This window comes from Thunnus maccoyii, chromosome 16, assembly GCF_910596095.1.
Source record: "Thunnus maccoyii chromosome 16, fThuMac1.1, whole genome shotgun sequence".
NCBI classification, from domain to species: domain Eukaryota; kingdom Metazoa; phylum Chordata; class Actinopteri; order Scombriformes; family Scombridae; genus Thunnus; species Thunnus maccoyii.
The window spans coordinates 27,687,128-27,759,216 of record NC_056548.1 but is presented as its reverse complement, the minus strand read 5'-3'; the positions used below and the strand labels follow the sequence as shown (position 1 = coordinate 27,759,216).

At 39.4% G+C, this 72,089-nt stretch overlaps 1 protein-coding gene and 2 long non-coding RNA genes across 3 annotated transcripts in view; 1 reads left to right on the top strand and 2 right to left on the bottom strand.

The window, feature by feature from the left end:
• Positions 1 to 9,425, bottom strand: part of LOC121880676 — a 10,464-nt gene extending 1,039 nt beyond the window's left edge. Inside the window, exons 1-4 of the long non-coding RNA XR_006091621.1 lie at positions 8,557 to 9,425; positions 3,917 to 6,554; positions 3,176 to 3,343; positions 609 to 820 (exon numbers count right to left, since the gene is read on the bottom strand). This is a non-coding gene — a long non-coding RNA (uncharacterized LOC121880676). The remainder of the gene's footprint in view (positions 1 to 608; positions 821 to 3,175; positions 3,344 to 3,916; positions 6,555 to 8,556) is intronic.
• On the top strand, positions 1,641 to 11,062 carry LOC121880675 (probable serine/threonine-protein kinase kinX). Its single transcript, XM_042388109.1, has 4 exons — positions 1,641 to 3,301; positions 3,960 to 4,301; positions 5,860 to 5,900; positions 9,862 to 11,062. The coding sequence occupies exons 1-4, from the start codon at positions 3,154 to 3,156 to the stop codon at positions 9,871 to 9,873; spliced, it is 543 nt and encodes a 180-aa protein (XP_042244043.1). The 5' UTR covers positions 1,641 to 3,153; the 3' UTR covers positions 9,874 to 11,062.
• Positions 11,063 to 24,619: 13,557 nt separating this feature from the next.
• On the bottom strand, positions 24,620 to 32,491 carry LOC121880677. The gene is made up of 2 exons (XR_006091622.1): positions 31,450 to 32,491; positions 24,620 to 24,970 (listed from the first exon to the last, which is right to left on the bottom strand). It is a non-coding gene; the product is annotated as an uncharacterized LOC121880677 (long non-coding RNA).
• Positions 32,492 to 72,089: the final 39,598 nt, after the last annotated feature.

The following is a 72,089-nucleotide window of genomic DNA, read 5'->3' as shown; positions in this document are numbered from 1 at the left end:
TGTTTATTTGACAATTACTGGCTTATGCTGCAAACAAGATAATTTTGTGAGAAATTAGACATGACCAGCACCATTGTGGTAGTTGAGGAATTGTTTGAGACAAGGATTACATAACATTGTTAACTATTTATACTTACTGTTTCACAAAAAAGAGATTATAACTGCGAAGTTACATCGATCCATGCGTAATCCTTTTTAATGTTCATAGAAATGTTCTGCAATGTGTCCAGGGTGGTATAAAGTATAGAAAGATGCTTATTATTTTGTGTGCCAGACTAAGATTTTTTTTTAACTGCAGGGCACACCGAAGGTCATGCGATAGTGGAAACTTTCATATTCTGTCGTACTTCTGGCCAACCACAAGAGGGCGTCCTCAATCAATGACAAGTCTCATAATGAACCTGGGCTTCAGGGCAAATTTTTCAATTTACTGTGACTATTCGACCTTGAGAAATGCCGCTGAAGCAATGTCTTTCTATTGATGCTTTGAATTTTCAGGGTCATCCAATATAATGAATATTCATTTAGAAACCATGATATTTGTAGTGGTTATCAGCATATGAATGTGAAAGACATAAAATTGAGGGGGTAAAAAAGCAAATGCTTACCAGGTCCACGTTCTGGATGTTCCAGCATACACCTTCCCATGAAAACATTTTCTCCTCCTTTGTCGCTGCGGACATATTGAGGCAAGCCATGACTGTGCAATGCTCCAAGGAAGCATTCAAGGACTGTTGATGCCCTGTTGTTGTTGCTGGCCCTCAGGTACATTATGTTCCGACTGAAGCCATCAATTCCCCCGTGTACGACTATTCTCCAGCTGTGAAAAGACAAACACAAAATGTTATGAAACACAATTTAAAATGAGAAAATTTTATTAGGGATATTGGATTTTTTGCCGATATCCGATATGCCAATATTTCCAACTCACTGTGGCCGATTGCCGATGCCAATACCGATATATGCACATATTTTTTTCCAGATGGCTGAGGAGACTATTATGCATGCAAGCATAGATTGTTCTAAGTATGATCAAGAAAGACAATATATGGAGGAAGAATTTAGGAAGCCTTAAAACTTGCCTTAATGAACCTGCCAAGTGGGTGGAGCAGTAGAGTTTTCATTGAGTTCATCAGACAGACAGGATTAACGTGTAGGATGTAATCTCCGGTCCGCATTCCGGAGCAGGAGGTGGAGGTAATGCACCTAATACGCTGGTTGCCAACTGCCGTTATAAACCAAAAAGATTTTTTTCCAAACAGAGTGGTACATCCTGTCAGCCGAGGTGTTTCCTATCTGTGCAGCCGAACTTTGCAGCTCCTCTGCGGACTGTTTCTCCCTGACGGTCCGGGTGCTTCCTCTGCAGGCTCCACTTCATTCAAGCTGCCCGTCAGACCCGCTGCTTCTTCCCACTTTAACCTGAATAACAAACCAGGGCTCAGTGCTCTAGTTGGATCCACATGGAGAGCCAGGGCTAACGTTAGCTGAGAGGCTAGCGGAGCGTTAGCCGCAGCATGGCCGGAGGCAAGCACCGCCAGCTAGCCTCCCAGCTAACGTTAGCCCTGGTTCTGCATGTGGATCCAACCAGAGCACTGAGCCCCGGTTTGTTATTCAAGTTAAAGTGGGAAGAAGCCAATTTTATTAACACATGTCAATTAAAATATATACATACAAAGAAAGACTGACACACACACAAACAAATACCTGTTATAAATACATGCAATTAAATAAGTAGCCACTGGCAATGTTTACTGTTTTTGTAAATACAAGCAAATAGGTCAATTTCACTTGAATATTGTATTTCCCTTATTTCTAAATGTTGAAAGTCAGTGGGTGCTGGTTTGTTACTAGTATTTTCCCAAATAACAAAATTACAACAAGGTTTAAACAAGGCTGAGTTTCAATTTTCATTATCCCTTTTCTAAACCAGATTACTTTCTTCTGTGCATTTTAGAGTTGATGTCTTAATTAATCCTTAATCCAGAAAAAATTCCATTACGACTTCATGACATGTCACAATTTCCCTGGCAACGTTTTCATGTCTGAATTTCAAAATGTTGCACTATTTCTGTTGTTGTGTAAATAACTTGCAGTGAAAATGAAGAAGCAGATTTTGAAGAGGCTATTTCAGCTTGTTCCAGCTAGCTAGAACTCTTAGATAACATACATTTGACATGCAAAATAAATGTAGATATGCAGTTTAATATGCTTTGGAGTGGAGTCGATGATAAAGTTGTCATACTGAAAAGGTCTCAACTGTTTGAGAACTGCCTCCAACCTTCCTTGCACATAAAATTGTATTGCTGACTGGACAAGTTCATCTCTGCCCTCTAGGCTTGTGATGCTGGTCAGGGCACCAAGCATGTTCAGGCTGTTGCTCGCCTCCAAAATTGCTGTGAAGGCCTCTATCACTGACTCTGCCTTTAGAATCTAAAAGTTTATGTTGACAAAAGAAAAGAGTTTCTGTTGAAGTTTACTCTCAATTTTGCTCTATTATATCCTAAACAACAAAATGTCAGAGATTGGTACCAATCTCTGTCTAAGAGACCCCAAACTGCTAAACCTTTTCCAATTGATGAAGTCATAAGTCAGTTTACATGGTTCAAAAAAGGGATTTTCTTTTTTGAGTTGGACATCAGTTTGGCTTGGGCTACATATAATAATGTCCTTAAATTGGTCCATATTTGTTGAGATATAGACAGTGAGGTAGTTCCCGCCACTATATTGAACTCATACAACTCCCAACTTAATTCAAACTTGGTCATTTATGTTTAAGACTTTGTTATGTCCCTATTTGATGTCTACAGTAAGGATATAAAGGCGAGTTGTAATCTGTTAATTGGTTATTCATTTGGTCTTTCACTGCAACATGCCAACAAAGTACTACTATTACTCTTACCAACACTACAAAATGTAATGTTAGTTATTCTGATGCTGCTGTTATTCTGTAAAAAAAATAAATCTGGCAACCAGAAAGGTGACAATGTATCTTCTTAGCTATCATATGCAAATAAAACATTCATTTGACTATCCTGAACTTTCAACTTCACAGCATTCAGCATGATTTGGGAAGATTAGACTAATTTTAATGTATACAATACACTTTATGCCAAATGTGTGTCACAGTTAATTTACGTCAAAGAAATAGATCATATGGTCCAGATTTATAACTTACCTTGTCTAGTTGTTCTCGCAGCTCTATGTCATCTACTTCGGTTATGTCCACTGGGGAGGTGGGGAGCCCTGACAGCTGTCCGAAAAGTCGTTTGGACAGCAACCCCTCCATGGACAAGGCAAACAGGTAGCATCATACTCAGCAGTCTATAGGTTCTCCTGGTTAGCCCTGTATAAGTTGCCATTACAGAGAGAGATTTATCATTAGCTTTACTGTTAATTCTTTTCATTATGGGTTAAGTATAGCTGGCTCCTGACTGTTTTACACAACAGATGCATACCCATGGCATCCAGAGCAATCCTGGGGTCCCACAAAATATTGCAAATCAAGGATGGATTGCATCAGGAGCCTTAAGAACTCACAGGTGGGGCCTCCCCAGTGGACATAACCAAAGTATATATATGTGTGTGTATATATATATATATATATATATATATATATATAACTGAGAGGAACCTGACTAAATATTTACTCAATTTGCATGTGACCATAGGTCATCAGGGGAGAGTCCAATGGCAAATTTTAATCACAATCTCCAATTGTACAGCCACAAAGACACTTTTACTAATCCAGAACTTTGTTTTTACTGTAACTGATATTAGCAATGATATTGACATATTGTTTCTGTATTGAGCAGCCCTTTTAAATATTCATCACTACATAAGCAGACAAGCATGAATACCGATCCAGATTTTTCCAAAAACAAAATAAGCCATACATGATTCTGTTACTAACAAGTACCGAGTTTCACTGCCCATTGTGATGGTTATGTGTGCAAGCACAGTGTTGTCAGAGGTGGGGGCAGGGAGACCCACGTCAGAGGTGGAGGCAGAGAGACCCATGTCAGAGGTGGAGGCAGGGACAACTGTAGAAGAGGTGGAGGCTAGGACAACCGTGGAAGAGGTGGAGGCTGGGACAACCGTGGAAGAGCTGGAGGCTGGGACAACTGTAGAGGAGGTGGAGGCAGGGACAACTGTGGAAGAAGTGGAGGCTGGGACAACTGTGGAAGAACTGGAGGCTGGCACAACTGTGGAAGAGGTGGAGGCTGGAACAACTGTGGAAGAGGTGGAGGCTGGGACAACTGTACAAGAGGTGGAAGCAGGTGCTGCAGCAGGGATTACCACAGGTGTCACATTGTCATCAGACTCCTGTACAAAATGAAAGGAAAGCAAATACACCTTACTCCTTACTTTAGCGAGATATCACTTGTCCTGGAAGAGTACGTTTGTTTTCACAGCCACTACACAAAACACTAAAGCATTTTACATCACTGACAGTCATGTACATAGATCATCCAAGCTTTGATATGGTGCAATCAATCATGACCCCACAAGTGTGTTTGTGGATAGACAGTGACAACAGGTGACTGGGGAAAAGGAAAGAGGAACACTATTCAACAAGAACTAAACCCTGCTATATAAATAGTGCATTTAAATATGTTGCAGGTTCACATGGTGTAATTATTCTTAAAACACAATACACATTGGAAGTGGAAGCTCATTATGCACTTATGTCAGAGAATGTTTTTTTAATATATAGCATAACTGCAATTACCGCCTCTCGGTCCAAACGAAGTGATCTGAAGTACTCAGCATCTTGTTCTGCAATTAAGCGACACCTTTCCTCTATGGTCTCCTGTTAAACAAGTTTAGAATGTGTACAGACCCACCAAAAAGTCAGAAAGAGAATATAATGTCATGAATCCTCTTTTAGTAACCGTAGGAGACTGTTCCCTCGAGACTGTGATTTATAAATCACACATATCCATGTCTAATGTATTATTTCTCCATTTGTCACAGCTGGTGCAAGCAGGGTAACAGGAATACAGGGGAAGGACCCAAATCCAAAATGGAGTAGGCAAGAATCCAAAGTCCAATATTCAGGCAGAAGGTCAAAAACAGGCAGGATATAGGTTTTCAGGTTACAAACAACAGATAAACAGACTGGAGGCTAGAAAGCAAAGACGTGAAGCATAGCAAGTTAACATTCTGGCAGCTTAACAGAGGAAACACAGCTTTAAATACACAGGGACTGAAACAAATTGAAAGGTGAGTGAAACGAGATACAGGTGAAACACGAGGCAATCAACAAAGGTGGGAAAACACAGGAAGTGAAAGTAACAGAACACAAGGAGAAAACATTTCAAGTCCTGGCGGGATATGACACCTATTGCTAATGGAGAATGCTCTAATCCTGCACATCACACTGTATTTAAAACTCAAGGCTCGCCTTGTTATTGTTTACAGTCCCCTGCTATTTGCTTATGTTTTCATATTGCAATTGTTTCACTTTGTATTCTGTTATACTCTGTGCAGATAATAGCATATGAGATGCCAGAACTATACCCACACCCACACACTGTAGTAATAGACACTGAGGTGCCGAGTTGGTGCTGTTGTAAACAGGCCCTTTTATGCTGTCACCAATGGAGGAAGCAAAGCATTGGTTATGCTCCTGTATTGGATTACATGTTTGTATGGGTTTGCTTATGGTTGGTCAGATTGTCAAATCATTTATCAGTATAGACTATCAATATATTTACCTATTCTTTATTGTTTACATGTAAATAAATAGCCTAGAATTAATTATATGTCATTTGTATTATATATACACATGTAATTTCAGAGCCATACGTGAGCTTTAAGCAAGTTGAGTGTTATCATTGTGTGGTTAATTTCTTACAGGACACCCTGCAGTGGGCCAGTTTCCCATAACCAGTTCCATGGTAATGTTTTTACATCAGTCATGATTGTAAACAGGATTCAGTTTTTTTAACTCACCATTTCAGCATTGTCTTGCTCTGCATCACTGCTGTCAGTTATTACCTTTTACACATTGAAATTGTCAGGCAGACAAATGGGGAGAGAAAAATCACAAGGTTTCATGTAATGCATCCTCTTGTAATTTTACACACATATGTCTCATGATTGTGTGGGCAGGGTTCAGATTTATAAGTCACCATTTCAGCATCAGCTGACTCTGCATCACTGCTGTCAGTTCTTACCTTTTACACATTGACATTGTCAGATGTCAGATTTATAATTCGAAAGGGAAAGGGTACTAGAGGGAAGAGGAACTGGTGGACAGAATGTGGGTTGGACAGGGGGGTGCTGTAAGTAGGAGTGGTGTAGAGAGGGTTGACATAGTGTCAATAGGAGGACAACTGGGAGAAGTGTGGAAGGGGATGAGGGCAGGAGGAGAGGGAGAGGGGTGGATGCAAATAGTTGTAATAGGGTGTGGGGCGGTGGGGGCAGGAGGATTGAGAGAGGGGTTGACGGGGGTGGGGTTAGGGGGAGTAGGATTTGGGTCTCGTGGTCTTTGGTCCTTCAATAGAGTAACAACGCTCTCCAATATGTTTGCCTCACAATCTAGCCCTTCACTGTGAATAAAACACACACACACACAAAAAAAAGAAAGAACACACTTAGTTTGATGGATGTCTTGGTTTTATCAGAGCAGAGCATCTTGGTTCTCACAGTCTGAGTCCTTTAGATGCTTTCATGTGTCTTTCACTGAGGAGAAGCTTCTGTCTAGACATTCTGCCATATAGCCCAGATCAGTGGAGTATTGCAGTGATGGTTGTCCTTCTGGAAGTTTCTCTCATCTCCAGACAGGATCTCTGGAGCTCAGCCAGAGTGATCATCAGGTTCTTGGTCACCTCTCTTACCAAGGCTCTTCTCCCCCAGTTGCTCAGTTTGGCCAGGCTGCCAGCTCTAGGAAGAGTCCTGGTTGTTCCAAATTTCCTTCAACTAAGATTTATGGAGACCACTGTGCTCTTGTGAATCTTCAATGCAGCAGAATGTTTTTGTAGCCTTCTAAAGATCTGTTGATCATTGTCAGCTGTGAGACTAACAGACAGGTGTGTTTCTTTAAAAATCATGTCCAATCTATTGAATTTACTACAGGTGGACACCACTCAAGGTGTAGAGACATCTAAATTTCACATGTCCTAGCAAAGGGTCTGAATACTTATATCAAAGTAATATTTCATTTTCTCCTTTTTAATTAATTTTCAAAAATTTAAAAAAATTTGTTTTCACTTTGTCATTATGGGGTATTGAGTGTAGATTGATGAGGGGAATGAATTTAAAGGATTTTAGCATAACGCTGCAATATAACAAAATGTGAAAAAAGTGAAGGGGTTTGAATACTTTCTCAATGCACTGTATATGTGTGTTTGTGTTTGCTATATTTAGCTACTGCAACATCCGTTTTGAATATTATTAAGACAAGGCTTAGATGTAACAGTTATTGTCATATTTGGATACCTACAATAACATGAGATTGACGATGGTAACCTAGACAACCGCAGTTATTGGAAAGCTCATAACAGTCAGGTGTTTCTCTATGTGGTCTCTGTTAAAAAAAACTACACTAAAGAGATTCTACTCTCATGACAGTAACTTCATTATTCTATGGTAACCAGTCGATGTAACACTCATTACAGCTGTAACTAAGAATATTTTCTATTACAGTATTTACAAAGGGCATTTCAATACAGCTTGTTTTTAGAGCAACTGGTCTTCACATACCACAAGGTGGCAAGAGGCCTGAAATATATATGAATAAAACAGAAGTTCTAATACATCAGCATAAAAATTATCTAAAGTGGGAGTGCAAGTAGCCTACTCAGTATAGTGGTACAACCATTGACTGCATATAAATATATTTATATACAGTCAATGGGTACAACACAGTAATGCTTCTGTACTGCACTGTGCAGAGGAGGATTCAGAGAGGAGTGGAAGGTGGTCAGGGCCCGTATATTAACGCAGCAGAGACCTTGTTGAGCGCCATATTGAGGGCACTGATATTGAGACACTAATCACAACAAGGTTATAATTTGAAGAGACTAAATCAGCCTAAACCTTTCGTGGAGAGACTGTTGTGAAGGAGATGACAATTTCAATGGAGTCATTGGATAAAAATGAAAATGTGGATTTACTTGGTGCGGCCCATAGAGAGCAGTATCAACACGTTCCGTTCTGTTTGCTCTTCAAACGCACAAATACGTGCTTAATTTTAAATCTCTGATGCACGCCAAAATGACACTTCTGATGTATTGAAAATGTCAGCACAAAAAATACAAAGTCTGGCAGTTAAACATATTTATCATGCATATATCTGTCAAGGTCAGCTGACAGCCAGCACTTAATATACTGCTGACCCTACATTGTGCTTCATTTAATAATTTAGCATCTTAAACTGTCAATCAATAACTACAAAGAAATTGCCTCTTGTTTCTAGCTTTCTATGACATGAAAAGCGATTAATTAAATTAATTTGCTAAGAGATTGTGGCTGTATGTCTACACAAGATTTCATAATATTTTACGCCATTGCAGTAGACAAAAAACCCATGCTAAGAAGTACATTACTTACCTCTCACTTGGAGCTGACATTGTGATGAAGGCCGAGCAGTTGTCCCCGAGTCTGTTTCTTCACTGCTATAGTGCGCGCCCAAGTAAGGAGGCGTGGCTACGGGATCGTTGGGCAATTCACCCGTCACTAAGTCCTGCTCTTTAAACGCAGGCTGACCAATCATAGTGTAGCATCGTCCATCTCCGACAAGGGTCCGATAACCAAACAGCTGAGCTCCACAGACGCTCATGCAAACAATTCAGATTTTCTTAATTTTCAGACTGTTTTTGTGGATTTCGAGCTAGTCATGGTTAAACGTTGTGCCTGGGGGAGGTGTAATAGTGATACTCCTTACCCGGAGAGGTTGGAAGGAGACATACGTTTCTTCCCCTTTCCAAAACCAAAGTCAAACCCTGAAAAGTGTAGGCTAGGATAAAGCTATGTGGACGTCCACATTCCCAGTTGAACCCCTCAAAGATCAACAAGCACAGCTATGTCTGCTCCAAGGAAAGTAATTACTTTTGCTAACCCCAAAATAAACATTGCAGCCATGTTATGTTGTTATTAGCAGATGTTAGCTGGTTAATTTAAATCATTAGTTAGCCATCCATGGCACTAGCAAGCCTAGCCAGCTAAGCTAATATGGCTAAGGTCCGGAGATAACAGCTCTGGGTCAACAGTTTGCAACGTTGGTAAAGTTAGACTAACATTAGCTTTGTTATTCGTGAACTAGCCAGCTCTCTAACGTTAAGATGTTACAGTCAAGTTCTAACAACCCAAGTGGGTACCATGATGTCTAAATTTAAGACTAAAAGCTCATTATTTGTCATTATGTTACTATATCAGCACTTTGTCAATGGGCAGCCCAGTCTCGAGTACCCAAATCTTGCTTCTGCTGTTCCTGGTGATAGAGTAAATACGGTCAGATGCCAACTATGTCCAACTAAAAGGTTAATAAGACAAATTACAACTATAGAATGACTTAATTAGCTACTACATAAATGGGCTTAATACAGAAATACCGTTAGTCTACTGCATGTATTGATGTTTTTACTAATGAAGAAATGGACAATATGAAATGGTAATACATGAATGGATCAATTTATGTGATTGAGTTATTGTTATATGTAACAAGCTTAAGCTTAAACAACTTAAATAAGACAAACATGTCAAATGTCAATTCACAAAACTAATTTTTGCAGTCAACAAAGGCGTGTCCTAGAATAGATAATGAACTACGTTAGATGAGATGAGATCTCTAGCACAACATACACAACACCCATATAAATCATTGAATTTATAACACACCACATGTCACTTTTACAGAGTCAGGTGTGATCTACAAGGCATTTCCACAGACATCACAGGCGAGACAGCAACAGGATCACTGGAGGATACCATGATGGAGGAGGGCACTATGGGCACTGAAATGGATATATGTCTTGATTATTGTGACAGTGATCTCTCTAACTGCACAGGGCTGATAGGAAGTACTCAAAAAAGAACCTGTCTAGTTTAGTTTTCATGTTTTTCCACATTTCTCCAACAAAGTGAATGCACTCACAAGTGATAGTCATTGTTACACTTAACAAAAGAGTCACACCATGGCATCCCTGTTATCCCCATCTGTCCCATAATTTGGTAGTAGTACTCATGATTACTTTTGAGATTGTAGGTACATTACTGTGTTTACGGAGGTATCGACAACCTGTGAAGCTGTATTGCTCAGGGCACTTTATTTCTAGAAGTCCATAGCTTTTGTCATCCCCACTCTGAAGGACTTTCCTGTCAGGTGATGTGCCTAAATGGGGGGAGTTGGGGTTGACGACAGAGCCACACATGTATACTTTGTTTCTAGAGACTTTTGTGCATTGGGATGCAGCAAGCGGCTCAAGCTCCAGACCTCTCTTCATTGCTTTTTTTTGCACTGTCTTCTTCTTCCTCTGCATGCTGGTGGGAAGCTGGTCAAAGTCTGCTATCCTTGAGCATATTGTCTTAAAAGAGGATAAAGTAAGACGAGGAGAACTGACACCATGCCAGATGTTGTTGCTCTGCTGTCTGGTTTCTTTCTCTAGTGCATCTGCTTCAAACTTGGAGTTCATCATGTCACTATAGCATTCCATCTGGTCTTCTGTCAGGACTTTAGAGAAGGTGCTTGGCTGCGGTGGCAAAGGGAATGCTGGGAACTTATCAGTAGGGTTAGAGAGGGATGATGTGAGCCGAGTGTTGTCCAGTAGTGGGAGCTACACACACGCACACACACAAAGAAAAAAAATGTTATTGCTATGTGTGTACATTTTTTTTACACTGAGGTCCATGAAAGCCACTCCCAATTTAGATCACCCATAAGGATGTGGACGTGACCAAGTGTTGCCAATAAGTTACTGCAAAAATACAATAAAATGTCTAACAGTATAGTATTAACGTGATCTCTACCAGTATATGTCATCTGGATGATGACAAGTAACATGGGGCCTTTGCATTTCATCCTGCTATTAAAAGCACCCGGTGGAGTTTCTGACCTTTAGTAGTGCTATTTTGCTTTGTTGTTTGTTAGTTTTGTCACTAGCACAAGGATGCACATGCAGATGGGTGACCTGATACACAGTTCTCCCTATAGATTCACATTATTCCACTGATCTACGGGTGGCTGTAATGCGCCAAGAAATGCAGCAATTCATCAGCATTGCAGGCAGGAATGAAGAAGGCTGCAAGCTACTAAACATAGAAACAATGCAGGACACAAGCTTCTATATATCAGAAGACATGGTGAGTCTCAGGTCAAGGGAAACATTGTAGTATGACCTGCAAGGCAAGGATCACATAACAGATGGAGACAGCCAAAGGCATCCACAGGCTACTTTTTTTTTTGTTAAATACTTATACTGTAAAAAAGGATAGCAGAGCTAGTGGAGCAGCAGGCAGGCGCTAGAGCTACCTCAGCTACCAGGGTCAGTCACATGACTCTCATCAAATGCCACACAAGATTGCATTCAGTGCATTAACTAATTTGCAGTTAGTACACACACTGACAGAGACCATAGTGTCTCATAGAAGGCATCTATCACAGGAGGCATAGTGTATTACTTCTCATGGAGTGATATTACTTAATGCTGTTTGAGCTACCAGTCACACTCAGTTACTTCACTGAAAAAGGGACACTTTGGGCACTTTTTTCCTGAAACAGGGCACATATGTGAGCAAAATCTCCACCCACAAACACACATCAGCATGACCAGCACATTTTTTTCTAATTTTGGTGACCACAAGTGTTGGTACAAACTAGGCATAGCCAGGCACAGCTCGGCACAACGTGGAAGAGAGGCTGAATAGATTATTAGTGGGAAAAAACAGAATCAGCAGGTAGAGTCGGGAGCGCTTCTGTAATGACCAATCACATGAGTTCTTCTCATCCCCTTTAAAAGCAGCAGGTGAAACACCTTTAAATCTCAGTGTGGTGTTGAAAGATTCATATTTTTAATGATCCAGGTATCCATGCTGTGCCAGCTGTGTGTAAAGAAAGAAGCATTTTGGAGAGGTATGTGTCATATTGCCACAAAGTCCAAGTCAGACCACAGCATTGCCACATCATAAAACATCATTAATTTTTTTTTCTTTTTTTTAACAGTGATATGTAACAGTTTTGGAAAGCACAGACAAATGATGTTGTCTTGCTGATTACTGCTGATAGGGGCAACAGGTTAGAAAACGCTCCTACATGTTGTTCTGGAGTCACATGGGCCCATTCAGGTGTTTAATTTTGAGGGACTTGTTGAGCAAATCAGACTGTGGTTCAATTGGGCAGCTCCAGGTGTGTACATACCTGTATATGTATATATATATATATATGATCAGGGCACTCCTGCAAGAGGCCTCCTCAGTGCAATTTCCCTGAATAAATAAAGGTTAAAAAAAAAAGAAAAAAGGAGAGCCTCACTGAGGCGCGTGGCTACATCAATACTTGAGTGCATGAAAGTGTATGAAGAGGCCTCTTTTAGTAAAAAGAAAAGGCTACTGCGATTCAGTCTCACATAAGGTGGCCAAGAATTCATCATGTGCCTCTGGTAAATAGAAGTCAATGGAATAAATTAATCTACAGCTGCCACCTCAATAGCTTGAGGACCTACTGATGTGAGACAATTGCCTCAGAGGTTTCTGCTGTTTCTCCTACTGGAAAAGCTGCTGGTTGCTATTAAATGCAGCCATAACTATGAAGGTCAGATCTCCCTGTTTTGATGGCAGTATCACCACCACTGTTTTCACTAGCAGGCCTTTCCCTAGTCTGTCAGATCCTGCTACTGACATTGTCTTTGTTGACATGTTCAGCCTAACTGCTCACTGCTTGCAGTCTTATCAGCAAAGATAGCTTGATACTGAGATACGAGAGTTCTGGTTACCTCCGCGCAAGCAGCTCTATTGAGGTTAAGGCTGTGTACTCTCATTGCTTCTGCAAGAGTCCTAACCATTATTCTCCTGTCTTCACAGTGAGCAAGTCATCTCTTGCCATGGCCTGTGAGAGTAAAACTGGCATCTTCTCCCATAGAACCTGAAAACTGCTGATCCAAGAGGTGTTGCTTGAATATGGTTGTGTGGAAGGAAGTTGACTTGATACTTGTGCAGAATGGAGTGAACTTTTTGAATGTTCCTCTAGCGACACAGGTAATTAGTTTCAAGTTCCATGGGGTGGTTTGAAGAATGTGACTCCACTCGGTCATCTGAATCCAGAAAAAACAAAAACATAACAATTATCCATGAACTACAGATGGTATATTCATGCAGTGAGGTATGCAAGATCAGAAATCATACCCCATACAATATAGAAATTTTGGTGCTGTCTTTATATTTTGGTCAAAATCACCTCTGAGAGTAAGTATCAAAGTGTTATATATCACTGAAAAATAGACAGCCTAGTCTGTTGATATATGGAAGACTGAAGACATTTGCTTTTTGCACAATCAAGCTTCTGTTCTCATATCACGTGATTGCACTCACTGTAAATCAGCCCCAATGGTCGTAAAGGCACTGTTCAAAGTGCCTCAGAAAGCTGAGAATCTCACGGTTCAGACAAAAAAAAAAAAGCTTGTCAATATCATGGACAGTTCCAAAGTTATTTAATGTTTTGTAGAAAAGGGTCTACACTTAGTTCCAGAGTGTTAATGTCATCAGGTTTGACATACTGGAGATGTTCTCACTTTGTAACGCCAATGATATCTCTCAGGTGTTAGGTAAGTGTCCTTGCTGTCTCTTCTTGCAGTTCAGGTAATGCCTAGGGTGTCATGTCATGTGGGGTGTCATTATCCATATCTGCAATGATTTAAGAAGAGGACAGTGAATGATGCAGTGAGACAACGTTCAGGCCTGAAGCTTGATATGCTGGCAAAGAGTAGTAATCACACAAATGTTCAGCATCAACATGTGCAAATCTTTTTTTAGAATGTTGTCAGCGGTGAAGTCCAAGATCGATGAAAAGCAGTGACTGAATCATGTCCAGGGCAAAGTGCACTTGTTTGTGACTGATGAGAATCACTGAGACACAACCATGTTCATTATGGCCCTTGACAACAACAAGCCCTTTGCTTTACTCTGTCACTTTTTAAACTACTACTGACACTGTTTCTTTTGTAAAGCCAGCTAGTCTGACAGACTCTTGGGTAAGATCATCATATTCACTAGCTGCACCAAGAATTTGAGCTGTAGGGGAAAATAACGAACTACTGCTGAGGTACACCCCAAGGAACTGGTGCCTCTATGCCAGTGTGTTACATTGGTTCAGTTTTCAGGTATAATCCTTAAAATATGAATACTTATTCTCAAAGAGTCTACAAATGAAGTAATGTCCCAAAGTGCAAAATGAAGTCACTATCGTGAAGTAAATAGTGATGCTTTGCCTTGTGTGAGTGGTTAAGGAAGATGCTGTATCTTAAATGTACACATCCTTCAGTGATTTTATTCAGGAATGTAATCTGATCATGGTGGATTTTGGGAGCAAGATACACACAGGAGATGATGGATAACAACATTAGCTCAACCATCTCCTTGAGCTATAGTCATAGTTGCCACACCTGACTATCCATCGGATGTTTTTTTCTATAACAAACCAACAAGCACCAGTTTTGTGCTGCAGAACCACCACAATTTTCCGTCTCCCTTAACCTCACACAGTTTACTGAGATCAGCATTCCCTGTGTATTTAAACTTTTCCTGTGGCACTAAGTAATTAATATAGAACATCAAGTCATTAGAGTCTATACTTTTGAATAAATTGTGACCCAAACATTAGGGGCAGGAATCTCATGATTCAATTTGATTTAGATTCTTGGTATTCAATTCAATTTAGAATTGATTCTCGATTCTAAACCGATTTTCAATCGAATGAACAGAATAGAGCACTTTGTTTAGTCTCTTACTCCAGTGTACTGTGTGCCAAACCATTCACCAATGTCCTTAGTCCACTGAAACGCAATATGAAACATAATTGGCAGTTAAGATAAATGCTCTGCAACCTTTTGATTTTAAAAAGTTAACTGCAAACATCTCACAGTCTTCTGCCTCTATGAGAATTATCATAATGGAAGTGTAATTTACTGATCAACCTCACTTGTTAAATGTCTTTTATAAAAACATAAGTTGGTGTGTTTGCTCTGGAATAAGGGGAGGGGGAGGTTGTTGGCATTAACCATTATGTCTTCAGCAATGGAGAGCAGCCTCTCTGCTGCACTGTTAGCCTTGTTGTCCAAGATGCTGAATGGGCGCAGAGTTTTTGAGGTGAAAGAGACTTTGCACCGAGTTAGTTTCTTCGCCTCAAAGTTGGTTCAAATTGTTTAAGTGCTGCAGTGTGTGTTGGTTAGATGGTCTTGTTTGTTTCTGCTGGAGATCTACCCCTATCAAACATGGAGGAAGCCCAGTGCAGATATGAAAATGTTTCAGTGAATTGAACAGTGAATCAGCTTTAGCTGTGTCTTTTCACACTAAAGCTTGACTTTTCAAGTCACCTCTTTCAATCAAGCAGTATCTACAAAAATGTGTACAGCAGCTGGAATATTCCCTGAAGCCACCTACACCGTGTGATCCAAGATTATCTGTACAGATGGAAATTAAGGCAGCTCTAAGGGCATTTCCATCACTTGTCTCAATCCCTAGTATCCTCTAAATCCTTAAGGTCTGTGATAATGCTTCAGAACACATTCTTCTGCCCAAAATTCTTGGAAGTCATTCTCCCTGCATAGCGACACCAATTGCATGGGATCAAAGGAAGAGCAATTGTGTGGCTGGACCTCACCAAGACTCATGTAAACTCACAAGATCTTATGTTTCTTTTTCCCTGAGCCAAGTGTATTCACAAGTTCAAACACATCATGGTAAAGGATGATGGACAATGAAGAGGGAATGTCTCTTAATAGAGCATTTTCTTTCTCCGAAATCATGTTAGCAGCGGTGTGACTTTTGGATTTGTTATACTTTTCTCTAACACTGCACTGTCTAAGGAGGAATTTCAGTGTCTTTTTGATGGAAATGTACTGACATAAGCGTTTCTTTCCAGCAGCATCAGCTGGGCTTAATGCAATCAAAATACTGCTTGCAAAATGTTTTTACATGTTTTATCAGATTGCAATATTCCTTCATAAATAGATAAAATAGTTTTAACTAGTTAGTGTTACTTAGATATGGGCTCAAGTATCTGGACCAAAAACACCCTCATCTTCATTTATGAGCAGTTTTTTTTTTGTACCAATGAATAAGAATACAAGACTTCTCATAAATAAGATTTACATTTTCTATAGCAATTTGCTTTCAATTTCAAATTTACATACTGTGGCTCCAAAGTGATCTCAGGCTATGTTACATTTGACAGCTCTTGGTGCACAGAGATTTGCATCTTTTATGTATTTTTTTGCACTCAAAAACACAGCTGCAACATATCTGAAAAGAAGAATACTGTGTCGTTAATCCTTGTTTTGTGTTGACCTTTTTTTTTTTCTCAAGCAAGATGTACAGTATGACACACGTTTGTACAGAAGTAGCATCTAATCTATGTGGTCTGATGCAGCGTGACCAACATGCAGTCTTAAGCGGCAATCCAGATGGAGGAGCTTTGCAGACGACGGAGGAATCGGTTTCACACCTCAACTGAAAAAACACAGAGGCATTGCTGAAAGCAGCACACTGGTGAAATGGTTTTGTGACAGCCCAAAGCATGGTATTATCCTTCTGAAAATAGATACTGCGCAGATAAGGCAGCATGGATCTGCTGGAAATGTTATGACGTAATGACGGCTGTGCGACTCGGGGAAGCAGTCATTTTCAGCCACTAGGCAGGCTTTATTTCTCTGCTCTCTACGTTTTACAGTTAAAAAGCATTAAGTTTAAAGCTCAGGAAGTTCTTTAGGTGGAAAAAGCCTTTACTGGATGATATTTGATCAACTAGTATGGCTAGTAAAGTGGAGTAATTCAAGTATTCACACACTTACAAAAGCCCTCAGTCCTATAACCTACTTTGTTTTGACTGAGTAGGATGGAATACAGATATTCAATAATTGTATCCTATTTGTTCTACACCAACTGTGATCTTTAAAAATGCCATTGTGTTAATTATATGCAACACAAAACAGAACACAGACTGCAGAGATGTATAAAATATTCACAGCAGAACCCTCTATCTCCAGCTCTCCTCTCACTGCCTCAGATGAACAACAAATAACTGTTTGACTGGTCAGAATCTACTAACTTTGGCCCAGCTTACATTCCCACTCACTGATACAATACATCAATGTCATGATTTTACTTGGGAAGATGTGTGACCTCAGCATGGAAGCAAAACAACATTGTGTCCCGGTGAGCACCTCCAAATAAACTGCCTGGAAATGCTCAATGTGTTTATTTTTCTTTCTCCATAAGAATATTTTCATAATATGATCACTTCATTTGAACCTGATGACTTAAAGACTTAAAGACTTTCACATTTATTATTTTACTAGCGCAGTGCCCATCCGATGCCTGTTCAAAATGGGACAATTGCTTATTTTTTTTTCAAGAATCACATATATATGTATCAACTGACAATAAGGAATTAATAGATTAAATGGTTTAAATGCAGACAGAAACTTCATCATTGAGACTAAACTGAGGTTGTACTGCGGGAGCACTTTATGAGAAGTCTATGATTATTACCTCAGTAAACACTTTCCTAATGAGTTCATGGTCTCAATCACTAGTTTCAAGTCTTCTTCAATACAGCATGATCTTTATTTAGTAAATTATAGTCCCTTTTAATTTAAATTTGACAATAAAGCATGGCATGGCTATGTTGTGAATGACAAGTTGCTACCACAGCGACATCGTTGGTTAGCTAACGTGAACATGGCATACCCCCAGAATCAGAGTATAGGCGTAGCCATAGACGTAGCTGTTGCTATTTGAGTGCGTTCAGTTCATAGAAGTTAATTGTAACATTTTGGTCACCTAAAAAGTCTTGTTCAGCATTTGATTGTACTACCGGTAAGTACATTTAGTTTTAATGGTCTTAAGCCTGTTTTTTGCTAGCGAAAATTACCATTAGCATTATCACAGTTAACCATAAATTTTAAATGCAACGTGCTAACCAAGCTACCAGCTAATGTTAGGGTCAGCTCCACCCTCTCATCCAAATATGGTCACTTCTCTTTGTAGGCAAGACTGGAAAGTGGGCAATTGAAACCTCAGGGCCTAAAAAACCCTCTGGTTCATTATTTTTTGCCTTATGTGACTTGCATTAGTTACTCATTTGTTTGTGAATATGCACTATTCAATTATAATATCATCTGTTTTTTCGTAATACTTAACAACCTTTCTAGAGTGGCCCTGTGCCAAAAATGGCTTTAACATGTTAATTTAAGTATAACTCTTGTGACTTTCTATATTATATATTGTCAACAAATCTCTTGTGCCGACCAAAAAACAAGTAATGAATTGATTTACTTAAAAGTATTGTGTGTGTATCAAAGTCTGATATATCTTATTCCTCTGTGCCATAGAGCTCCGTTGTTGTCCGAAAACGATTAAAAACACATCAATGAGCCACACTCTTGCACTGGGTAACCACATTCCTTCATTACCATGAACACACACACTGTAGTTCAATAAGGAGAGCTCAATTGACAGTGAATAATAATTGTTATTGTTAATTTCGACACATTTTTCCGTCCGTCGATGTGAGGTGTCTTCATAAGCATAGGCCCTTATGAAGACAGGAGATAGGATAGGATCCCCTGGAGTCTAGATGATGGCGGCGGTGGTGGAATGAGCTAGCAGATGGTTGAGAGACCTTTAGTTTTGTCTCTCTGGACACATAGGGAGTGGTGACGGGGAGGAGGTGGGTTGCGCAATAGTAGGTCTGAAAGACAGAATACAGAATTGCAACGATATTTAAAGAGCAGCATTGAGGGTCCGATTGGCTAGAGGAATGCAGGTAGAAAGATCATTGATCAGGTATCATCCAAATTGAGACTGAGAGGATGTGACAGTGTGGGAAAGTAGAAGTTAGGGGTGGACGATATGGCAAAAATATCATATCATGATTTTTTTCAGGCAGGATCATGATCCATGATCTTATCACAATTCTTTTTCATGTTGGTTTTTAAGACTATTTTGCAAGTTACTGAACAGTACTCAAGATTCAAGATTCAAAAAACTTTATTGTTTATTACATACTGATAGAAATTTATCTTAGGTTAGAGGCTAACAAACAACATAAAAACATACATCCATGAAAGACTCACATAAAATTACATTAAAACACAAACAGTTCCACAAATAAATAAGAGCAGGTGTGCAAATCTGCAATACAAGTAGTGACAGTCTATCTGACCTTGTTTAAAATGGATATTGCAGTGTGAAACCAAACTAACAGTACAACCAAACTACTTTCACAGCTGAAAAGCAAACAATTGATATTGTGTAGAAGCGTTAATTTGTTGTTTCAGAAAACTAGAAGGATGCTTGCAGCATCACAGAAGTTAATGTTACCAGTTAGCAGGTGAACTAACTGCTAAATGGTGGCATTTATCTGCAGCCCAGCTGTCAGTTTAACATGATCTGCAACAGGTGAGCTTCCTAGCAGGACATTAAAACTGCTGTAGATTTCATAAACACACTACCAAGCATCAAATCTGTGAGCTAACTGGTGAGCTGGCGATACTAATGTGAACTGTGCAGAGAGTTTGCTCTGCTGTGAGCTCGTTTTTACCCAAAGTCTTTGTCGCTGGAGGTCATGTTCTTTAGCAGACTGGAGATGAGGTACAAGGCGCTCGCCATGTCGGTTCTGTTACTCATCTAGAGCTACCAGACTGCACTCTGTCATTGAGCTGAACTGATACAATGTAGACTGTAACATGATACTAATGTTCTCTGTGAAGGCAGATCGTGGAGACATTTTAATCGTTCACAATTAAATATCATCATATCACACAGTGTGGCAGAGTGTGATGATAGAGATCTTCCTTATAGAATTTATGCTAAAGCTTTATTTTATTTTGACTCAATCCCATACTGCTGTCAGAAATACTCACTAGAGTACCAAATGCGGATTAATCCGCCACTGAAAATAGTCCCCAACAAATGCACATTTGTAGGTTGAATAAGTTCTTTTTTTTTTACAAATATATTTTTATAAATGCAATATAACTATATTTATATGATATATAATTTACTAATTGCTTACTAGTTTTTTAATACATACAAATAAAAATTAGAAGCACAATTTACCTGTGAGGTCAGACTCTAACGAACTACATTAGTTTTCATGATGTTAAAGTAGTTGAAAAGTGAATGTAAGCTCTACATGCTGTTGTCATTATTTCATTCAAGATAATGATATAATGAATAGAGATTAAGAATCATAGTTACTGTTTTTTCCACTTTTAGAGACAAGTTGTTCATATTTATGTATTACCTGTTGAAAAGTCTGTGATCTTATGGACAAGGTTGTATCTCCAGCAGAGATGACTCGTTCCTTAGTAGTGTATGTATTATAGATAGGAGGCATGTCTGCATTTTTCTGGCAGACTCAAAGTTTAGTATGCTTTAAAGATGTAGAACACAGATCTACAAGTACAAATCTTTGAACTTGTAAGAAAAGTATATGCTGTGCTTCAAGGAGGTGATCAATATTCATGACGGAACAGCAGGAGTCATAAGCAATGATTTCTAGATCCATATGCTGTATATGTAGCACTGCAAGCTACAAAGACGTGTCTTCTAGACACAGAGGCTAATGTGAATTCAGATTGGAGAGGTGGGTGGATTCTCCCTGTAAGTCTCATCCATACAGCTCTTCTATTCCCTTTGAACTACAGCGGTTGCACCAAAGGATGCAGCAGAGGGAAACCCCATTCTAAAGTCAGTTTATTCAAGTTTTTATTTGCAGAATAGACTCGGGCACTTTTAAGGCCCAAGTCTGGAGTGTATCAAACAGATTCTAGAGGCCACAGTGATCGTCATCAATTTTGTCAACTTCCAGAAAAGTTTTGAGTTCCTCCACTGAATGGTTTCTCACATGGAATCTGGTGTACGTCAGGGATGTATCATCTTCCCCATTCTTTTCCTGATTGCCATTGACTGGACCATGCGAAAAATCACCTCAGACAAGCATAGATGCATCCAGTGGACTTTCCTCACCCAGCTAGAAGATCTTGATTATGCTGATGACCTGGCTATCCTCTCCACAAATCATACTCCCCTGCAAGAGAAGATGGGTAGGACTGACAGATTTGTCAAATAGATGGGTTTGAACATTAACATCTCCAAAACCCTCTCGATTATGTCGAGGAGTTTGCATATTTGGGAAGTCTCCTCTGTAAGGACAGTGCATGCAGCAAAGACATCAGCATAGGGCTTGCAGTGCATTTGCAAGCCTCTAAACCATGTAGAAGTCAAAGCAGTACAGCCTAAAAAACAAGACTGTATAACAGCATTCCACAATGGAAAAAAAATAACCTGGCAGAGAACTGTGACCTCGGAACTGAAAATGGCTAATCTAACTTGGGGAGAGGCACAACATGCTGCACAGGATAGGACCAGATGGATGCAGATAGTCCCAGCCTTATGGTTGTACAGGGAATGAAGACGATTAAGTAAGTAAATACAGTGATTGTCATGCCCCACCATACTGAAGTTTTGAGCATAATGAATAACATCCTCACCAGTTTGCTATTTTTGGATCTTTACCAAAGTTATAATTTTGTCGTGAAGGTGGCATGAGGTGAGAGGCCATAAGGTCATTAAAATCAAGAGACTCCACTCCCTTCAGAGCAGGAAGGTTCTCTTTAAATGTAAAGACATTCTAATTGTTAAATTATTTGATTGAGACTTGTGTGCAAGTTAACATTGTTGATGGTAACAGTAGAGGACAGGTCAGGAAAGGTCACGAAAATAAAAGGCTTAGAAAAGGGTTCTTAGTTTTCGTTGACCAAAGTGTTTCTCAAGAGTGCTTTTTGTAGTGGTGCTGTATGATGGTTACTAGAGTCATTAAGGCCTGGTCTTACCAGAAAGTGGGACAGTGAAGTCCATCCATGTGTCCTCATGAAATAGGTGGTGCTAGAAGCTTGGTGATATTGTGACTACTTGCAGGGCCACCTGGTGAACTACTGAAGCTAGTAAGCTAACTGATGACACGCCAGCTAGCCATGAAACATGGACGTATTATGGGAATAAATATTAAATATTCACTCGGATGAAAATTGCTCTTCTGGCTCATGAAAGCAAAAGGTTTTCTAGCCTCCAGGTTTGCCTCCACGTTGTGTGGCCCATTGCGCATGCATGGTAGTGGCCAGCATGTGCATCCCCACTTGGTCCATAGACTATGTCACACACTTAAAAATCGCTTTTCTAGACTCTGGGAAAGTTTTACAAATAAAGAACTTTCATGTTCATAATGCATATAAATGTAATTTGTTTGGAATTTAAGGTGTACTGTCAACAGTTTTACAGATGTCTCTTGGTGGTCGGTGAGGAAAATGCTTTTTTGGCCACTGGAATAAATTTGCAACAAGGCTGAGTGGTAGTCCCTTATCCAGCTCGCATAATATGTCTATACAAGGAACATCCTAGTGCTAATCATTAACAATAGCTGTGCAAGCTAATATATACGTTATACTATAATACATTAGCACAATTTAGTCAATGGACGATTTGTATTCTACAATTCTTGTCTGATTGGTGGATCAGTTCATACTGAGCAGAGCAGGGTTATATTAAAGTGGATGGTGGAACACAGCAAGTAGACTATCATTTCTCATTTTTACACTCTTTGGCTCTACATTCCCTCAAAGGTCAGCAGTGTCAAGATGGTTAGTCAATGGCACAAAGTTAGTTAATGGCACAAAGTTTGCCAAACTTTACATGAAAAAATTTGAATAGATTTTGCAGCAGGGTTTTGCTATTTTAAATGCTGGTGTCACAGGGCCATGGGACAGAGTCTGAGTATACTTACTTTACCCCTTCTATGCAGAATCTGTAAGTGTTGATGTACATGCTGCTGGCATATCATGATTGTTTTGCCCTCAGTTGGACAAAACAATATCAATCTGCATAACCAAGAAATTTAGACTGCAATACAGCAATAGTTTATTTTCAAGAGGCATTGGAAGGCATTGATGTGCAGATGACAGATATACAGGAATCATCATGGAGACAAAGACATACACACAACCACCTCTGTCCTCACCAAAGTAGACGCTTGCCCTCACAGTCTGACTGATATGCCAGTAGATTCCATAGCCCTCCCCTCCCAGGCATGCCTGTCTGTCTGAGAATTTATAACCTTGAAAGAGTGAAGAAAGAATATAAGCCCATTCATGTTGAGCGTCTCCCATGAGTCAACAGAAGCTCACCTTGCACCCATAAGCTTAACGGGAGGACATCCCTTGAAAACATTTTTGTAATGAGATTTTTAATGATGTGTCTATTCAAACTGTTGTTTATAACTGATGTACTTTGCAATGTTCATTGAATTTCCCAGTGTTGAACAGTGAAATGCCCTGAAGGGACATACTGCTTATCTTAAGGGTTTAGATCTGTTAATCCTATTGTCCAGGACACACCTGTGACTCTGAAAGTAGAGATTTAGGAATAGGAAGAAGCTGTGTGGTGTTTAAAGTGTAGCAATATAAAGGTATTTATGAGATCATGTGAGGGCTGTAAGAGCAGCCCAGTCAATTTCAAATTGAAGTGGTGTTGCATGCTCATGGATAAATTTGCCTGTTGTATTTCATTTGAAATAAATGTGCTGATGATTCTTTTTGTGACCTCTTGACATTTCCTCTAGTATCACCATTGACTGTATATAAATATGGATGATGCGTCTCCACTTCCTACCGTTATGCAAAAGTGAAGGACAGTGGAATGACGGCCCACACCTCCTCAACTGTCCTGCCGCCTGACAGATGTTTGAGAGTGGCTGTCACAGCTGTCAATCATGATGTCAGATCCCGTTTTTTTTGTGAAATAACTAATTAAAAACAAACATCAGAAAAATGAGCACTTTGGGAAAAAGTTATTTGATGTGTACTTTATTTTTTAGTTTGGCTTATGTCCCATCTGCTAACACAGAGGGGGCAGGACTTATGACCTATACTGCAGCCAGCCACCAGGGGGTGATCAAGATGTTTTGGCTTCACTTCTGAGAGCTGTAATTACGTCCATATTTATATACAAGTCAATGAGTATCACCATCAGATCAAACTTTACTGAGCACATTCCTGTTCCCAGGAGGGTACATCCTTTTGAGTCAAATGACTCCATGATCTTTCCTCAATCCCCACCCCTGGGAGAAAGTTTATACTTCTGAGTCTCTAAGTAAAATAGTGGTGAACACTGTAGTCTCTAGGCAAGGGCTGTATCACTTAAAATGATTTGCTATTATATCATTATTTTTTAATGTCAACTTTTCTCTTCATCATAGCTGGTGCCAAGGTGGGTATTATGCATGGGGTGGCTAAACTTCCCTAGATTTTGATAGAACAAACTAAGGCAGTATTCTCTGACTGTGTAGTTTAACCCTGCTAAACTGATGAAAAATGCACACTATACTAGAGGAAAGAAAAACACTCACTGTTGAGTAGCTACAGCAGCATGTATTTTACTATATGACAAAGAAGATAAAGTTGTACAATCATGAGGCGACAGTTAATTACAATTACTAAACAATTTTGATGACAGAGAAATTTCACAAGTTATTTCAGGAATATTTAAAAATATTATAGTGATATTAATCTCAATGTAATGTTACTACCAGACATATTCAAATTCTGAAAAGGAATAAATTTCATAAGGCATGAATTATAAAAACAAAAGTCATCACAGACTCTAGCATGGCTGTCGCATGGCTTATGTTTCCTCTCCTGGTGCTGGAGTGTTTCTTAGGAAAGTCCTCAGGATGTGGTGGGTTACATGTTTCCAGTTTCTTTGGTATAAATAGAAGAAGAATTAGGTCATTAGCCTGAGCAGTGGTTGACATCATGGCAGAACAAACAAAGCAAAGGGAGCCACTCATTCCAAGTCAGACTTAATTGACTGGAAAAATTAAGGACATTGCAGTCCTGCCCATATTGTTTTGATTGACAGGTGATCTAGCAATGGGGTTTGGCACTGAAATAAGAGCTCCAGGACATGTTCAGGAGAGCAGTGATTTTTTGATATTGTGCTAAATTTGTTATATAAATCAAAAAGAACATATCCATCTTGGATTGTCACCATGCAGACCTTTGAGGGCTGGCTGGTTGTAAAATTAACTACTTATTACTTAGGGCTAGCATATAGCTAAAGCTAGCTTGAGCTATACCTGACCAAGAGACATTAAAGGGGACCCATTATGCTTTTCCTGATTTGCAGTCATATAAATAATGTTACAATGTCGGATTTTCATGTCAAAAGTGGCCGCCATGTCAAATAATGAGGCAATGAGGTAAGTAGAAGTAATCCCTGTGAGAAAAAAAGCACCGGCTCCAGACTGCTCTGACTGTACAGTTTTCAACGTTTTTTTCTACTTTCAGCCTAAGCTGACGTTGGCTCCTGACGGATTTCTTTATGTGGTCATCTGCTCCACCAGGGTTTAGCGCCGCTAATTCAGTGAGGAATATGTTTCACTTCCTGTAAATTTTTCACAATAAAAGTTATTTAATTTAGTGATTTAAAAGCTTTTAATATCAAACAGTAAAGCAGGAAATGTTGGGTTTTCATCAGAAGTAACTTAACTTAAAGAGACAGGAGCTAAGACTGCCTGTTAGAGACAGAGGCTGAACTGAGGGGCTGCATAAAGGACCAGTATAAGATAAATAAGTTTTTTGAACTGTGAATCATGAAAACCAACTCTAGTGACTCCAAAAATTCCCTTCAACTATAGCTGCAGCCTACTGTTCTTTGTGCAGGCTCAAAGGTTGAACAAAGGTAGAAATTGCTGCATCTCTATTTGTGATATTTACATGTTTCTCTCTCTCTCTTTTCTTTTTTTTGTTGACAAGACTCTGTATAACCCAATGTGATGAGCCAAGGTATCATCCATTGTCTATTTGATAGTCTCGCACAAGGTGATGTTGTCAGATTAATTCGAAGTATATTTGTTGTCAGGAAAATGGACAGTTGATTCCATTCATACTTCTTTACAACATAGTTTTCATCCTTGCGAGTGGCATTTTTCCAGGGATGGCAAACCGAAAACCGATGTAGACCAAAATATCTCAACAACTGTTGCATAGATTAAAATTTTGTACACACATTCATGGTCCCAAGAGGATGAAGCCTACTGACATTGGTCATTCACTTCCTCTAGCGCCATCATGAGGTTGGCAGTTTGGTTTTTAGTGAAATGTCTCAACAACTATCCGTATAGATATTCATGGCGCAGGATGATTATTAATGACTACGCTGATTCTGTGACTTTTCATCTAGTAGCTGCAGGTCACAATTTTAATATACCCATAAAATATTCGTCTACAAGCAGGATCGGCACAAAATTGTGTACAGACATTCATGGCTCCTAGGCAGTGTATTAGATTAACTTTAATGATAGTTCAGATTGAAATGTCTCAATAACTATTTGATGCATCACCATGAAATCTGATACACTCATGTTCAGGATGAATTGTACTAAACTAAGAGGGTGAATGTGGTAAACATTATACTTGCTTAATATCAGCATGTTAGCATTGTGAGCATGCTGACATTACCTCAGAGCACTGCTGTGCCTAAGCACAGCCTTATAAGAGCTGCTAGCCTGGCTGCAGACTCTTAGAGGGATATTTACTAATGGCATTTCTGCATCATGTTCCGCCCCTGCCGTGGCTGCCGGAGCTGATCGCGGCCATTCTAGTCAATGCTTGTGATCCCACCAGAAGTGCTGCAGCATGTTTCAGAAGCGGCTCAGAAGTGTCCCTCCGCTCCGCTCCGCTAAACATATGCATCTAGTCTATTTTTGAAGGAAGCCTCCTCACTCTTCACAGAGCAGATGGAGTTGGGCAGGAATTCAGACACAGAAACAGCATAGAGCATCATAAAACACCCTTTTCAGACTCCTGATTGTGTCTCAACAATAAACACAATTAAAAGAGACAAATCAAGAAGCTGTTTAACTACGAAGCCTACTTACCCATAGTAGAAGCATGAAAATCAAGGAAAATTCACCAAATCAACAAAATCCGAGCAAGTCAACAAAATCGGGTTTTAGTTGCACTGCTACTGCTGTAATTAAAGCAGCCTGAAGGCACTTGTTCGACATAAGCTACCGTAATTACTGTAGTAGCAACTAAATGTAAAAGGTGGCTGGCTTGACTGCAATCACTCTGCCTCAGAAACACTCCCAGTGGGGTATGAAGCCATGCAGAGGACAAAACAAAACCATGCCAGAACGCGAACCAGCCGTGCCCAGTGAAACCAAGGCATAAAAATGTGTGACGCTAAACAGCCAAACTGCATTTCTTCCTACTTACGAAATGGCTGTACCAATATTTTGCACCAGTAAAATGTAAGAAAAGTGGCACTGCTGAAAACTGCGTGTTTGGGCTCATGCTGTCGGTATTCCTGTTTAGAGTTGCAAAATATGAGAGGAGAGAATGGAAATTTATACAAATATCTGCTGCACCAATTATCACCACAGACTGACAACTGCGTCTGAAATTGAATGTCTGAGAAAACCAGGTGTAAAATCTGTGCCACTGTTTCATCAGACACACACAGAGGGAGAGAGACTATAGCAGAGAGAAACAGAGAGAGAGAGAGAGAAGCATTTTATTACAAAGTGACTTTAGCTGAACTTTCTGCTCAGCAACACAACACAAGACTAAAGAGCAAGAGGCGACTCAGCAGCTCCAGTCCAGTGCTATATGATTGAGGCAGACAGTTTAAAAGTATACTGTTGTATTATTTATATTATCAAAAGCAATCTGATTTTCATTTGTCATTCAGTCACTGATCTTTTTGGCTGGACCGGCCACAGACCAGCCTTATAACTGCGTTTGTCCGTGGGTGAGTGACCAAGTGAGTGATAAAGTTTCACCATTGGTCGGCCGGCATGTATTGGAGTTTCCCCATTGGCCATTGCTCTTTCAAAATGAATTGGCAAGAGATGATGGAAGTGGAGGACAGCAGCACGATGCAGAGCGACTGTGTTTCCTGCTCCGAGATCTGATGCTCTCAGCCCTGCTGTTAAATGCAGTGAAGTCCACTATACTCCTGTGTAAACAGACATAAACCAGCATCTCAGCGTCTCTGCATCTCTTCCTCTTCTGTCCAGTGTGATCGACTCTTTGGCTGGCAGCGTTGTCAGCAGCCAGCAGGAGAGACGCTCTGTGGTGTGTTTGGATTTTATAACTGAACTAATACCAGGACGCGAACTTTTTACTTCTCTGACGTCTTCACATCACAAATTCTGAACAGAAGCATTAAAACACAAGTCTTGCAGGTAGAATATGCGACTCATGTAGCCATTATATCAGGTTACTGTGTAGCAGCTGCTCTGCAGGTGCGCTTGATTTGACTTTAACTGCGGTAACCAGGCAGAGATAATCCTCCTGAATTTGCACCCAAAATGCTGTCAAATTTACAATTTCCACTACAGTCTCCATGATTGTCAACCAGCAAAGAGGCAGAAAAAAGGCGCAAGGCGTTAAAACACCCCAAATAACTATCATTCTGCAAAACACTCAATACAGAGTGAAAAAAGGGAGACATCCACAGAGTGAAACAGATGAAAGAGCCGGGGGAGTTAACAGATAATTACAATAGTAATTAGAAATAAAATCAGTAAACAAACATCCTGAGATATGAGTGGAAAGTATTGTTCTTGCAACTGAATTTATATCCTTTTTTTTTTCTTTTTTTTTGTTTGCTTTTTTTTTTTTACTCAAACATAGCTTAACCATGTCATATGATATTACCAACAAATATTACTGGGACCAGAAAGTGCAGATGAACATTTAATTTAATTTAATTTAATCAGGAATTCACATTATAGACACTACCACTGACTATACCTGTAACAAACTGGCCATAATTTCACACACTGACCATACATGGTCCAGCCATATACAAGGTTTTGACCTAGTCTTGTTGTTGAGCTGACAACATCAGGTTGTTTTATTTCCTTACATACAGATTAGCATTCCTCTTGAAGGATAAATACATGCTTGCAGTTCCAAAAGTGCTTCTCCTCAACCAGTATTTAAAAGTTCAACAGCAGTTCAGCACTTTTGTTTGCACCCCATTCCGGAAGTTTGACACTTTGATTTTCAAAAGTATATAAATGATTAACTTGCTGTGACGTATCTCTTTTTAAGGATTAGACTCACTGGGAAATAAAAACAGAAATGGCCCAAATCATGAACTTAATTTATTCCACTAATGTATCTCTTAAGATCTTTTGCCCTATCCTCGTCTCTTTTGCTGTTTCAAGTGCTCTGCCACTAAAAGTCTGTGCCTGCCTGTGTGTTGCTGAGGACAGCTGCCAGTGACGGTGGGTTCTGAGGTTGAGCCGTCATTATAAATAATCTCAAAATTGCCCCGCACCTGTCAAACGGCGCAGTGGATTCACAACTTCCCCCAGAGGGATAATGATAGCCTTGGAAACTGATAAATGTGCGGGGTGTAATCAGGCCCGCCAGCTCACCCAGGCTGCTCTATTCTGGGAGGTGCAAAGGAGTCTGGGAGGGGGCTTTGACAGAGCTCAGGTGGATAAATAAAGAGAGGATCCTCTATAACCTTGTGTAGCCCTCTACGCCGCTCCTCATACTATGAAGACGTTGAGGCAGACAGGATGGTTTTTTTGCTGGGTGAGATACAGTGTGAGCCTGTGGGTAGAACAGTTAGCTGATAGACTCTTCAGAATATTGTCCCTGTCAGGGTGGAAAATCCTCTGAAACAGCATTTAGAGCAGCATGGGACACTAAAACTCTAAACTGAAGGCCATACTAATGAGATTCTTTCAGGTGAGTCGGCAGAAGAGAGGTAACTTTGGTTATTTTTGTTTTTTTTTTGTCTTTCACTCTCAGGTCTTTTACATTGCACCAAAGCACCTTGACTAAAGTCATGCCACGTCCTGCTTCATTGATGAGCTAGACTTTTTTTCACTATTGATTACTCGTTTAGTCTATAAAATTGTGAAAAATGCTCATCACAATTTCCCAGAACCCCAGGTTTTTTCTTTAGATAGCTTGTTTAATTTAACCAACATTGCAAAACTCAAATATATTCAGTTTTCACATTCATGACTCACGTCCAAATGATCTGACTCATACTATTACAGTACAGCTCCTCGCCATCAAAGACAGGCAGTAAATCTTAACGTTTCCAAAGAACCAGAGAATATTTGGTGTTTTTGTTTTATAAATGACTCAAATGAGTAAGTCTATCTTAAAACAATACTCACATGCCCGTATGTACACTGAAATCATCGTGAGTCGTTGTAATCATTCCTCCTGTTCATACTGGCCCATAGGAAACACTTTCTTAATGCAATTTTTAACGTATGTGATGGGAATGAAATCGAAAGTCCTCGCTCGGTGTGAAAAGGAAGCAAGAAAAGACTGTCCAGGAAAAAATAAAGACGTTTACTAAAAAGGATGTAACTTTGATTTGTCTAGTCAGACTGTTGAAGCCTCATATTAGCTCCAGCTGAATTTTTACACTGAGCGAGGACTGTGATTTTCGTCTTCCATCTCAGTAAAGGCCAGTATGGACAAGAAGAATGATTAGCAAAAACTGCTTCAGTATACATCACATATAGAGATGTGACTGTTATATTAAGAAATACTTGAAAAATAACTGGTAATCAAAATTGTTTTACTTTTCTTTTGATCACACACACACATCCACATCAATTATTCACACGACTGAAACAACAGCTGTGTCAGGATATGGAATCGTTGTATTTCCTAGTGTCAACATGCTTCAGCACTCCAGAAAAGCAGCACTTGTGTCTTATTCACTCTCTAGATCCTGACAACATCCCTGTCTCCTAGAAATTGTGTTCATAGAAGACTAAATTGCATTACCGAATATTGAACATATGACTGCTTTCTGTCTGTATGACATGTTTGGTGTGCAAGAGGCATCACTTGACGTTCGTTAAGGCTCCACAACCCAGTCACTGTGTTTTGCACTTAATTGTTTGTGCACTAGGCTGATACAATGAAGTGTTGTTTCACAGCTAAACAGAAGCAAATTGTTAAAGAAATTTTGGTCTTTGGTCTCATTTTTATAGGTTTTTTTTAGGGTTTAAACAACCCCCAAGGTTTGTCAGATGTATGTATTTAGATAAAACAAAGACAACATCCATTATAGTTTATCTACAGACAAACTTTGTCATTCAGCTTTGACCTACTGTTGTTACGGTATGCTTGCACACAGTTTTCCTGTGCAATGAGGGATTATTAACGTCTCGCATGTACTCACTGTCAGTTTCACCTCCAGATAGAGTGGTGTAGATCATATAGATAAACTGTCAGCTTGTTTACAATCAACAGTTCTGACGAATCACGATCCCAGGTCTCAGAAATGACTTTGATGAGAGTCATTGTCCTAACTGATAGAAATCATTGTCAAAACTGCAAAGATAAGACTCAAGTTGTAATAAACATGAATTAGCTGTCAAATGAACATTCCCCTTTTCACCACCTCCGTGTTTCCTTGTTACATGTCTCCTGTGATTGTTCTATCACAGAGCCACCATTACAACTCTTAACTGCATTCCCACGTAATCGTGACTTTGATACAAGCATAAAACATATACACATAAGGAATCAGAGTATAATCAGATTTGTTTTGAGATTGTTGTCAGAATTAAATGATTAAAGGTGGAAAAATACAGTCTAGGTGGAAAACAGCATCACCTGCTGTATTTATTCTCTGATGATCCCACAGTGAACTTTATTCTGCTTTACAACTATGCTGTGTCTAGACTCCCCTCTCTTTGCTCAGTTTGCTCCACTTCAACCCGTCTCACACGCTATCTCCACATCTGCTCCTCACTGTTATCAGAGAAGCTGCATACAGGAGCATTGGTCTGGCCACACTGAGGTTTAACTCCTCTAATCTGCAGTCGGAATCTCAGGATCAGCTGGATCTACCCTCCGCTTATCTCGTGGCTCAGATTCCACTCTCCTGTGAGTAGAGCTGTGGTCTCTCTGTTGATCAATTGGTCGATATGCTCTTGTTCAACCAAATTCTCATTGGTCAGACAGTCGCTGGTGTTACACCTGGACCCACCTTGAGCGCCGCGTCTTGGGCTTCCAACCCTTGAAAGTTTAGCAAGAAGATAACACTGTGTTTGTTTCAGGAGGCAGATAATTCTGGTCCAAACTCCATCATGGTAGGTGGCGGTAATGCACCTAAACGCTGGTTGCTACCTGCTGTAAAATGGAAAAAAGATTAAGAAGAGGATAGAGCTGCACACCCAGCGGCAGGCTGAGGAGTCAGCCGCTGGCCAGGGTGAGTCTGAGATGGAGGCAGGAGCAGGGGGGCTGTCCAGAGGAAGAAAGGCCTTGCCCGGGCTTCGAGTAATGTTATCTTCTGCCCTCTGCTGAGAAGTGGTGAATTTACAGCTCACATCAATTCAATACGATATAGGCTCAGGCTTTTGTTTGATATCCTATCACTAGATAATGATACAGCATAGTTAGCACACATTAGTTAACATGCATTAGCTTGGAGGGCTAACTTGGCTTGATTACTATATTACGTGAACGTTGCTCCCCCTCCACTGACCAATCGATTGGTTGAAGAGTAGGTAAATTTTCTTTGGTTGACTACAGCCCTACCTGTGAGTGTGTGTGTGCATGTTAGTGTGACAGTGTTAGAGATGGTGTGCATAAGTGAGGGGAGTATGAGTGCAGCACTTGTGTGTGGAGTGTGCCAAGATTAATAGTTTCCAGGTTGGCGCTGGCTGCCTTCAGTGTTATTAATGTTTAAGTCTCCATTTTTATCTACTGAAGGTTGTAAGCCTGGTTTTCCTCTCTAATCACAGCATCCAGTGCTGCAGGGGTGCACAGCAGATCATACCTGTGTTTGAGTTGTACACCTCAGCAAGTTCCATTGATGTTCAAATCTAAAATGCTATTTTTATATCACAAGGCCAGTAGAAGAGAGAGCTCAATGATAACTTAAAGGACAAGTTCATACATTTTCAAGTCTGTCTTAAAACAACAGGTACCCAAGTGATTGGGGGACCAGATCCACAGTCCTCCTTCTGTGCAAAAATGTATTTAAAAGTTTATCTGAAGCTAATATGAAGCTTCAGCGTCCAAATGAGTCAAATCAAGTAGATATTTTTCAACCTTACAGTCTTTTTAGTGCCAAAGTTCCTCTTTTTGTTACTCTACTTCCACCGCAGCTCAACAGGGAAACACTGTCCGAGGAAACACAAAGAGGGAATTTGATGCTAAAAAGACTGTAAATGTGGCAGATATCCACTTGATATGATTAACTCAGACTGCTGAAGCCTCATATAAGTTTCACATCAGCTTTTAAATGTAATTTTGCACAAAATGACTGTGTGGATTTTGGCTCCCATCACTTACATTGAAAGCACATTTCAAGGGGATCTTTTAACAGCCAGTATGAGCAGGAGGAATGATTACAGTAAGAAAAACCTCTTTCACTGTTCATTTGGGCACCTCACTGTTGTTTTAAGACTTTAAATTTTTTTTTTGAACCTATCCTTTAAGAAAACACATCTTCACTAATTATGTCATATTTAAAAAAAAAAAATGAAATAAATGAAACACAAGCAAATCGAGAAACCGTTTTTCCAGTTTGACAACACATACATGGTGGGGGCACTGGTGAATATTCTATTCATCAGTTAGCTTATATAAGCTTATTATTTTGGGTGTCTCTCATAGACAACGACTGACAATTTAGACGATTCCAAGGCTTGGATAGACATGAAACTGTCTGGTTGAAGTATCAGTAGAAATGATGGTCAACTGTGTATCTGGTTTTTTGATTAAAGTCAAAAGTACAAGCCTGTTGATATAACAGCTCACATCACTTATATCTAGAGTTTTAGATCTTGCCTCTTGGTTCTCTTTCTACAACTAGCCAAAACTCTTTCATACCCTCTGCCAACTCCCAACTAAACTCTGTGAGGTAAAGGTAACATGATCACACACAGTACCAGTCAATGTTTGCACACACCTTCTCATTCACTTTTACTATTTTCTACACTGTAGAGCAATACCGAAGACATCGAAACTATGAAACACATATGGAATTATGTCGAAAGCAAAAACGTGTAAATAAAGCAAAATAAGTTTTAAATTTTAGATTCTTAAAAGTAGCCATCGTTTGCCTTGATGAAGCCTTTGTACACTATTGGCACTATTTTTAATAGTACTGATTATTGTTCTTTGGGGACACATGAAATGACAAAGGACTGATAAAATCACTCCAAAGGTGCATCTCTGTGAGAAACATTTCATCACTGAGTGAACAAATTCTGTTGTGTGCTGCTACCGGCAAGCAGAAGCCAAAGAAACCTTTAACGAAAGTTTTCATTCAACAGCCCCACATCTTACTTCTTGACACACCAAAGAGCACATTGGAACTAAAACTGACGTGAAACTTCTCTAACTGACTGAAGCCAGCTGAACTGACAAACTGACATAACAAAAGCACAAAGTTGAACTTAAAGAAGTGGACCAAAGGAAAACCTGAACATTGTTACACTTCAGAGAGACATTTCCTTCCATTGAAAGTGAACTGAATTAAGCTACCAATTTCATATGATTTATGTTATATGTTCAAATTGTCTAGCACTGTTTGAAAACAGTTTATTGGTGCACTGAATGCACTCTTAGAATGTAACCTTTTTATTTTTATTTTTCTACTAACATTTTCAGTATATTTTAAGTTGAAAGTACCCTCTGGCTCCAGCTGCCTATTGTGTCTTTCATTCGCTTGGACTTTGACAATGGAGACTGGGGTTTTGCATCCGTCCAACTTGTAGTAGGTTTAGGCTACTAAAAAAACTGGTTGAAGGTAGGGAAAGATGGTAGTTTTGGGTAAATATTGAAAAAGAAAACACATATTCTATTGTGCTTCAAGTCAGTTCATTTTTTTCAGTATTTAACCATCTTTCCCAAACCTAAAACTACTGCCTAAATAAATGTTGATTATGCTTTAGTTGGCACAAGTGGATATTGTAGAAAACAAATCAAATACATTGTCAGTGAAGATTGTGCAGGTATTGCAACACTGCAGATATGATCATTAGATCGTTAGAATCACAACTGTTTACATGGTCATCTGACTTTTAATGAACCCATTAAACGAGTTAATGTCTAGAGTGTGAACAAAAGAGCTGCATGGTAAAATGAGAAACAGGTTTATCTACAACACTGATGTGTCCACAGAAAGGTCATCAAGGTCATCAAAGGTGTGTGTGTGTGTGTGTGTGTGTGTGTGTGTGTGTGTGTGTGTGTGTGTGTGTGTTTGGGTCCATTCAGAGTTCATAAAGTTCTCCCTCCATCCACTAGTTGTGTTTGACAGGCTGAGACCTGCGTTGTGAACAGTGCAGCAGTCAGACCACATCACCACAGGGTGAAACCACAATCCACATGAGAGACCGCCTTCAGTTCTGCCAACACTCCACCAGAACAATACACACTTGACAGCCACCTGGCTGAAATACATGTGGTAGGAAGAAATATGCAAAATGATAGAAAGCTACAGCTCAGTAAAGCTTGACAAGAAACAGTGCATGGGATAACATCATTTTCATGTTATATTTTCTCAAAAAATATAATTAAAAGTATTTTGTTGTGTTATACTACAGCTTCAACTGAATAAAAGAATCACTACAATAACCCTTTAATATTGCTGCAGTGCTGTCAACAGTTAGTATAAAATGTCTTACAGTTACCAGTTACCATTTCAATTATATATTAAAGTGATAATTTTTATGTAAGCAGTGACAGCTGTAACCTTTCAAAGATGAAGTGTCAGTTGATAAGTGAAGGATATGTGATAAACTCTAATCATGTGACCAGTTCCAGGTCTAGTGAGCTGTATCTATCTGCTGACGAAGATCATAAGATGAGGTTGAAAGCTTTAGAATAGGCTAGTAAGTGGTATTTAAGTCAATATTTTTTGTCAAAGTATATTTATAGTTAAACAACTAAAGTGAGTGCATCTCTTTGAACCATATGTATATATAATATATGTGTATCTATTGTATAGAGTATAAATAGGGATACATAATCTCAATTTATGATTGAACTATAAATAAGAAAATTGAATTAGCCTTGGCTGCTGACTAGGTATGCCAGTCAAAACCTGCTTCTGAATGTATATTTTTTTCTAAGGTCAGGTCTTCTGTCTGTACTGAAAGGGACTGAGAGTAGCAGAATGAAAAACATGGTTTTATGGTAGAGTATAGTACAGTCTGACCGCTTTGCCTTTCTTCCCTCTCCTCAGTACTCCTCCACCACACACACAGCAGACAATAGTGTAACCTGAGAGCAGAGGCAATGAAACCGACTTTAGATTATTTTTTACTTGACAACAATGCTCATTGCTGTGCAGCAAAATCTGCCAGTAAGGAAAACAGTACGAGCAACATATAAAACACCTGTTGAACAGGCAGAACTTTAACTTGTTTTGAAAAGCAGCATCTGCAACTCCCAGTCCACTCCTTATCCACAGCTGGTATGTTTTACATATGGAACTTGTTATGCTGATAGCTAAAACAAAAAAAAAATGTATGTAATGGCTATGTTTGTATCTTGACATTCAGCCCCTCTTCTCTTCCAGTGTTACCTGTCCATCAGAGAGTCTCTTTGCATGAGCAGCAGACAGAGGATGAATCATGCTGTTTTGCCAGTTTATTATAAAAGACCTACAGTCTTTCTAAATAGTGGAGTCTGAGGGCTTTAGGTAACTATTTATCAGTTCAACAGTATGTAAAGTTATTTTAATGGTTGTCAATAAGGACAAAAGGTCTGATATTAATTAGTCAATATTATATCAGTATATCATAAGATAAACTAATATTGTTTTCACTCTGGGGACAGAAAGCAGACCTGTCCCAGACGACCTGAGAGGTCTGGTTGGTTCATAATGTAGCAGAAGATTAGAAATGTATTTTGGCCCTAAACGATTCAGTGCTTTATAAACCAACAGTAGTATTTTAAAATCAGTTCAGGCAGGAAGCCAGTGTAAAGATCTGAAAACTGGAGTGAGATGATCCACTTTCTTGGACGTAGTGAGGACTCTAGCAGCAGCGTTCTGAATCAGCTGCAGCTGTCTGATCAATTTTTTAGGGAGATCTGTAAAGACAGCATTAGAGTAGTCAAGTCTACTGAAGATAAATGCAAAGACAATTTTTTTCCAAATCCTGCTGAGACATAAGTCCTTTAATCCTTGATATATTCTTCAGGTGATAGTAGACTGACTTTGTATTTGTCTTAATGTGGCTATTTAAATTCACGTCTGAGTCCATGATTACACCAAGATTTCATGCTTGGTTTGTGGTTTTTAACATTACGGGTTGAAGCTGAGCACTGACTTTTAATCATTCTTCCTTTGCTCCAAAAACAATTACTTCAGTTTTATCATTGTTTAATTGAAGAAAATTCTGGAACATCCAATGGTTGATTTGTTTAATGCACTTACTCAGTGCTTGTATTGATCCCCTGGTGATATGGTTATGTAAATTTGTGTGTCATCTGCATAATTATGATAACATTTTGTTGTTTTCCATAATCTGAGCTAGTGGAAGCCTGTAGATGTTGAACAGAAGACGCCCTAGAATGAAGCCTTGGGGAACTCCGCATATCATTTTTGTCCACTCAAATGTGTAATTACCTACAGACACAAAGTTGTCCACTTCAGGCAATGATGCAGCACTGCTGGCCTTCTTCTGGCCTGGACAAATTGGATGTGAGCCTGAAATGGCCCATGTGTAAAATAGCAAATATGACCCAAATATGGCCTTTTTTGGTAAAGATGCAGTGTTCTCAGGTATGTGTATTCTGGATGTGGGCCAGTTGTAGTTTCTGGTTCTGGTTTGTTCTTGGTTGACATATGGCTTGCCAAAGTGCCATCATTCCACACAGTATGTGGGCCCGATGAAAGTGTCAAAAGTGTTGGGTGTGGGCTGGATCTGGGCCACAGCAATTTTGCTCTCTGGGCTGTCCTTTAGGTAACCAGTTAAGTACTGTAACAGAAAGTCCCACCCAGTTTTCTAGTTGGTCTAATAATAAGTTGTGGTCGACTGTGTCGAAGGCAACTCTGAGATCCAATAATACTATTACTGATATTCTGTCACTGTGTTTAAGTGTATGTCACTGAAGACCTGAACAAGAGCAGTTTCAGTGCTGTGGTGTGGTCGAACTCCTGATTGGAAGACATCAAAAAACAGTTATTTAATGCCAAGAAGTTGTTCAGCTGTTGAAAAACAGCTTTTTCAATGATTTTACTTAAAAACAGGAGGTTTGATATGGGCCTTTAATTGGTCATTAGTGAAGTAGCTAGCTTGTTCTTTTTTAAGAGAGGTTTGATGACTGCAGTTTTCAGGGCTTGTGGAAAGACACCTGAGAGAAGAGACGTGTTAACAATTTGTAGAAGATCTGAGGCCATGCAATTAGAAACATTTTTGAACAAGCCGAAAAAGCCAAGACAGCAGGAGGAGGATTTCAGATGTTATATAATGTCTTCCAAGTTTTTGTGGTTGATAGGATCAAATTGTGTCATACAATTTGAATTGTTTTAAGTGGATACAGGGATAATACATATCTGGTACCTGATATAGAGGCACTGACTGCCTGTCTAATATTCGGAATGTTGTCAGGCAAATTCATTGTAGGCCTTGGTGGATAGAAGTTCAGAGGCTACTGACACAGGAGGGTATGTTAGCCTGTCGACTGCAGCAAAGAAGGCACGTGCATCATTATTGTTTTTGGTGATGATGTCAGAGAAGAAGGACCACTTTGCATTTCTCAGTTCCAAATTACAAATGTGGAGTCTCTCTTTATAGATGTTATAATGAACCTGGAGATTTGTCTTTTGCCACTTGCGTTCAGCTTTTCGACACTTTATTTTTTCTGTTCTGACCAATGTGGCATTTCTCCATGGAGATCTTTTGTTACCAGAGACTATCCTCACCTTAGTGGGTGCAATGGCATCAATAACATTTGAAATTTATAATTGAACTCATCTACAAGCTCATTGACTGAGACCCAAGAGAGGGCAGGTGTGGAAGAGAGAGCCTGAATATATATTTTACTTGTGTTTTCAGTGATATACGCTTTTGTGATTACCTCTGTTTGAAAATGTGTGTACACGGAGATAGCTTTCTCAAAGAAAACACAGGAATGATCAGAGAGAGCAACATCAGTCACCACAACCTAAGAAATGTTCAGACCCTTGGAGATGATTAGTCCAGAGTGTGCCCCGTGTTGTGTGTGGGCTCTGTCACATGCTGAGTCTGTCCATAGTTATCAAGAACACAACACAGTTCTTTAGTCCCTCTGTCCTGGGGGTTGTCAACAAGCACACTGTCAGCATGTATGATGTGTAGTGTTGTTGAATTATTTGATACTGTGCAGCAGCAGCAGCAACATTGTGTGTCCAAGGCAAATTTCCCTCTGGGACAATAAAGTCTGTTCTTATCTTATCTTACAAATAAGTTTACAATAAATAAATGTATTCTTTATTTTAGGCATGGTGGAGGCTCTCTAAACATTGGTGTTGTATTAAAAAATAGACTTGTCAATGAAAAAATATCTTCGTCTTTGGGATCCTCATCACATTTTTGTATTTGTAATATTATTGGTTATCATATCATATCATATCATATCAGTATCAATTATATAACATAATAATTATCATTAACATCTTCAGCTCATCTCTATATTCAAAGCAGTTGAAGTGTAAGTTATGAAAGCAGTTGTCAGTGTCAGTTGGTATATAAGCACTGACAGCGGTTTAGGTGTCAGTTGAAGTATAAAAACAGCTGTGTGATATATCATACATATGTACTAAAAATTGTTTATCATCATTTGTGCATTATGGGTAAGGATATATTATGTTTGCAGTCGACGTACCTCAGTATTGGCTATGCATACAGTGTTTTTCTTTCTTTTTCTTCCCTGTTTTCTTTCTTTTGTTGTTTTGTCTCATATTTTAATAAACCGAAATAAAGATCAAATAAATCAATCAAATCAATTATCACATCACCAAAGTACCTTACATAAGTCAACTGAGCAAACTTCATCTTGACAAGGCAGAGATGTGGCTGAAAGCTGTGGAAAATACTAAGAAGTGGACCTTGAATTTAAGATTTTAGTGTATAGCAAACTAAATATATAAAGCAGTTGATGACAAAGACAAAGACAGTCATATCTACTGTGCACAATACATAATTATTATTCCATGAGCTGTGGGCAGAAGCACTGCGCAGATGCTTGAAGAGCTTGGAAAGAGACTTTTTGTTTTTTCAAAATTCAGATTTAAAGGGTCCTTTTTTTTGGAAAATTCTGTTGTCTGAAGACATTGTGAATAAGCATATTTCATTCATGGTTTTGTGATCACTTCTTGACACTGACATGAAACCCATAAAATACATTGAAATTATGAAAATCGCCTTCTAATGGACAACAAGAACTTACCCCATATTGTGCCTGAATCAGGCTAATCCATTTGAATAGAAATGAAATGTCTTCACTAGGCTCATCATGATGGATAATGCTTACTGACACTCATCTCATGTTCCAAAGAAAGTTTGGCTGCTGATTTCTCTGACCGCCCCCACCCTCCTGGTTCATCAGCATGCTGACGTGGTCTGCCTCCTAATGCCCAGATACGCCCTTATTTGGACCCAAGGTTAGCTATCTGACATTTCGAGCTGATTAAGAATTTGCCTGGGCCGTAACCTTTGCGTGGCGTGAATCTGGCTGTCATTGCATTAGTGCTTCCATTATCATGCAGTCACATCTAATCTCATCTGGAGCTCAGGGCCTTCCTCATGGATGGAGAAGCAGCTAAAAGCCTCTTAATGTATGTGGGGATCATTTGAATAAAGCTCAGACTCTCAGATAGTGCTGTGGGCGAAGCGTTTAGCTAAGGCCAAATCAAATCAATGTCATTAGAAAAAAGATTCCTAATTTCTGGCTGAATTACACCTCATTTTGCTTCCGTTTAGAAAGCTAAATGAGATTGTAGGGAAAGAGCTGCCCAGTGCTGATACTGTAAATTCTCAAATAGAGGAGGGTGCCTGTATTTACCTCGTCTGTAGAGAGAAGCAGGCCTATATTTGAAACAAGCTTGTACAATTTGATATTTTCTAACTTCCGTTGAAGTATATGTATATTATCATATTTTAGTAAGATTTGAATTAGATGTTGATGTTGTTTGTCTTAAACCCAACTTGTCTTGATGAATTCTGCATAATAATCATTTACATAATACTACTTCATTTTCATGGCAAAGTCACCACTTTGCTCCTTTTAGGTTTTTTTTCTTTTCATCCGACATAATGTTAGTAATAAAAATGCATTTATATAGCACTTTTCGAAAGAAAATTTAGATCTTCACATTGAAAGCATTAAATATCAAACAAGCAAGATTGTAATGGCAAAATTTGCTAGACCACACCAATAAAAATATGGATTTGGTCAAGTTTATTGGATAATGGTCTTCGTTCCTGAACCAAGTTATAAAACTTCTTTATGCTGACAAAGACAATGCCAATGAAAATATGGATTTGGAATAGTTTATTGGATAATATGAATGGAGGAGAGCCAAGATGAGGGATAGGAGGGATGGATTGAGGGTCCGGAGGGAAGGATGAGGGATGAAGGGATTAGGGAAAAAATCAGAAGGTCTTGAGGGGAAGCTTGACTGGCTAGTCTTGAGTTCATGTAGTCACATAAAGGTTCGTATAGACTTAGGCAGGAGTCTAGTTGAAAGAGGTAGATGAGTTTAGGTAGACCTGATTGGTTGGTCTTGCTGCATTGGAGGTGGTAGATGAGAGTGTTGGAAGAATGAATGGAAATGTCAGACATTGTTGCATGTTGGGATGGATTGTAGTTGAGGGTAGAAGCAGTGAACCCACAGAAAGCTGAAGAAGGAACAGTAGGAACATGGACTCTAAAACTTTGTGTATGGAGACAGTACAGAGAATTCTGATGCAGTGGATAAGAAGGTCTGAAGTGAGGGGTAAACGCTTTGGTGTATGTATGAGTGGGACAAGGCTTGACACAGTGCCCCTGAGAACAGTTTTATGAAGAAGTTAATTCCATTGATGTAGACCTGCATGGTGGAAGATTTAATCTTGAGAATGGAACGAGTGAATGTGATGAAGCTGGAGAGGGTCGGGGCATCAAGTGAAGGGAATGAAGGGCTATGGAAAGCTTTGAAGCAGTTCCATCCAGTCAGATATGATGAGAGTGTTCGGCGAGTGATACTGTTGAGGATGGCGTATCATGAAGCACTGACTAAATGTTCCAGCTGCGGGGTCAGATGTTGGCTGAAAACGGTGAGACTGGAATCAGGAAGAGGGTCGATGGTGATGGTGGAGGATTGAGAGATGAGAATTCGGGCAACCATTCAGCTGAGAACTACCTGCCGCCATAGTAGCCACCAAAGCTGATAGAAGAGGCTGCATCAGTGAACAGCTGGATGTCTTCTGGCTTGGTGATGTAGTCATAAAAGAGGGGGATGTCGTTCCAGGAGGACAGGAACTGGTGCCAGATGGCGTGATTGATTGTTGCATACTGCATGGAGAAGTATGGGTTGGGAATTAAGCTATTGATGCTTGGGATGAGTGTCTTTTTTCCTGAATATTTCTTTATAGCAATGCCAAATAGACTGTTCTTAAATGTGGGGAAAGATGGGCTGGAAAATGGGCTGATCATTAATGCGTCTTTAACTTCCTTATGTAGGAGTTTGTCGACTGTGTCGGGCTCAGAGATGGCTGACTACAAATTGTGGCATGTTTAGGAGGAATCGGGCATAACCTGCAAACCTGGGTGGACACCCTGGTTAAAAACCTTGGATGAGGAAGTTATCAAACTGGCAGTGATTCTTTAAGGCAGTAGCTAGAGCACTGATTTTAAATAGGGTGTTGAGATACTTACACAACCTGTTCTTAGTTGGATTGTGAGGACAAGTTGGTCCGGCATGGGCTCCGCCACAGAAGGAGCAGGTGTGGAGGAATCAACAGCTTGAAATGTTGCATCCCAGGTCACTGAAGTTATGCAGTGTGCATGCTGTGGCCAGATGGGATGGTACACTGCACAGATGGCAATTCAGAGAAGAGCGAGTTGCAAAAAAGTGGCAATACAGCTCAGGATTTAGTGTTTCCCAGTATGTTCCTTGGTTGTATTGCTGCAGGTGTACAGCAGCTTGAGATGCAGAAAGAACGTGGTGTATGAAGAGAGGTTCTCCAGGTCATCAGACAGAGATCCAGGGTCTTGCAACTGTAGAACAAATCTGTTCTCCAGTTGCACACTTGGTTGTTAGGGGGGGTTTTGCTCCCTTTCGCAGCTGTCCATGACTGTGTCCTACTCTCTGCTCTGTCGGGATGATAATGCAGGGCAGCCAGTCGCATCACAAATCTCAGACCGCTGGACTCTGCCTGTTACTTGTCCTCTGATTTCCAGGGGAAATGATTTACTCTTAGGCTTTGCACCAAAAGAGTTCCAAAGAGAACTACCACTTGTAGATTTATTATCTGGTACACAGCCTCCTGTTTCTTGGTAGTCTTGTTGGTGCTAATTAGCAATGTGTTAGCATGCTCTTGTCGATTGCTTTGAGTCCATGAAAAGTAGTATCATTCCCACATAGTCCATTCACTTCCATGTTCACTTGTAACCAGTGAATTTTGGTTTGCAGCACTGCAATATTCTGTAGAAGTTTGTGGAAGTCGTCTGTGGAGAAGGGGGGCATCTTGCTGCTAATTAGCTTTAGCCAAGTACAACACTTCCAGTCACTGCAGTACAGGCTTGTGCTGTTGGTAGGTCATGCTCATTTAGTACTGAGGAGGTCATAAAAGTGTTAAAAATATGGTAGTAGCCTACTTTATCTAAATAAATTGCAGTCCCTGTGATTTATAAGTATCCAGGAGCCTCTGCTCATAGTTTCTAGCAGAAAAAATACAAGAATAGGTGAGAGCAAGTAGCAAAGTGTCTGCACTGAAAGGAAGCAGGAAGCGTCCTATTGTATTTCCTAACAGAAGACAGTGGGAGCAGGCACTGAGAGAATAAAAGCCCTAACTGTATAACGGTGTGCAGCCCCAGCAGTGGATGGAGGGAGATGTCAGCAAGGAGATGTGCGAGTTTGAACCCTTCCGCTCTGAAATGTAAACTGTGCTCAAGGGTTACACTGCATGGCAAAGAGAAAGCTCCATCTTCCAGGACACCTCTGACCTCACCCGAACCTTGCAGACTCTGTCTGCCTTTGATTTAGATCCAACACATCTCCCCCAGTGCCTCTCCACTGCCTCTGAGCTGAAATCAGGCAAAGCTGTGAGTGATAAAGCCTCTGGAGCTAGTCTAGTGAGAGCTCTCTCTGTCTTTCTCTTTTCTTTTTTTATTGGCTCACCTTGCTTTATCATGCATACACGCCGGGGAGATGAGTGAGAAAATTCATAATTTGAAAAAAATAACAAACATGAAAAACCTGGCAGGTTTGCATTATCATCACTCAGGAGTCAGAAAGGCATCTATACAAGAAATTTCAATAAATTACCAAAGTTTTTAATTATTGCAAAAGTAAGCTATAATTTTGATGAATAAATAGTTGTAGCAGACACGTCAACATGAGATGCAATTAATGTGCACATTGAGACGCAGTGCAGACTTGTGCTTCTAACTGTAGCTTACAAGCTAAGGACCAGCAGTGTTTCTCAAACACAGTTCTCAAAGGAAAGCACAGGACATGTGATTTACAGAGCATATATGTATGCTGTTGCAGAAACAAAAAACAACTTTCAATTTAGTTCTGGTCTAAATCAAGCCCTAAATCAATTTCTGAGTAACAGCAGATTCAAATTTGTTTTTTCAAATTAATGAATTGAACATTTTGTTTACATTTGGAGATTTTTTTTGCCCGTACCTTTATCTAGAACTTTAACTAAATCACAATTATATATATATATAAAAAAACATCTACAGGTACTTATCTACTTACTATTAGCAGCATGTCAGCTGTAAAAAGGTCAGATTATCAGCACTTAGATGAGTTCTCAAAGCAACATGAGGCAAATAGACAAACATTCAAAGAGGCCAAATCATAGCAGGATCATCAGCCAGTAAAACAGCAAAATCATTCCATGCAGCAAAGGGAACAATCTGGAAGGTAATGATAACATTTGCCAAACACAAACTGCATCAGCAAAGAGGAACAGCTGTGGCAGGTGGCAGCTAACCAAGAGGGGTGGATGGACATAACAGTACTGCCGCTAAACATCACAAAGCATACACTCCAAAATACCTACAGAGTGGAAATAACCCTGAGACAGTCTCAGTACTACATGTACTCAGCTTCACAAGGGCTGAAGGCAAGACATGAAGATACATCACAGCCAGGAATTTATTTCAGTCTGGGTCTGACATTGTGAAGTTTGTATTTTATCAATAGAAACTCAAATTTTAAAATAATAATTCCATATGACATGTATTATAAAATGATTGAATTATCAATCTGGTAGCAGACAATCATGTTGCAAGAGGGAAAGGTACATTTGGCAGTGGCATCAGATAATGCATCGAATTATACCATACAGATGTAAAAACTACTGTGGTCAACACAAAATGCACAGCAAGATGTAAAATATTCAGCTTGGATTTTACAAATGATTGCTGTTGTGTCATGATTGCTGTAGGGCCTGATCAGTTTGTTTTCAAATGTTTAAAATTTTATTTGAAAATAATTAACACAATTTAAAAAAACATAATTATTTCTGCAGATTTATATTAACAGTGACTCTTTAAAAATTGCAGAATTTAATTACATTTGGTAAAGTTCAAGAGTTAGGCTTGACTTGGGACTCAACACCTATCTTGACTCGGGACTTACCTATTTTGACTTGGGACACTTTTCTTGACTTGGGACACGTCTCAGGAGTTCACTGGTGCCATTGCCCTGTTTCACAAATTACTGTCACTCACAAATTGCAGAGTCATTTGCAAGTCATACAGTCTTCTTGCATGCTCACCTATTGGTCTCCATTATTATTTAGATTTTCTGCAAAAACTCAAACAAAGAACAAACCCTATTAGAAATGTTAGCCATCACTTCTAGGACCAAATCAGTTTACGGGCAAAAAGGCAAAACATACAAAACACTTCCCAGAAAATGTTGATCTCTCTCAGTGAATCAGAGAAAAAAAAAGTAAACTTATCTTGACCTATAATTGTTCACTCTCCCACTGGACCAATCAGTCTAATTTACAAAATGTTGGACTGGAGTGATGCTATACATCATTCCCCCAAGTTTCATCCAAGTTTAATTAGCTGTATGAGATATTACATGATGGATGGAGGCACGAATGAACAAAACAAAAATGAATAAGGCAGAGCCATAGTCTCTATGAGTTTTCAATGGTTTCCCAGAGGGGGCAAAAAGAACCAGCAAAAATATACTGGCAGGCTTTCACTTAGTAAAAAATGAGTCCAAGTGCTGTGATCTTGAAGCTCTCTTCCAAATGAATCTGATTAATGTTGAAAGTTCAAAGTTTAGAGATGTTGTGGCTCTCAATGACTTCTATCCTCTTTACTTTTCTGAAAAGGGCTTTTTTTTCTCTGTCACATTTTACCTCTACTTCAGTCAGTGAGAAATAAATTGCCCTGCTGCAGTATTCTGCTTCCACTGGGAGCTCGCTTTCATCTTTGTTCCCTCTTTTGTAAACAGTAGGTGCATGTGTTTTTAAGATGGAAGCAGGCAGAAAGAGTTGCAAAAATGTGTATGTATAAAACAAACAGTATATTGTGTATCTCTGTCCGTGTTTTTGGCATATGCAACCGATCTTGATGGTTTCCTCATTTAACCCCAGGATAAATTGTGTGTGTGTGTGTGTGTGTGTGGTTGAAGGTCAGCACTGCAGGTCACAGGGTTGCATGGCCACAGCACAGCCAACTGTTGTTGGCAAAGAATGTGATGCTCACATTAGAGAAATAAAGCGGCCGAGCTGGGGGCAGATGTTGAGAGCGAGGCTCCCGGAGGGCAGAGCGGATTAGCAGGTTAGGATCGTGCACTCGCCGCTCTCTGCTGCTCCTGTCATATTTACTTTGAATGGAGTATTATTGCTTCTGACAGAGTGGCACTTCCAGCTCTGACATATTAGCCCCACCGTGGTTCCCTGAAGTAAATATACTGTTTGTTTGTGCTTGTTTTACAGAACCGCATACTGTATTTCCTCTAATAGTGGCTGGTAGTCAATTAAAAGCTGCGTCTCTGATAATGGCCTGGGGTGTGGTTGACACAAATAAATAAAGGCTGGCCCCAGAAACAGAGTGGGGAAAAACATGGTTATGTAATGTGAATGCCAATTAAGCATAAATATGGTTACCTGGATGTAACTCCAGTTCTATGAGTACATGCAGAACCCTCTACCCTACTGTCAAAGAGAGGGGAGGAGGATGGAGGAGACATGATATTGTTTAAATACAGGGATAAGCAGCAATATTTTAATAATAATGACGGCAGTGACACTACATGAGTATGCTACAGTTAAGCAGTGCCCTGCAAAATGTTCCGGGTGGAACTCAAGCACTACAATTATTGTTCCACACATCAGAGTAAGGGGATTACCGTTATTACGGTGATGCAGTAAGAAAAATTTAACAGAGCAAACGGATGCAGATCAGAAAACAAGGAGTCTTCATACTAAAATATGAGCAAATATACTTATCAAACAGAGGCTTCCTGGTACGCTCTGCAAGTTGTGGTAAATAAAAGTCCTGGCCACTATTGTAAGGTTGAGCCGAATATTCGGATGAAACAGGTATCCGGTATGGATAATGTATTTTTTACGAGCACAAGTATCATCCAAGTAAAATATGTTAATATCCATACTCATGATGATCCTCATTGGATAGCTGTGTCCACATCTTTCTGTGATAGGCCAGGCAGCCACACACAGAGCTCCTCCCCTACACAGAGCCTATACAAAGTTCACTGCTGCTGCACCACACAACACAATCTTGCCATCGTCACAACCTCTCTGTCCACAGGGATCAACAGCTCTCGACTCTCACTGCTTCTACACCGGTTACTCATGCATTTTACTCCACACTCCTTACCTCTGTAGCGACCAGCTGTCAGAATTACATCACCGCCCACCTGTCAAGAGTTCATTCATGTTTCCCACAGTTAACACCCACAATCTTCCAATTATCCAATCACAAACCCCCAGAAAACCTGTGCAGTGTGAACCCAGCCTCTGGAAAATCTATTAGTGTGTCTCAGAGTCACCAGTGTTTTTAGTCAGTGGAGGAGAGCAATGCCAGCTTTACCCTCGGTATCAGATCACCTTGTAAAGTCTGCATCATTGTAACCAACTTGTGGTAAAATATAAGCCTTGTCTCTGGAATCTATCAGGAGGAGGTGGATAATCAGGTGGATGTGTATATTTCCCAGTAGGTGTTTCTCCAGGAGTTGCCGGTCCAGGTGGAGCTAAGGCTAATGCTGCAAACCTGACTGATCACTGACTGACTGACTGGACGGTACCGTGAGTACCCAGTGTATTTATTGTAAATAATCACTATCATTGAACTGTGAATACAGACACTGCTATTTCAGTTTTGATTTCCTGATTTGATTTGTTTTGTTGGAGTGGACTGAACTCTGAGACTGTGGGACGAGTTATACAGACACATGCTCACACAAACACCAGTATTGCTTTGCTTGCTTGATTTAATACACCTTTTGAAAACTGAGTTGAGTTGAGGTCTGTTCGTTTTTGCAGTGCTGGTTTTTGGTGACGTATATTTCATTGCTACTTGTTGTTTGCTTTGTTGTTTTGCAATAATATGGTTTGACGGAGCTATTTTCTATCTGTTTTATGATTGTTATTTGTCAGACGTCACTCTCACTGGCACTCCTCTTCATTTATGTGTCAAACCCGCTATACTTCTTAATACTGCATGTGTTGTGTTCATCAATACACTAAAGTTTATTCATTCAAGTTTATAAAAAACTTGTTCTATGATTCTCTTACTCTTGTGATCAAAAGCATTGTTCTGAAGCTCAATTCTGAAGCTGAATTTTCTAATAAACAATAAATATAGTAATTTCTGAATCAACCCATATCCATTTCAGGCTTTAAAAAAAACAACTTCCGGTTGGACCATACTCACTTCCAGTTAAAGCCCCGCCCATTCCACGTACAGATATGGATGCAGATAATTTAGTTATGGTGTACTCACTCATCCCTGGAAATACTGTAAATCAGATTAAGTTATGCAGAAGTTAAATGGCATTTCATTTTTAAAACTTCTTGTGTGTATGTGTGTGTGTCTGTGTGTGTGTAATATTATATAATACAATATAACAGCTGTAGCCTAATGTTAGCAACACAGATACTTGTCAGCCACAACCCATAGTGCAAGGGCAGGACAGTGGCAGTAAGCTTGTGTGCGCCCATCTGTTTTGCAGAATCAAGGTAGCTAATAAGTGTATAAAAAGTCATAGCCTCCTGTAACCTACATTATCTAGGCTACTAACAGTTACTGCTTGAGTTACTGCTGCTCAGGCTAGACTGACCTGGCTAACAGGCTATTTATGTAGCTAGGCCAGGTATTGAGAGCACAGTGCTATTGCTAGCTAGCATACTATTTGTGTACTTGTAGCACTTTGGGATTTGAACTGCATCCCTCTTAATGGTCTTGTGCCCACTTCTGTATATGTTTTTAGTATTTGCAGAATTTTCTACTTTAGAGTGCAAGTCTTTTAAAGGATATGTCTGGCAATTTTCTATATTTTTCTTACTGTCAACAAATGAACTGAAGCCATGAACTGATCTACTCACAAGTAATGTGTGTGTATCCAAAGTCTGATATATCGTATTCCTCTGTTTTAAAACTATTAAAAACACATCAGTGAGCCACACCGCTGAAGACAGTGGTTATTTTAGCTTGTTTAGAAACGGCTCCAAAGAGTAAAAATAGTGATAAGATAGTAACCCGTCACTATGTGCATTCTTCATTAATTTCATTGCATTGGCTCAGCTGATCCAAACAAATGGCCGCATTATCAGCAAGAACCATTTCTCAGTGGTTTGTGCCTTCAGTGTACAGTACCCAAGTGACCCAATGAGATGCCCTGGATGCTCTTATGAAAGGGGGAGACTTGCCCAGTCAGACAGAAAACACAGCAGTGTCAATCAACATCCTGCTGTTTGTCTCCGTATGTCTGGCCTCTGAAAAGACAGAAATGAATAATTCAAGGTCATCTCAATCTCATCAGGTCAACAGGTCAATTCCTTGTTCAGTTGGTGGAGGTTTAATGTGGGTTTGTGTGTGTGAGATGAGATTACAGTTTGGTGTGAAAGAGGAGAGAAAGCTCAAACAAAGAGAGGCGTCTGCTGTCCCTCTCCACTTACTGGCTGTCCTTGGGGTGAAGTCTGTCTGTCTGGCAGACTGAATGTGAGGCTGTCTGCACAACAAAGGTATCAGTTTCAGTCAGAGGTGGCCATCATCATGTCTGCTTAATGAGTTTGACATTGGCATGGACACACTGGCAGGAGGACGTCTGAGAGGAAACGCTCATGGCGGCGCATTTAAAGATGACTTGCATATTCATGCTGTCAATCAAACTATCATTGTTATGTATTGCATATCAGCCTGCTGTGCTACACTTTTGGGGTAAATTTGTGTGTTACTAACGCACAATTGTTACCATATATCTCTATCTGATCTGTTATAATCTTATTTTGTTAAACTCTCTTTAAAAATGTGTTTCTCTAAACTATTAGACATAATGTGTGGTTTGTCATTGCCTTCTACCCACAGAAGTGTTTTTTCAGTAGGACGCTATTATCTGTCACTGCTTTCTAACATCAATACAACCATTACCAATTTACAAGTTTTCTGATCTGCCATCTCTATGTTGAAAGTTTGGTCAACCAGGCAAATGGTTGAAAGGCATCACTTGATCATCTTTGTCCCTGTGTGTCCAAAAGAGGCAACAAAATATATAGTTGCAATAATAAAATAATATAATAAAATGACCCCACAGTTTTGCTGTGTTCAGCTATCCCCACACTTAACTCCCATGTTTCTAACATTGGCCTTCCTTAGGTACGTTTCTAGCCATTTTGGTGCCTCAGGCCAGACATCCACTAGCGCCCCTGAGGCTTTGACGTCTTCATAACTGAACAACTTAATATTTTAGTTTCATTCAAATTTATTCAACTTGACACAGCAGTAGGCTACATCAAAATGACTGAAGCTGATTGGCTTTGCATTAAGAAAACATTATCCAATTAACAGCTTTCTTTGTAAAAACACCTGTGCAAATTCTTTTTTTCAACATGATATTTTATTGAAGTGGTTGTTACTTGACAGTAAAATGACATGGTGAAGTTTGGGACTCTCTTAAAACAGTGTGCAAACTGGCCAAAAGAGCTTATCCAATCTTTGTCAATATTGTTCACACACTTCAAATCAAATTAATTTGTATTGGATGTTACATTTTTTATTTAAATACAGTCCTCTTCTTCTTCTTCAGTCATCATCTCATTTTCCAAGATTGTGTTAAACAATCCAGTTAAAAACTCCACTGCTATCTCTCCCAAACATCTCCATGCCTCCACAGTTAGTCATCTGGACCAAAGGCCTTTCCACTTTTCATCCTCTTCATAGCTGCCCTCCCTTCATCCTTGTTGATCCACTTCAGTTCCTGATTCACTGTCCCCACACCATCCAGCCTTCTCTCACTCTCATCAGCCCCTCAAAGTTCTCCTTCCACCTTCTCAACACACTCTCCTCACTAGTCAGCACATTTCCATCTCTATCCTTCTTCTCCCTAACCTGCAGTACGTCCTTCCCCAGCTTGGTCCCCTTGTCTAGCTAATCAGTACAAGTCCTTTTCTCTTTCCTTAGTGTCCAACCTCTCATACCATTCGCCATACGCCTTTTCCTTAGCCTTCACCGCCTCTCCCTTCGCCTTATGCCGCATCTCCTTGCACTCCTTTCTACTTTCTTCATCTCTCTGGCTGTCCCACTTCTTCTTCACCAACCTCGTCCTCCATATACTTTCCTGTGCTTCCTCATTCCACCACCAAGTCTCCTTGGTGAAGTCTTCCTTTCTCTGTCCAGATGACACACCAAGCACCTTCCTAGCTGTCTCCTTCATCACTTCTGCAGTAGTTACCCAGCCATCCGTCAACTCTTCACTACCACCCAGCACCTGTTTTAAATCCTGCCTGAACTCCACAGAACAGTCTTCCTTGGCTATACCTTCACTCTCTTCCTCTTCTTGGTCGCCAAAGTCATCCTACAGACCATCATCCAATGCTGTGTAGCTACGTTCTACAGTCTTATTTGAAATAACGAACTGAAAATATAGTTCTCATAATAACATAGATCTCTAACGTTGTGTTTTGCACCATTGCTTCAGCAAAGCAATTCCTAGTTAGCCAGCCGGTACCATACTGGCATGGCGATGTTGAAACTCGAGGTGCTCGTGATTTTGTTGTCAGGTTTGTCTGAAGTTTTTATGTGAAATGATTCAGGTGTGTTTTCATTCAGCTGCCAACACCGGAGCCCTGCTGCGGCCGCATGCAGGTTAAATACAGGTAGCTTTAGCTACTAGCAGCCACCTATAGGCATGCTAAGCTAACCATCACAGTTCCATGTTAGCACAATTAGTCATATTTCACTGATAAGGAAGGGAATTACTGAAAGATAGAGCAACAAGTCTATCTCAGTGCTGGCATTACAAGTGTATTTCATTCAATCTGGGAAAAAAATACAAAACGGTTCAATATTGTCTGTTTCCAAACGTTAGGCGTCCTTAAAGTCTTGTCTTAATGTTACCTGAGAGCAAGAGTAGCTGTATTGGAAACAAACGGCTCATTTCTGTTTCCGTGCTCTACTGAGTGCAGTGAAGTCAGCTGGACTCATTTTGAACCAGACGGCGGTGCAGCCTCCTCTGCCGCCGCCCGGTGTGGTTGGTTCTTTGGCTACAACTCATGTATCAGGAGTGACTGACAGGCTTCATCGCCTCTGAGCTGACAGCATGTTCACTGACACCCTGGAAGTCTCAGTAAATGCAATTAAACAGTCCTTTTTTAATTTTAGCTCAACTGATATCTCTGAGCACAGCTGCATAAAACATGAAACCTGCATTAACTCATGTTTTGTCCTCCTGTGAAAAAAAGCAGAAACAAGCAACACAACACAATGTTAGAAATTAGTTATTGTTGGTTAAAATTGATGTGATGTCTTCAAATGTCACATTTTGTCCGAATCCAAATATACTCAGTTTACAAAATAGTTACTGATTAATATTCTATCCATCAACCAATTGATTAATCCATGAGCACTGATTTTTTTTTTTATCCACATTTTCAGCAGAAACAAGTAGTGAACACAACACAATGTCAGAAAATGGTTATAATAGTTGGTTATAATTTCTTAGAGCATATGGTGATGCCTTCAAATGTCATTTTGTCCGATTAACAGTCTAAAATCCAAATATATTAAGTTTACTATCATGTATGACACAAAAAGCTTAAAATCCTCATATTTGAGAAGCTGCAACAAAAACATTTTTGACATTTTTCCTTAAAAAATTATTGTTTGGTCATCAAAATAGTTGCTGATTGATTTTCTGTCAATTGACTCGATTAATAAATTGATTAGTCATTGTAGCTCTAATTTTTTGTCCTCCTGTTTTCAGCAGAAATAAGTAGTGAGCACAAAACAATATCAGGATATAGTTATAATAGTTGGTTATATTTGTCATGTCATCACCATTAATATCTATACAATCAATGAGTTTATGATTGAATTGTATAGTAGAGCACAACGTTGTTTACAAGAGCACAAAGTTCTTCAGAGATATAGCCTCTTCATTTTGCTCCCAGAGTGCAGCAGATTGATGCATTTAACTTTAAAATGTACAAACCCTCTAGATGCAGTGCACTTTAATACAATTTTGGACCCGGCTCTGCACTCTCTTAACTGTTTATTTATTTATTTATTTTTTAAGTGCCCTGAACTGATGTCCCTCTTACATTACTTTTGTTGCAGTAAAATCACATTAATTCTAGGTGAGTTTTTCTCTGTATCCTCATGCTAAAATCGACTGCAAATCCACTTTTTAAAGCTGCTATTTAAAAAAAAATTGCCCCCTGAGCCCCTTAGGGGGTCTTTGTCACCTTTTTCACCCCTGATGATTTTGCATTCCTGCCTCCAATTTCTAGCTTCACACTCATCACTCTCTCTTCACCTCCATCACACACTTGACCTACTCTTCCTTGAGGATTACCTCTACCCCCATTTCTCCTCCCATCCACACTATGGTAGAAGAGTTTAAACCCACCTCTGATGCTCCTGGCTTTATTCCCCTTCCACCTTGTCTCTTGCACACACAGTATATCTACCTTCCTTCTCTCCATCATATCAGCCAACTCACTCCCTTTGCCGGTCATAGTGCCGACATTCAAAGTTCCGACTCTTACCTCCACGCTCCTCTCCTGCTGCCTCCAGACATCATCCAACAGAAGCATAGTTTCCACCAACACCCTGCTGGTTAACTGTACTGGTGGTGTGTGTGTGTGTGTGTGTGTGTGTGTGTGTGTGTGTGTGTGTGTGTGTGTGTGTGTGTGTGTGTGTGTGTGTGTGTGTGTGTGTGTGTGTGTATATACCTCATCCATCCAACCGACCTCCTCCAAATGAGGAAATTTGTCAGCTTATATAGATGTCATATGAACTGCACCACTGCTCTGGATCATAAATGCTACAGCTGCTAGATGGCATCTGTCACTCAAATGTAACTATATGTCATTTTTGGGTGACTGACATTACAACTACTGTGCAGTTTTTCTTGGGAGGACTGTCTCTTTTTTTTTTTTCTTTGGAGTTCAAATGCAGACCACATTTTATTATTTGATTATTCTAGGTACATGGTTCACATTTTATTTTGTATATTTAGATAATCTCCAACAACCTCAGGTGTAAGCCTCATTTACTTCCACTGCCAATTCAAATAGAGGTATTTTTGTCAAATCAACTGATACACAAAACATACATACATCCTTAAACGCTCATAGTGCATTTGGAGTTTGTATGTAAATAATAATGCAAGGTTAGATATTTGAATAGTCTAGTCAGACAGTAATCCACTAGTATTATCTGCTTACTGCTGAGCTCTAATGAAAGGCTGCACTGCTGTAACTGCTTGAATATACAGTTTGTGCAATATTTCAGACAACAAAGTGCAGTAGATACACACTTCCAATCAATGTAATATAAGCGTCTTTTTGCTTGCAACAAGGAGATTAATGTTGCCTTTGAATAGAAATCAGGTAGTACAAAGTTGCAGACAGGCACATCCTGCACTAATCATCCAAACACCTGCTCTCTTTTTAGTTAAAACACAGCTGTAAACTGATTTTTGAATGGAAGAAAACTGCTCTTATTTTTTTTTTTCAAAGACTGCATTAGTGATAGAGAGAATGACTCATATTCGTTTTCCTCTAAATGGAGCGAGCTGAGGGCAGAGGGAACATTTCCTTGCCTCCCCTGAGTCAGCACTGTTTTTATGTTTGTGTTTATAGGCTGAATTTAAAGTACAATCGACAACAGTTAATAAAGTCTTTCTGTTTCACCAGGCCAGATCCAGGGGACTGATTTAGTTTTAGTAATTAAGTCTGTGGAAATCATGTGTGAATCTTCTCTGTGTCTGATGAAACCTTAGTTGTATCTCTCTTTAGGTTTAAAAAAAGACGAAAAACCTTCACTATTTCCTTTCCTACAATGAACAGATGATGCGGAATACACAGACATTTTTCAGGAACTCCAGATCCAGGAAAGGCTGCATAAATGACTCCAAAGATGATCAGTTATGTACATTATAATTGACTTCAAATATATAATAAGTGTGTATGTTCTATTTATGACATTAGTGATTGCTGGCTGGATGTTTGAGTGAGAGGCTGGGAACATGCTGGAGGATTATTAGCTTATTTAACAGCAGATTTGTCTATCCTGATGACAGAGCTTCTAAACAGAAGCCTGGAGGCTGATGATCACTGATTCACTCATAACCAATGAGAATGAGCCACTGACAAATCTGTGCTGTGCTGATTATATCAACATTACATGCTGGGGGGGGGGGCTGAGTGAACTCGAATATAGATCAGAGGGTGTGGTGATTAATAAATACACTCTCAGCCAGTCACATCGCTGGTCTCATAGCTCTGAAAAAGCTAAGCCAATCACAGTGAAGCATGACAACAATATGGAGAGACTGCTTCTCCAGGAAATCACACTGTTGTCTGAGATGTGAACACGCAGCAACACAAATCTGCAGCTAGAGGCAGATGGTGTTTTTACAGGTGGTAGGTGGTGCAGCGATGATAGAAATAAATAATAATAATTGTTGAAGGTGACTGCATCAATTGTTTGTATGACTGCATCAATTTAAAAACTTGAGCCTGAAGGTTAAAGATCCCCTACACACATGTTTTAAGACATATAGCATAAAATATTCTGCTTTGATTAATAATTTGTGCCTAATATGGTTTTTCCCTTGAAAAAAAAGTTCAATTACCTCATTAAAATATTTAAAATCTACTCCTCTCTCACTGAAAAATTAAGAATCTATGAATACATACATACATACTATATATACATACATACATATATATATATATATATATATATAATTTACATACTGGACCACAGATGGCTTCCAAACTACTTGTGATGTCACAAATCATGCTCATTTATATATGTGTTAAACTGAGATTGAAGGTGAACTCAGAGAAACTTTCCACTTTCAGCAGATGAATGTGAAAACAAACTCTGCACATCCATCATTCTGCACAGTGAAGAGAACAACATCCCACTGAAGGAACAAGAAGAGAAACATCAATTCTTGATTGTGGAAACAGCAGTTTAGCAGAAAATTCTCAAAACAAAGTCCACTTACGTAGGGATCCTGAAGCTTTCAGTCACATCTTATGGATCCTCCTCAGAAAATGGAGTCTGGTCAGTCGTCTTAGACCAACAGGTGGCTGTATATGGGGGAGATAATACCCTCTGTCTCTGATTAAAGATGGTCTCTGATGTCAGGGGTGAATGTCCTCCTTGATCCTTCTCCGGTTGTCCACTGACTCCCGGTCAATAACCATTGACCTCTTCCCGGTGGATGCTGTGAGTGGAGTTTTGGTTTGTTGTCTGTTACAAGTGTTCATTTAGTCTCTTGCTATTTCACTGCTCCAGAGTCTCCAACTGCAAAGTCGCTGTATCAGCTTTACTTTCAGCTTTCCCATTTAACTACACCTGCTGTTAACTTATGTTCCCTACATGAGGGGAAACATTATTATTTCTGTGATGTCATAGTGTTGGGAAATGCACCATGTGAACAGATCCTATCTCTAGTCTAAATAAATAATATGATTTAAGACCTTATAAAAATATTGTACCTGTTGTAATGAAGTTGGAAACGCCAATAAAATGCTTTTACTTCTAGTCCTAAAAGCTGGACCAAAAATGCATAACTTTGAGATTTTTTGGCCAGTTAGGAATGATCTCCTACTTGATAAATACAGCCCCTAATCACATTCTGATTTCAGTGTGCTCTGCATGCATTTACACCTGCATTAACATGTGTTTCCTCTTCCAGATATCTTGATACAGATTGTGCACAGAATGCAGATTAGTACCAGGTGGAAATGGTTCACACGAGAGCCATGTAAGAAAGGGAAAAAAGTTTTTTTAAGAATGGTAATCCATCAAACTATTGCATAATAGCATACATGCTAATCAGTCATCATAACTGCTTTTGATTTAGTTTTAGTCTTCTGACAAAAAATATATTAGTTTTTGTCAAAAATTTTATGTTTGTATAGTCAACAAAAACTAAAGACTCATTTATGTCATGCATCTTTAATTTTCATATTGTCTTCTATCAGCTGTCGTCATCTTTGTTGTGTACACATCAAACAACAGCAACAGGTCAAACAGCTGAATCAACTTCTGAAGAGATATTTTGTGTGTGATTCTACAGATGCATGTAGCTTGTTTAAACACTCATTAGTTCATTTGTCCATTCATTTTTATTCATTGACAAAAATGCACTTTATCATAGTTTTTGTTTTCCAAGGTTACTTTTTATTTCTTTTCATCTTGATAAAAAAAGATCAATAAATATTATTCGTTGCAGTTGAGAAATGAACACTGCTGCCAACTCTTCTGTTTTTCTTCCCTTTCTACCAGAGTTTAAGACTATCTGTCATCCTGTTTTGTTGTTTCTCCCACAAATCCTGTGTGTAATTAAAACATCAGCAGTAATAGATCAATTGGCCTTTGTGCATTTGCTCAACAAGTTGTAAAGTCAAATGTTTTCCAAGCAACCTGGCGACCCCAAAGTCACTAACTTCCATGAGAGGAAAAACAGGTTTCACCTGTTGTTATGTGCTGACTGTCACCTGTCAGTCAGTGTCAGTTCAGCCAGGATGTCAGTGCAGAGTGACAGTAGCTGATACAGGGAGGGTGAGGGATGAAGATAGGTAAGCTGGACGTTTACCTGCTCAGCTGTTGTTATCTGAGGCAGCAAGAAAGCAAAGAAACAGACAAACATCAGAGAGACAGGGGGCAGACTCTGGTTAACCTCATTAAGGTAATGCTCTGCATCATTCTAAAGCTGCTATTATGTATTTCATCATTCCTATTTAGTAATAGTAATATTTTCAATAAACTCATAGTAATAGAGTCTTATTAATCTTTATTAACAGAGTTCAAACTTAATTTATTATAGATATTTTTACTTGAAAATGTCCTTTCAAACAATGAACATATATTGCTATCACCCACCTTAATTTCAAAATCAATACATTACCAACATGAAGTCTCTTTTAGTTCTTGTGTTCATAAAATTAATACATTTTCTTATATTTATCTTACATTAACTGCCACCCTTGAGGTAGTGAGAGCAAATTCTGCTTTAGGCCCCTGAAAGTCTTTGGTGACTCTGCTTTTTACACTTTGGAAGCTAGAAGACAAAACTGGACTGCAACTATTGACATAATTAATACATTTTTCAGTTATTTCTGGGTTAATTGATTAATGAGTTAATTTACAAAATGTAACAAAATTGTGAAAAATATCCATTGCAATTTCCTAAAGCCCAAGCTGACATCTTCAAATATATGTTGCTCTGTAAATATAAATAAGAGAATGTTCACATTTGAGAAGCAGAAGATGATCAGTAACAACACAAATAATGAATTCATAGTCACATTTCTCAAATCAGGTAACTGTTAAATCAACTAATGCTTCAGCACTAGAGCAAAGAAATGGTGCCTGAAGCTTGGAGTGAAAATATGAAATTAACTGTAAACTAACGGTCTGTGTTGAGTCATAGTGAATTCATAGACCTGTGGGCATCTGAACTGAAACTGAAACTAATCAACTGAACTGAATTCTGGCTGAGATGACTCCAAGGGCGGGCTGAGCACTCAAGTAGGCTCAAGAGCAGGTACTGCTTCGGGAAGGCCTAGAACAATAATAATAGCCTAATAATAAGAGCATAATGATAATATCAGTAATAGGGCCAGCAGAACTAGTGAATAGCAGCGGCTATAACTAAGCATGGGGCAGCGGAGCTCACCTGGAACGTCAGATGTGAACAAACATCTGGATCTGTGGTTGCTGTCACTTTCCACCTCCATCAGAATCATCGCTGTCCGCAGTCATCATTCTCTTCTTTCGTTCATTCATTTCAGACATTTTCTAAAGGCTTCTTATAAACTGCAACATTGGAAATTACTCAGTTTCTTAAATTATTGTACTGATTAGCCAATTTAATTTACTAATTTGCATTTGTAAGCAAATTAGCATGCAAATAGCAAATAGCGAGACTGCTCGTGACATTTCTTTGATAGAGACAATGATAGTTGCTATGCAACCAAGGTGCATCATCAACCACGCAACAGATTAACAATGGAATAACGTGAAATTCTGTGCAGTCAATATGACTGTGTATGGACAAAGGGAGTAAAAATGATCATATTTTCTTTGCCTTTTGTGTAATTTATATAAAAAAAAAAATTAAATGAAAATACAGACTCTTTTAGGAAAAGTCAAGAAAACGTCATTTACCAGCAGGACTGTATTTTTTTATTCAACAAAGTTATTGGATATATAAATTTGGCCAACACAAACAGTCAAAATGACTGTTGTGTCCGTTCTAGTGTTAATATGAAAACTGACAGTGAATACACACTCATTGTCATGTATAAAGGCTCTGGAGGTCTGTGTGCTGTTCCTCCTGAATAGAAAGCAAATACTGTCTTTATTAGATTCCAGCTTGTTTCACATACTGACTTCAGAGGGAAACATATTCTTTGAATGTGTCTTTGATATGCCCCACAGATTTCACATCTCTGAATCCAGCTCAAAACAATGTAAACACTTAGCATTTATCAGGCAACACAGTGTGGAAACAGTCGGCCATTCCTCCATCTAAACATCAGTGCGTCTCCCGGGAGAGGCTTTTAGGGCCTCCGTTTCAAGTTGTTTACTTCCTCTGACAGCAACTGCTCTGCCACTCGGCTATAGAGAACTACAGCAACAGAAACTGAATTATTCATCACAGTCAAAAGCGCCGGCATTCATTAAATATTATTTGTAAGGGAGAACAATGGCTTCCAAAGGCTTATGAAGCCAAAAACAGGCCAGACAGTCCCTCATCGTCGGCTCTACCAGAGAAGAGGGAACTTCATGTATGCACATGAGTGAAAACTGTAAGCATGATCCAGGAAGAGGAAGCTTCCTGTGCTTTCAAGTGCAGTTCAGTCCATGATGAATAGAAGAGCTAGTCAGGTGACAATTATGATGTTCTAATAGAACTGATGAGACCCATCCAACCAAGGAGGTCTTTGTTATCTTTTCAAAGAGAGATGAGAGACAGACTGCACGCCTGCCAGCCTGCAGCAGAGCAAGAACATTGCATAGAAAACAGCCAAACACCACTAACAAGCCAAGGAGATTGTTGCTTTTTTTCCCCTCTGCTTATTTGAGCTGCATTCTTTTTTTCATTGATCGCAGTGACAGTTGAGCAGCGCTGAGAAGAATCTAAACATTAACATAGAGTTTCAAATGGTAAGCCCTCAATAAACCGTCTTTACATGAGTTGATGGTGATTGTGTTTCTGGCATTTAGATACCTCTAGTGATGAACCAGGATGAACTTCCTCACCCCCTATCAGAGAAGTGTTCACCTGCACACCTCACATGTAGGAATGCACATCTTCCTTTGCTCCCACAAATTTATAAATGCAAATAGGTTCACTTTTGCTGTGTTTTAAAGGAAAGGTTTGCAATTTTTCCAAGTCCTTTTATAAACAACAGTCAGGAGCCCAAATGAACATTGAAACATGTTTTTCTTGCTGTAATCACCTCTTTCACTGTTCATATTGACACCTGACTGTTGTTTTAAGACAGATTTGAAAAATTGTGAACCTGTCCTTTAATGTATCTTTGCTCAGGGAAAGAATATCATGGTAACTTCTCTGTAGGACGACATGGATCTATCACAAGGCCCTAACATTTGAGGACAGATCCAGTACAATCCTACTTTTTTCCCAACTTGATTATATTTGGACTATTTTAGGAATTGGGTAGACTTTACTTGAAGTTATTATGCCTCTGAATCCAAACAAAGCAACTTCTAAGTAAAGACTGAAATATAGCAGGAAATCATACCCCCAACATTCAAATTAGATGTGGGTGAATCACAACTTGTTGCCAATCAAGAGGGCTAGAACTCCTAGCCCACTCAAGTTGAATTTGGAAGATTACTGCATTCAGCTCACAATGTTGAATTAAAAATAATCACGATCACGAATAGACAGAGTAATTACTAAGCATCATTGAAAATCCTAACACTTTCATCTCCAATATGCTTTAAATGTTGTTCATTGAGCTACAATGGCAAACAAAGTTTCATCTTCCCTGACTGTAGTGCAGATTTGGAGAAGCACACAGCAGCTTACAATGAGAAATTTCTGTGTACAAAAATATGCTACAGTATCCCTGCAAATAAGACATAAAAACTACAGAAAACTGACACTTTATCCTCAGTGTCTTATAAAGACATTAGTGATGAACGTTTGAATTTTAAAATGAACAAGGTATGAAAAAACATCCAAGTATCCAAGAAAGGTTAGGCATAAAAAGTGACTTTGACAGCGGAGAACAGTTTGCGTCCTGTCTCATACTAACAGACAAAGTTGATTTCTTCAGCCATGACTTTTTGACCACAATCTTTTCCTAAACCAAATAGTTTAAGTGGCCTAAACAAATCTTAACCATCGAGATCAGATCATAAAATGTTAATACTGTATGGATCGTTTCTGTAACAGGCATATGGATCATGTTGGAGGATATGACAAAAATATGAAACACTCTTACCCTTAATATATATTTTTTCTGACCACGAACATGAAATTGGAGGCAGTTTCATCTTTTTAAAAAATGAGAAATGTAATAAAATATTGAGTTCCTAAAGATTAATGAGTAATTATCACAACTAAGCACAATCTTATTGAGAGACATGATCCTAAATATCATTTTACCCATGACAGTAAAGCCCTTCTTGTGGTTCCACACTACCTGCCACAGTTAACAGTGATCATTTCTATAAAATAATATCTTTCTAAATAAAATGAATCAGTTAATCTATGTTCTCAGAAATGACCGATGGAAATGATAGTTTTCACTCTCCTCTTCAGCGTTTCTCTTTTTCACTGAATGTCATGCAACATTAACATGATGGTGACTGATGCTTTTTAGTAGGATGTTCATTAGCCATGCATTAATATGTTTTGCGTCTGCTAATACCATTTTTCTCTTCTGGCCCCCAAATGATCCCGCTTCAGATAAATCACAGCCGGGGTTTTTACGCTGCCGTGTTGTAATTCATATCATTTTCCCATAATCATAACTCATGCTGTCACCATAATTAGTTAACTATGTTTAATCACACGCAAAATTGATCCCTGGATAAGTAATGTTTCTAGAAATCCCTTCCCAACTGTGATTCTGTTGCCCACTCATTTGTAACAGAGTAGTGCTAATGACTGTGCTCATGGTCGCGGTGTGGAAGGCAGTGGGAGGTCTAGGTATGAGCTATACTCTTGTTCTGGCAACACAACAACTCAATACAGTCAATTCAGACTGTCTTTATCAATAATTCCCTTTGCCTTTTGCCATACACCTTTGAGGAAAACAACTGCTGGGTGCTGGCAAGGCAAGGGAAAGAGGCATGTTGTGTCATTATGCAGGCTGGATTCTCATGAGGCAGCCTTTGATTCCTCTCTGCTTTCCTTCTGTTTTTCTCTCTCTGTCTTCCCCTCCATCCCTTTACTGTCTGTCGGTATCACAACATGCATAACTCTAATTAATTAGTCCCATAAGACCTGGACAAGTCTGAGATAACAGCCCCAAGCCCAGACAGCCGCTTAGCTTTGCAGATCTTGTGGCCCCAGTCGAGGCCTTCCTTCCTCTGTCTCTTTGTCCTCAGTTGGACACGTGTACTCATTAACCCTGCTGTACCCTCCCTCAGCTGTTTTTGCTCAGTTTTACTTTCCTTTATTTACAAGCACAGCCATATATTATTAATCAGGATGCAGTATTTTTGTCATTCTTGTTGTTGTTGGTTTTTTTTTTCTTTTTCTTATTTTCATTTAGGATGAATATGGTTTGGAGTTTTGCAACCGGGCAGTGTTTGAGCAGGGATTATCTGGAAGCGGATGAATGGGGCCAGTATTACCTGCTACTTGCTACTGACAAATATTTTATTTTATTATATTCAAATTAATTTACTTGCCGGGTGCTTTTGTCCATAGTGATGTGCAAATAGTACGATCCAAGGCACAGTAAATCAAGGATTTAACTTGAGTATTTAACTTTAAGGTAATTTAAAGGGGACCTATTATGCTCATTTGCAGCTCTATATTTTTATTCTGGGACTCCACTAGAGTAGCTTATCATGATTCACAGTTCAAAAAACTCTTATCTTATTTATCTTATACTGGCCTTTTATGCAGCCCTTCAGTTCAGCCTCTGTGTCTAACAGACAGTCTTAGCTCCTGTCTCTTTAAGGCCTCCCTCCTGATGAGCCCACTCTGATCTGATTGGCCAGCTTTCCAGAAGCCTGCCGAGGGGCAGTCATATCAGAGTCGTCTTGAGTTGCCGCTGATGCAAACCCAACATTTCCCTCTTTTACTGCTTCTTATTGAAAGCTTTTAAATGACTAAATAATGGTTGACTTTTATTGTGAAGAATTTACAGGAAATTAAACATGTTCCTCACCGAATTAGCAGAACCTTGTTAGCGGCGCTAAAAAACAGCCGATACAACAACATATGGAGGTATTTGGGGATCTTTATGGAGTGTATCAGTTAGAAATAATGCAGGGAGGAATAGTACAACCAGAAACAGCCACAGTGATGATGATGTGTGAAGAGCTGCAAAAGACCAGCACACCTTCAACAGGTAAACTACCTTTTTTTACTTTGGCCTGCCGTGTAATGGAAAAACACTCACAGCGTGCCAGCTCAACTCGAGTCATGGCTCGGCTTGACTACCCCTAAGACAATGGAAAAATGCCATAATGTTAGTGGAGCCGAGCAGTGAACTTGAGTGTTGTGCGTGGAGCAGATGACCATATAAAGAAATCCATCACAAGCCAACATCAGCTCAGGTTGAAAGTAGAAAAAAACATTGGAAACTGAGCGTTCAGAGCAGTCTGAAGCCAGCGCTTTTTGCTCACAGGGATTACTTCTACATTATTTGACACTTTGGCCACATTTAATATGAACATCTGACATTGTAACATTATATATATGACTGAAAATAAGTAAAAGCATAATAGGTCCCTTTTTAAAGAACTTCAAAGTTCGCCAGTGTTGAGAAAACTAGAAATGTGAGGAAAATTACTGTCCAAATTATGGAAAATTGTCTGCACAGCGTTAAAAAACAATACAGAAAAATTGATGATACAACACAGTTGATGAGGAAAAAATGAAGGATAAAATGGGAGAGGGACTGGATGTTTGTGAAATCAGGAAGTTGCATCCAGCATTCTCATTGCATTTGGCTAGAGACTTGCTGGCTCTTTCATGAAATACTTAAAAAATTACTTAAAAAGTATAACTGTACAGTAGCACAGTACCTTTGACTTAAAGGGGACCATTTCGTTCATGGAGGTTATAGTGGAGGGATGTTTCAAGGGGGTCATTGTCATAATGTTGTGCTTCTAATTAAAATCTGCCATCTCTGGGTTATGTAAGTATAATGTTGCTAATGGGTCAATGATTTATTGTAGCTGCGGGCTACACCTGTGCCAGTTCCTGTTTATTACTGTAAGATGCAATTTATTTTTGTAAAGATTAATTTTGTAGATCACTGTATTCATTAATGTTTGTTGTGATGATTTACATAATTTAATTAATGGTAACTATATATCTGTGTGTGGTACTTTTTCCTTTTTTAGATGGGAACTACATAACACAGTGTTCCTTGTATGTAATGTTAGTAATGATTTGGTTTGACTAATACACCAGAACTGTTTGATGTCAGTGTTTTATTGTCTACAGTTGAGTAGATATTGAAGTAGACAAGTTCTAATGGGAAAAACAAACAAACAAACAATATGATATGGTGTTTTATTGAATATTGATATTATATATTATAACATTACATGTGTTGTGTTAAAGTAGTAGTGATGGAGGATATTGTAATGGTACACTTTTTTCAGGCATTTCAGGCAAAATAAGCTAAATGGTTCTTTTTCTCAACTCTTGTCTATGATACTGTTATGTTGCTATTTCATATCTACTTAACAGTTATGGAGTGCTTAATTATGTTCATGTTTGTTGGGATGATTAACATAATTGAATTAATGCAGTAACTATCAAGTTAATAGTTAACACTAACAATCCACCAGATTTCTGCTGATACTAAAGAAAAAGCCAAAATGTTAGGATTCTAAGCTTACATCCTCCATGGACATTGGATAAATAGTAGACAATTACTGGAAAGAGGAAGCTCTGCTACTTCCAGCACTGTATATATGATCTTTAACACACTTCCCATTAGTCTGTTTCAAAGGGTTAAACCCTTGCTGGCCAGGAAACATTAAAACGTGCAGACATAAACTAAGGAAAGATTATATATCCTGACCCCTGAACTCTTTCTCTTGCTCTGCACTTATCACACACAACACCTTTGCAGAGGTGTTTCCTTCAAGGCCAGGTCAGCCTGTTTGCAGGGCCGAATGAAGATATGAAATGGTAGTCACAAGGACTCAAGGCCTCCTCTGTGTTTCCAAGTCTTAGACAAAGACAGAGTAGACATGCTGAGGTGAATGGTGTTTGCAAGAGTGTTATTTTTCTTTGGACTTGACGCTGTTATTTTCCCCTCGCCGCCAGCCAGCAAGGTGGACAATTATTTATTTACCATATACATTATAGATAAAGTCAATACAGAACATAAATATTCTACTGGCTAGTGGATTGTATACCAAGGAAGGAATATGGACACCACAGTCAGATATGTTACTCTAATATCTTTGGCTTCAATGCATTCTCTGTTGTAAAAACTGCTTTTTCCTTACTTTTCACCCCTTTTCTTCCTTTCACACGTACACCAGGGAGAAAAAAGGAAACCATTTTGTAGAATATTTCTGCACACTGTACAGCTCCCTCTAAAGCCCTACATCATCTCTCACCCTGAAGCATGAAGTCACTTTCCAGGTTTTTGGAGCACTTTGAAATAATATGCTGAAGTGCATGAATTTTGCAGGCTTGGAGGGTAGGGGGTGGAAAATGTATGTGTGTGTGTGTGTTTTTTGTGTGTGTAGGTGTGTGTGTGTGTGTGTGTTGGGGGGGGGGTTTAAAATTCATCATATCTATGTTCCCAAAACTGGTACCACAAAGTAGAATATGAAAGGAGCCTGTCCTGGCTGGTTTCATGTATGGTCTAACAGGATGTTGTGTAGGCTTACCTTTTTTGGCTTTGTCAAGCAGCTGTATTATGTTAACACTGATATCATATGAATATGTTATGCTATGTGACTGCATTCAAGCCAGAAGCACAAATTGGGAGAAAGCTGTTGAAAAGCTGGTCATGATGTGAACACAAATGACTAGTCTCTCACTTGGACACACAAAAACCTGCTGTTATTATTCCTGAAAAACTCAAGGTTCTGCCTTATCGCAGCGAGGATGATCCTGGAGGATCACCATACACACGCAAGCTGGAGTCTGGGAATGTGATTGTGTTGGTTTGGGGTCATGCAGCCGGCCTTGAGGGGGGAGGGAGTGACTGCCTGGACAGCCATCACCACACAGCTTTGCACTATCTCTGTCTGAACAAGGAACAAACGAGGCGGGCTTGATAGTTGCCCATGCAGACATGCTTGATACCAAGCAAGGAGGGGAAAGGGAGAGGTGGTGGTGTGGAAGGGGGGGAGCGGGATGGGGGTGCAGGGGATTCCGGACCAGACAGCTTGATGTATGCTGGTCGAGGCAGCTCCACCAGGCCCAGCACAACACGCTGCGGCCGTGACCGGAGCTGTCAGCACAGATAGCAGCCGCCGCTGAGCCTCTTTCATCTGACGGCTGGTGAGAAAGATGAACGGGACGTGAGCAGCCAGGCGGGCTGCTGTGTTGGACTGCATGTGCTGCCGTGTGCTTTTACACTAAAGGTACACACACCATCCACACACATAATTCTGCTTTCACAGATGCATCCATTCATGCTAACATCATCTTTGTTCCTTTAAAAGCTGCATACAAAGTTCATTTAAATGCTAATTTGCCCTTCGGAAACTGAGCTCTATTGGCTGAGGCTTTTTCTGTGTAACCATAGAACTGTTAGGTCTTTGCTCATTCACATCTCTCAATCACAGTTTATAGCTTGCTGTTGTAGATGTAAAAGCATTTCATGAGGCAGAGCTGCTCCTGAGATATAATTTCACTGGTTGAGTAAATCATGAAGAATTGCATCATTCTTACAGGATAAGTGACATTAGACTGAAGCAGCAGCAGCATGTCTGCACATTTACACACACAGTGGCAAAGACCTGCCAAAGAGACTTGATGGTGTTGTGACAACATACATTTTACTGGTTAAAAAGGCTTGAAATGAAAAAAATGACATCTTGCTCAATATTTTAATGGAATGGTTGCTTTTGATATGTCATTTCATCTGCTGCTGGTTGTCACAGATTGCCTAATGTTGTGTATATGACCATTAAAGGATGGGTTCACAATTTTCCAAGTCTGTCTTAAAACAACAGTCAGGTGTCCATATGAACAGTAAAAGAGATTTTCCTCACTGTAATCATTCCTCCTGTTCATACTGGCTATTAAAAGATCCCCTTCAAATGTAAGTGATGGGGGCCAAAATCCACAGTGTGTCCACACAGTCATTTAGTGCAAAAATGTATTTAAAAGTTTAACTGAAGTTTATATGAGGCTTCAGCAGTCTGAGTTAGTCATATCAAGTGGATATCTGCCACATTTACGGTCCTTTTAGCATCAAATTCCCTCTTTGTGTTTCCTCACAGTGTTTCAGGGCAGTGTATAGTAAGAAAAAGAGGGACTTTGGCACTAAAAAGACTGTAATGTTGAAAGATATTTACTTGATTTGACTAAAGCTTCATATAAGCTTCATATAAACGTTTTAATACATTTCTGGCTCACAAGGGGGACAGAAGATTTCGTCCCCCATCACTTACATTGTAAGTGCATTATGAAAGGATCTGGTCAGTATGAACAGGAGGAATGATTACAGCAAGAAAAACCTAATTCAATGTTCATTTGGGCTCCTGACTTGAAAAATTGTGAACCGGCCTGGTCACCCCAGAAAGTGGCACAACAAGGTGCATTTGCACATCCTTGAGAAATGACGCTGGAAGCTTGAAGACAAAGAAGCTGGCAAACTGAAGCTGATGAGCAAACTGCTAACATGTTCAGGAACTGAGTACTGCAAGCCAGTCACAATAACTCTCCAAGCTCCGAGATAGCTATCTTGCTAACTGCTAGTTAGCAAGTAGCTAGCGTGGTCCCAAACTGAACAATAGGTTAACACAGTTTATTCAAGAGACATACAGCATTGTACCAATGACACTGATGCACGCGAATTTACTATTCCCCCGATCTGCTGATTGTGGTGATTTGCTTATGTAATGAATCAATTTTGCTTCAGAATTTCAGTGTTTTAATTTTTGAGCGCTTATATGCTTCATTTTAACAATGTATATGCATAGACAATATGCTATGATCCTATCTGCACGTTTGCCTGTGTGAAATTCTTGAAAACTTACAATTTTGCACAACATAAAAGGCAATTAACAATGTTAATTTTGAGACAGACTGGAGCAGCTCTTTGTTTTTCGCTGCCATTGTTGCTGTGGTTTCTCCGCAGTGTGCTGCTGAACTTATATTCACATCTTGACATATAGCGCCACCATTCGTGGGTGTAAACAACTGTTTTTTTTTCCATTTCAAAGCTGCCTTCTGACTGGAAGTTGAATTAATCACACAGTATGTGGGAGATAGGCACAACTCTTGGTGGCCTACACCGTCTCTGCACAGATATTTACATGTATCTTTGCAAAACTGTAATTCAAGTTTTTGCCAGTCTAATCCATGTTGGTGCTATAGATATACATAAATAGATTTCTGCATATTTCTATTAATAGACATTGTAGTGGTCTTTTTAAAATACATGTTAATCATGACTAAAAAGTTGTTCAAAGTACCCTGAAGAACCAAGAAAACTTTTGTTATTGGAAATATTTGAAAAGGCCTTCAGAGGAAACTTATCTAACAAGAAAACCTGATGATAAATCTCTCCTGCTCACCAACACTGATTGTAGACCAGACTGTTGTCTTCGGTTCCTGACTGTTCTGATATGCAGATTACACGTGTGTTATGAGTAATGTGACGGTACAAGTTTGTTTGTGACAGCTATTTTTGTACTTATGGTGAAACCAGTGATGCTCATAGGGGAGGGCAGCAGGGGTTACCATGAACACTCCATGTGTCATTTCTGCTGTCTTGTCACACCAGTGGGGCACCTGAGCCACTTAAGTGCCCCATTAGACATGGACGCAATTGATGAAATATAATGAGAAGCTAAAGAATTCCATCCTCTATTTTATATGCAGTGCTGTGAGCATCTCTAAGCTCTGTTTAAATCTTCAATCATACTATGGGCCCTTGAATCTCTGGATAAGACGAGGAACAGGCAAGAAGAGAAAAGTGCTCATCATAATGTCTCAGCTGATTAGCTCTTCTGAAGCAGGAGAGAGCCTGGTCTGGTTGTGGACCGACCTTTGACACACACATTCAGTGATTTATTTGAAAGGTTTTATTCAGTTTTCTATCACTGCAAATACAAATAGATAAACAGATAAATATATATACAGTAGATTAAAGATATCAAAGATATCTTTGGATGGAAAATTTGTTTAAGTGCAATATCATTGCAGCAATTTAGTTTACTACTTGTCTCTCTATGAGTTACTAGCTGTGGTTATATGCACACTTTTTTTTATTCTGATTGAAATCATTCCAATTGAGGTTTTCGGGTCAACTGTTTACATGGGATGTGATCTCATATGTTCTGGTATTTACATGCGCTGACACATTTAATTCGAAACAGCTGTGTAAAATATGCAAAAGTCATGAATACATCAGGGCGATATGTCATAATGTTCCTACTGGCCACTGTCAGCTACAACAACCGGGTGAAGGGGGTGTCGGTTTAGGCTAACCCATTGTCGCTAACTTCTGGGCTAACCCCCTTCATTTTAATCAGCAGGTGGCAAGCAGGACACAAGAACTTTAGCATTCATTCACTGACAAATAGCATCACCACATCACCTTATGTTACCCCTATGTGGGACAAACATGTGCAGAAAGAATATATAAGCGACTACATGGTTATTAGGCTCTAATATTTTCCTATTGAACAGATTATCAAAGGTTTACACCATCCCTCTCAACCTGGTTGAAAATTCCTTCCAATCGGGCCAGTGTTCTCTGATTGAGCTGGTTACATGAGGCATTTTTATTCTGATCGGGCTATTGTTCTGAATATTAGTAGAATATTAGGGTCTGTGTAAACATAGCCATTGTGCCTGTTCATCCAACATGAAGCTCTACTAGAAATCAATATGTTTGCCTCACTGTCAGAGGAGCCTAACAAGGACAAGGTCAGTAGTGAGTCGGTCTGTCTGTCCAGATTGTCAGAAAACTTTGTCAGATTTCAGGGAAGGTCTGTTCAAATAGAGTTGTGCTGTTTTAATTTTGACCTTCAACACATTACAAGATCTTCATTCTTCTGCTCATCTTCTACTCACATTTATTATAGGGAGCCACAGAGAAACTGGAAAAGAAAACCTCATTCATGTTACCGTTGACATTTGTCGCAATATAAATAACTAAAAATCCAGCCTTGGGACATAAGCTTTCTCAAAACAACAACAACAACAAAACAAATTTCACTGTTAATCAATATTTTAGTTTTTTGCAGACATCTTTGATAGATGTCATTTCTCATAAGCCCTTGACAATCACAGGTTAAACGTCACAGCTCGACAGGCATGCAGAGTCCATGCATGAGCGGAGGTGTCGCTGCAATGTCAGACATGTCTGTAAAAACAGCAGAACAGAGATATTCTGTATTTATTGTGCACACTTGTGTATGTTACGAAAATTCAGTCCTCTTTATGTCCTGTGCATGCTGTGGATTGACAATAAAGCTTGACTTGACTTGACTAGAAAGTTGAAAAAATAACATCAGAAGAGAGATTTGTGAATACCAAGTTATGATGACGTA

Coding starts and splice junctions, on each gene's coding strand:
- LOC121880675 (XM_042388109.1), top strand. CDS start 3,154: ATGGTCCAGATTTATAACTTACCTTGTCTAGTTGTTCTCGCAGCTCTA. Junction 3,302..3,959: donor TCCATGGACAAGGCAAACAG/GTAGCATCATAC, acceptor GTGCAAGCACAG/TGTTGTCAGAGGTGGGGGCA. Junction 4,302..5,859: donor TGCAGCAGGGATTACCACAG/GTGTCACATTGT, acceptor AATTTCTTACAG/GACACCCTGCAGTGGGCCAG.